The sequence below is a fragment of the Thamnophis sirtalis genome, unplaced genomic scaffold, assembly GCF_051295495.1.
Source record: "Thamnophis sirtalis isolate CommonGarterSnake01/CBP01778 unplaced genomic scaffold, rThaSir2_p1.2 scaffold_4, whole genome shotgun sequence".
NCBI classification, from domain to species: Eukaryota; Metazoa; Chordata; class Lepidosauria; order Squamata; family Natricidae; genus Thamnophis; species Thamnophis sirtalis.
The window spans coordinates 90250465-90322553 of NW_028261384.1; the positions used below are offsets into that span (position 1 = coordinate 90250465).

Consider the following 72089-nt stretch of genomic DNA (forward strand, 5'->3'; position numbering starts at 1 on the left):
TTGCTAAAACCTTAAGACCATTTGAGCATCTTCTAAGTTAAAATGATATAAAATAAGGGGGTGGGGGTGCTTTTTGGGCCTGAACCAAAATGCAATGTGCGCATGGCCCTCATGCACCTTCACACACACCCCCACATGCCCCCCCCACATATCCTGCCTGTCAGGGTGGAAATTCAGCCCTATACTTAATGAAGGATGAACCATGGTTTCACCTTGAAGTATACTTTATAATTAAGAAAAATAAATCCAAGATATATCCTAAGAAACACATTTTGTTGTAAAGAAAATAAAAAACAAAAATTTACTAGCTAATGATTACATTTTGGCAGAGTTCCTTGCCTACCTTCTTGGCAGGCGAACAAAAGGGGTAAAAGAGAGGAAAAAATGAAGAAAAATGGACATGCGTAGTGAGTTTACAGATAAGAGTCAGTCTACCATATGTCTCAGAGTTTAAGCGCAGCTAGTAAAACAAAAACATAGTGACACTGCCCTCATGCACGGGTGTGCCCCTGCATGGGCCTCACCCCCTGCGCATGTGTGGCAGGGGCACGAAGACCAGCTGGCCAGCGGGGGGCACGCATGCATGCACAGCAGAGCTGAATTGAGGCGATGGCTCACGTGCCATCAGAGAGGGCGCAGCGTGCCACCTTTGGCACACATGCCATAAGTTTGCCATCATGGCTTTAGGAGGAGCAGGAGTGAAATCGATAGAGAAGGATCCAAGCCAAGTGGCAAATAAGCCATCCACTCTTCTTGCCCATGTGAAATAGTGCAGTTCTGCCCTCCTTCCTCTGGTTGGAAGCTTGAAGAAAAGCTAGCATTAAAAAAAACAACACACAATGTGAGAGGCATGAAAGGAATTCAGGCAACCTACTACTAACAGGGAGGGCAAAGGGTGGGGAACAAATGCCTGGGGTGGAGGCTGCGTGGTGACCAATGTAGAAGGGCAACCAGTGACTCCCAAGGCAGACTTCTGATTCCATCTGCTACTGGTCTCCTGAGTTCACCTGCAAAGTAAAAGCTGGTAAAATATAGAATATTTTATTGTATACACATCTTGTAGGGCAGTATCAGGAAAAAGGGGAGAAATACTGACTTGTTGGTATACTTAATTTAAGGGATCTCCCTCATGGGCTCTTTATGAGTAGAGGAGGGAACTTGCATTATAAAGACATGTGCAAATGGGAACAAGGACAAAATGAAATTCTCTAAAGTTGTTCACAAGATCCTTGGGAGACCAAACTTAGTAATAACATTTAAAACAATATTTTAGTTCTTTTAGATGAGGGCTGGCTTAGCTATTCTAGATAAAGGGGTGGGAGGCAGGCAGACTTCAGTGGCTCCATTCAATTTTTTCTTCTTTGCCCCAAGCACCAGGTTACTTCTCCCTTGCAATCGTAGATTGTTCTCTTCCCCCTCCCCAAAGGGGGTGGAAGAAAATTGAGTAAGGAGGGGAAAAGGAAAAGGGAAAACAAATCAATGAAGGCATCTTACTAAGATGTATTCAGTAAAGAACGTGCTGGCTCTGTCTTCTCTCACTTCTCTGCCTGCCTCTTGGTTCACTCGGTTTGTCTTTCCTCTTTTCTTTAATTTTTCTTTTATTCTAACCTTTACCCAGCCCACATTTCCATATCAAACCTGGGAGCATACCCTACAGCAGTTATAAAAAGGCCATCAAAGAGCAGCAATCTTAAGGGCGATACTCCAGCCAACGGGGGACGGCGTTGTTGTTTTTTTTCCCCTTCCTTTTTCACGGACGGACGGACACACAGACACACACACACAGAGACACACAGACACACACACACACACACACACACAGATACATACACACACAGACGCGCCACAGACACTCCTCCACCTCCTCTTCCCCAACCGGGAGATCTTTCTTCCTCCTTTCCTGAAGTTTACCCTCTCTGCCCTCCCCACCCGCCGCTTTTCTTCTCCTGCCAGCTTGCCCCGGCCATCCGTCACCATTTCCACCACGGGGAGGCAACGCGCCCAGCCCCTTCAGCGGCTGAGCATTGGCCGGAAAACTTTGGTCGCCGGGGCCATCGGCGTGGTGATGATCTTGATCCTGGTGATCCTCATTCCGGTGCTGGTGAGTTCCGTGGGCATCGATGGACACTACGAGATGCTGGGCACCTGCCGCATGGTCTGTGATCCCTACCTGGGCAAGACCAGCACCACGACCAGCGCCAGCGGCATCCGGAGCGACGGCGCCGAAAGCTTCAGTAGCACCAGTAGCGACCACAGCGGACTGCCCCCGCCATCCACCCTCGTCCAGGGGCCCCAGGGCAAGCCAGGGCGGCCGGGCAAGCCGGGCCCTCCTGGGTCCCCGGGAGAGCCGGGTCCCCCGGGCCCCCGGGGTCCCCCGGGGGAGAGGGGAGATCCTGGGAAAACCGGTCCGCCTGGCCTGCCCGGGCCGGGGCTGAGCACAGGGGCCATCAGTGCGGCCACCTATACCATGGTGCCCCGCGTGGCCTTTTACGCCGGCCTCAAGAACCCGCACGAGGGCTACGAGATACTCAAGTTCGACGATGTCGTAACCAACTTGGGAAACAACTACGATGCCGCTACGGGCAAGTTCACCTGCAACATCCCAGGCACCTATTTCTTCACCTACCACGTCCTGATGCGCGGCGGCGACGGGACCAGCATGTGGGCAGATCTATGCAAGAACGGGCAGGTAGGCGGGCGCCTCCGCTTGGCTCGTCTGGTCGGCCGATGGGGGAGCCTTGTCTTCCTAGGCGCAGTTGTCGGTCCCTTGGGATGGGGAAGGTGGGAGAGGGGACCGTCCGCCGAGCTGTGTTTTTAAAAGACCTGGCGAGCCTTCTTATTTACTGGAGGTAAGGAGGCCTTCCCCGAACTATTTAGGGATCCTGGGATGATGCCGCTTCCCCAAAGTACACAGTAACTTTAGTCCGCGTGCGTGCAGTTGGCGAAGGTGGCGTCTTGTCCCGCGAAAGCGGGACTGCGATACTCTCTCTGTCTGTACTAAAACCCTGCCGAACGGAGAGAGGCTACTTCTGCGCAAGTATGTACTGTATAGAATTCTGCGGGAAATAATTTGTAAAAGACCTAGAAACTCACCTCGCTGGGTAATTGCAAATCTGTGGGGAGAATCCCTTCTTCTATAATAGCGTAGTTGTCAAAGAGGTTGTGACAGGGAGTATCAGTGGCAGATATACCATGCATTTCCCTCCCTCCCTCTGGAAATGATAGGAAGCTCGATTCAATAACCAAACTATAAAATACTTCGCTTATAGAAGGACAGAAGCTAAAGGATAGTAGAAATTTGTAACTTTCTTAATAGAAACTTAGGTGCAAGACTCCTCCACCTTTTCCTTTATATCTCAGCACCCATACAGAACACAAAGTCCGCATTTCTGTCTTAATGCATCAAAAGAACATTAAAATCCAATAAAGTAATGCCTCCTGTCATTTATATTCCTGCTCTTTATTTTGCCCGTTGGGATGAGGGGAAAAAAACATCTGTGGTAACTAACACCTTTCCTCACCCAATTCTAGTGCCTCCCCTCCCCAACTCTTACCCACATCTCTCTAGTAAGCAACCTAACATTATTTTTACTGCATCATTTGATTCATGCATACTTTGTAGCAAGCCTTACTGAATTCAATGGAGCTTACTCCCTAACACCCTTTGAGTGAGGGAACTATTAGGCTTCAGTGCTAGTTAAATACACTGAAATGGAAATCGCTTTAATTTGCTCATTTAAATGTCTCTCTTTCTGATTCTCAAAATGTGTTGCATTTCAATTTTAATGTGTACACCCAGAGAGAGAGAGGGGGAGGGAGGGAGGGAGGGAGGGAGAGGAAGAGGGGTTGCTTTTCTTTAAAATAAGTCCTGAATGGTTGGGAAATAGCCTTTCAAAAAAGGAAATTAACTGCCTCTTCAATCACCCTGCCCAGGACCTCAAAAAACTCTTTTTTCTCACCAAATCATCCCTTTGTGATAGTACAAGTTCATATTGCCAGTGCCAGAGGGAGACTAACAATGAGTTCTTGATGCTTTCTAATTGAATTTCATAATTAAGTCCAGCCTCTGCAGAACGACTTTTCGTGTTGTATCCAGCTAACATCTTTCTCTCTCTTTCTTTTTTAATGTTCCTCCTCTCCTTGGTAATCCTTCAGCACTGCTTAACATGTGTTTACACAGATACTACCACTTGCAGAAATCTCACCTGTGTAGTTTTCAATAATTAATCAAACAGAAATCTCCACAGCTATAATGCAATCCTCACAATCACAAACTTGGGTTTCAATTTCCAAATACTGTTAGATTTGTTTCAATCCAAAGGTGTAAAAATATTATGGTACAAAAGAGAGGAATAAATCCTGCATCTAACATGAAGTAAAGCAAGCAACACAATGTATTTGTTAGTCTTTAGGGTACCAGAAGACTTGTTGTCATGACTTCAATCTCCTGCTCACCCATAAATATTTGTTGAAAAGGTGATTAAATCCACTTGTAACTGCTCTGATACCACGTCCTACAAAGAAATCCAATCTTTAATCAATAGCTAAGTGGTTAGCATAAGCTTAAATATGGAACAACAACAACAACAATACACACATCGCTATCTTTAAAAACTTTGCTGCAAACTCATTAATTCTCACATGTCAATGGGAAGAAATCTAAGATGGGAGACTATAAATTTTATTTTTCGCAGATATGTTTATATTTTTAAAGATAATTTTCTGAAGGTAAGAACCCCAAGGAGTAATATTTAGTGCGGGGAGACTCTTCCCTTAAAAATCACTGCACATTTTCTCTGCCAGTAGGCAATGCTTGCTGCTCAAATCTTTCAAATTTTTATTTATTATTTTGTTCTTGTTTTAACTGCCTGCTAGTGATTATAATATTTATATAGTTTTTATGTTTTTAATTGTATACTATCCAGAGTCATGCTGTGAGTGAGATGGGCAGCTTCTAATTTTGATTAATAAAAGGAGAAATAAAATTTTGAAAAGCAGGTGAGGGGGCAATTCTTCAATTGTTTGGGTTTCCCCTAATGGCTTGACTTCCTCTTGTTTTCTTCTAACTGTGTGCACTTTTGCTTTTTCATTTATTTATTTATTCAAATTAGTTATAGCCATCCAACGCCAATGAACTCTGAACACTTTCAAGTAAGTTTGAGGGAGCTTCAAGTAGAGCTCCTTCATCTTTGTTTTGATGATTTATGAGTTCTCTGACCAGATTACTCTCTGCTTAAAAAGAACTCTGGTTAAAATGCTTTACAAAATCTTTTAATCTGAAGAAAATGACATAATGATTTCTCATTGTTTTATTTGACATGAGTTGGCATCCCTATCCCTACAATATTAATTATGTCAGCCTGTTCCTTGTCGTTGCTGTAGCTCCTTGCTGTGGTACGGTTGTCTTAAACACAACAATGGCTCGAAATTCTTGATGAGGTGAAAGACAAGGATGCTTTCTCATATCATGTATAAAGCTTTACTGCTGTGACAGTTGAATTTAGTTGCATAACTGATGATAGGAAAATGTGCTCCCTATTAGTTTGGTTGGTACAGAATAAGTCATCTAACACATTTAGTCCTCAAACATTTCACTACCATCTACCAATATCCTTCTTTGAAGCAGCCAGCTCACTCTGTCTAATGTTGAAGCAGATCTAACATTCCAGGCTAGCATTAGACTCTTATAGAAGTAATAAATGGTTTCCCTGGGCAAATTAGTGTGCGTAGCACTATATTGTCAGGCAAGTGTTTGCTCTCCTGGCAGGTTTCCTGATTTCTTAGATTGCCCAGCATTGCCACCAGTTCATTGAAGAATGTCTCTGCCCTGAATAATTGCATGAGAAGCAGAAATTTGACAGGTGCCACCTTATCTGATATGGAAGTATAGTAATGGAACAAAAAGGTATCTGCTGAATTTCTGCTTCTTATGCATGTCAGGACTCTGCTCCTCCAATAAACAGACATAGAAGTGAAAGGATTTGGGTGACTACTTTTACTTCTGTGTACACAATATAAATTGTAATTGTCTTCATGATTTATCTTATGCCATGTAAATCCCATTTTTGGCCAATTTTACAATAGCCTACTGTACAAATTCTACAAAGATTGGAAGTGTCCATCAACTTTCAATTCAGATTCAATTCAAATCTCAATTCAGAAAACAAATTACCATGAACTGATTAGAGGACTATCAAAGTTAATTTAGGACCTGAATCCAAATTTCAGTGAAGAAATCAAAATATCAGTGTTTGATAGATTTGAAATCAACAAATGAGTGACTTCTTTAAATTTGATGAAGTTTGAGGGAATGCTAGCTCTTTATGACAGTATGAAGCCTGTCAATTTTCAGAGTAGTAGATGGAAGGTATTTTTGTGTTTGGTACGTTTATAGATTGATTTTTTTAAAAAACCAAAAAAATAGCTGCTGCTGCTTTCTATGTAGAATTGAATCAAATTTTCAATAAGTGGCCTCTTCTGATGGAATAAGGTTTATTGAATTTGAAATGAGTAGTTTAAAACGTTTATTTCTTTTGCAGAAGGGAAGTTTTGAAGTCTTATTATTTAGGAGAAAAGATTCCTGTAGTTTTTAAAAGAGATGGCCTCAGCACTAACATATTAGCAAAATAATGCAAGTATTATTTAATTTTATGTGCAAGTAAAATCTTCTATTTTGTGTTCTTGATGAGACAGGAAAGCTTCAGGAACCTCTCAGTTGAGATTAAAAAATCACAGTAGGAAGAGATGGATGTTGTTTATGGAAGATATCCACAGCTGAACGAAAAAGGCTTCAGCAGCCAACATTTTCAAAATCTCTCTGCTTCATCCTTCTACATCCTGCAATTATGGCCAATTATTTTCTTATCTGTTGCTGGGGGGAAAAAGAACACTATCAGAGAGCATGGAACTCTTTATATGGAAGTTTATCTGCCAATTAGTGTTATTCTCTTTGAAGTACCTCTGACACGTTTCCAAGGGAATCCTGAGGATTCTGCAGAAAAATAATTAATAACGAGTAAAATAGATAAACAACTTTATCAAATTTCTCTTCGTTTGTGGGTTGGCTTGTCCCAGTCTGGCTTATTTGCAGAAGTGTAATAATTATATACTTCAGTTGTGGAAAACCAATGCCCTGGTCTATATTATTGTCCAGATTTCAGCTCCCAATCATCCCAGCTTTTATGACAAATAGAATTCTGGGAGTTGAAGTTCACAGTTTAAGATTGCCACAGTTAAGAAATAATGATCTAGGGACTGAAGTAGATGTTCTGGAAGGAAGTTCCAAATATAATAAATAACGTAGCTATAGGGAGACTTTGGTTTTGAGTTCATGTATGTATGTATGTATGTATGTATGTATGTATGTATGTATGTATGTATGTATATGTATACACACACACACACACACACATATCACATGCACCTGCCTGCCCCCCATCCAAATCATATTTTTATTCATGGCTTTTAGCAGGTTTAGAACACCCTGAATTTCTAGAGCTAGATAAGTGAAGGCCAGTGAAGGTCAGCAAAATTATGAGAACTAAGAATAGAAAAATAATAAAGGAAATTTTCTGGAAGTAGGTTCTTTGGTCACTACGTTTAGCTTTTTAATCATATTTTTCTTCTATTGCAGTAATATTCTGAATATCTGTGTTACATTTCAATAAACATTGTTCTAAGACTAGTTTCCATATTTGCTACATCTGGATTTCTCTATACAGCAATAATGTTCCCAAGGCTCACCCCGACACCTTTCAGAAATGCAAAGTCCAAGAAATAGCATGTGATTTTTAAAGCTTTAATTGTCAGTTTTTAATGGGGATGCACTTGTCGCACCTTGAATGTCACACCTGAATTTTCTTCAGTGTCACAAATAAGATGGAGAGGAGAGAAAAAGCAGAGTTGTTAAGTAAGAAAATATGATTCTCCAATTCATTTTGTAAGTCTGAAAAGTCTAAAAGGCCAGCAGGTGCTGCAACTTTAAATATTTAATAACTTCCCAATCAGCAAATATATTTTTCTCTTCCTTTTTCTCCTAGTTTCCCTTTGTCCGTTTGCATTTTTTTTGCAAAACTCAACTCAGGAATGTAACCCAGAGGACAAAAAGTGAAGCATTGTTGTGTACAGAATGTGACTTTTTGCCATCTAAAACATGAATTTTCTCAAATCTCTATTTCTGGACCAAGAATAGCTAATGGCTTTTTGTTAACTGCTCTGAGTGTGATAGATATAAACCAAAATGGCTGTGGGCAAATCATGCCTCTTTCCAATCAATCCAAAATGTGAGGATAACAATATTAGCTGACTTCATAGAAGGTGTCAAGGTTTGATGGTGGGAAGGAGAGGAGAGATACTGATTACTATGTTAAGTACTTTATAGCCTCAAGACCCAGTTCTGTCATGTCTAGGTATAAATGCTCAGAGAGTTATCAAGCAGGGTTCTCAGCTTTTGAACACAGCTCTCCAGAGTTTCCTTTAAAAGCAGCTTGCTCTGTTGATATTATCAGGTAACAATGCCTATCTCCGTATTTGAGAAATGAAACATTCACTGCAGCTTAAGACTCTTCAAAAACATCAGTTTGGGGAAGGACACTTTGGAGCTCATGCTGCCTCCCTATTTTATCACTTTCGGAACTGTCCTCTATAGGAGATTATATGTATCTCTTATGGTGCATAATGTAAGGTAGGACAACATGTTTTAGTCAATTAATGGCCTTATTCCAAACTTTATTCTTTTATATGAGGATATAATCTGTCTTAAACCCACAATATGCATCAGCCCATAATATTTCTGATTTGCTTTTGATTTAGCATGTTGCATGGATCCAGCTTTATGAAGGTTTATGAAGTATTCTTATATATAACTCAGACCACTGAACTGTTCAGCAAACCACAATGAAATAAATGATGGCATAATTCAATGCACCAGGTCAAATCAGATTTGTTTTATAAAATGATCCATAATATGCATAAATCATGCTAAACCAAAACAAACAAACCACATTACAATTTAGTATGGTGCGTGAACCTTATACTTATTAATGGAGGCACAATTAAATCAAAATGTAGTGTTCTTGCTTGTGGTTAGTGTATTGAGGAAAGCTAGACAATATGATTTCTAAGTCATGGATTAAAATGTTACTGCTTGTGAATGTAGATAATTTATCTATTAGGGCAGGATTAAGAAAATGATGGCATCATATGTTAGATTTTTGTTACAACTATAGCTGTATTAAATATATTTAATTATTGCATTGTGGCAACAAGCCTTAAGATTGAAATACTTCATTCCTCTGATTTCTAATTCACCTAATCCTGCCACTTTCCTTCATTTAAAAATTATCACAATGTCAGTCACAATACAAGAGTAAAAACCTTCCTTTTCCATCCATAACTATTACCTGTGAATTAGGGACGGTTGCTGAGATTAGAGAAATTGGTGAAGATACCATTCAAAGAGAGGTCAGGAGATGCAAATAATGAAAGTAAATGACTAAAACTGAAGCAGGAGTGGAGCAAAGAGATAAGCTCTTGTGGAAAAATTATAATTTCTACTATGCATTTTTTTTATCATATAGGAGACAAAAGCTGCACAGAGCTTCATATAACTGTTTCATCTTAAAATCCCACTCCTTCAAAACACGTGTTTTGCATATCAAAGGTCCCAGGGTTAATCCTGACCTCTTAAAGATCTTAGAATTAAGTGAAAAGTACAGCAATTTTTGACAAACCACTGCCTTAAATTATTTTCTTCCTTCCTCTATTCTCCTCCCCCCACCTGCAAATTGTGCAAACCAAAAATCAAACAACATCCTGGATAATTGGGATGCAGGAAGAAGCTGGCACAAGCCAGTGCAGGCTTGGTAATTTTGGACCTATGATTTTGTGGTCAATTAGAATAAAAACCTGAAGTCTCATGTTATCAAATGTAGCCAATTAAAGCTGCTTGGAATGATTCTCAGCCATAAGTCAGAGGTGCTAAAATCCCCACTTCTGCACAACCATTAATGGGGTAGGCAGGGTTGAGTTTACGGTAATATCGGCCTGCAGCAACTGGGGAGGAGAATGCTGTGTTTATCCCATATATACAGGAAGAGCTCTTTGGTTCTTTCCCCATTCTAGTTTTTTTCCCAGAAAAACTTCCAAGAATGTTGCACTGCAGTATCCAAAATTAAGGTAAAAATTGTTATTGTTAGTATATAAACGCTATGGTTAAAGAAAAAGATTTCCTTCATGAAGCCTATTTTCTAAGAACCTGACACTTCTCCCATTTGTAATGTGTGTGTGCACATCTTTTTGTGCCCCTCCAGCCCCCGATATAGTTCTTTCAACAATATTTTTTCCCCATTTTCTCCAGAAGAGACTTGATCACTTTTAATTCTTGGACTAAGTGCCTTAGAGTATGTGTAGAATGTCTCTATCTAAGGAACTCAAGATGATAACGAGTTTTAGAAGAACCATACAGCATAAAAGCTGTTACATTTCACAGGGAGTGTTTTCCTAGCAAAGTCAAGGAGTTCCATGTCTTGAAAATTAATTATTTCAAAATAATACTGTACAGTGCCGGAGACAGAAAGTGAAGCCTAGCACGTTCAGCTCAGTGTTTAAAAAGCATGTTCTGTGCCAGTTGGTGCAATTATGAATACAGATAGCCGTCAACTTATTACCACAATTGATCCCAAAATTTCTGTTGGTAAGTGAGGTAGTAACTTTTGCTTCATTTTACAACCTTTCTTGACACAGTTATTAAGTGAATCACTACAGTTATGTTAATTACATGGCTGTTAAGCGAATCTGACTTTGCATTTTATTTTTATTTCATTTTCATTTTCATTTTATACAATCACTTATATACTGTGCATAAAAAAAAGAAAAAAGGAAAAAAAAAAAAAACCCCACATAACACTTCATTCCCCCATACACCCTCTCCTCTCCCCCTCCAACTTTCCTTTCACCCCTCCAGCATTCCCCTCCTACTTCCCTACCCCCTCAGACATCTCCCCCTCCCTCCATTTCACCCTCCTTACATTCCCTCTCACTCCCTCTTTACTTCTCCCTTCTCTTTCCCTCTTCTCCTCACTTTGGTGTATTCATACAATTCAATTTGTTTTTTACAATAAAAGTAGAGAAAGAAAAAAAGAAAAAAAAAGAAAAACGAGCCACAGTACACAAGTGAATTCTTATTGTTCTAAGGATTGAAACTGTAATTCCCCCCTCCCCCCTCCCCTCTATAATCCCCCCTCCCTAACCCCCTTACGGCTTCGCAGGTCCCATGCCCGGCATAGTTCTTTAACAAGCATTTGAGTATAATAAGGTCAGCTAACTTTAAAATTAAAAAAATAAGATAAAAGTAAAGCCAAAAAGAAAAAGGAAAAATAATAGAAAATAAAAAATAAAAAACAAAAAAGAAACACCCACACTCACACACAAAAAGAAGAAAGAAACAAAGTTGAGGACTACCGCTGTAAGTTGAGGACTACCTGTAGTACAGGATTTTAGCCTCACAAGGAGCTGTGCCTCAAAAAGAGGATTTTCAAGCAGCCTGCTCTTGGTGGAAATCCTGATAAATTCTCCACCCACTCATTTGATACTTTCCTTGGAACTAACCAGCAGCTAGATCTGAGGAATTGAAAGGCCCCTGTAAGACAGCAATGTGTTTATTTGTTTAATTAATTGCATTTTTTTGGAATGAGTAACAATTTGGTGGACAGTTGGCGGTTGAGAATTTCCACATTAGATGTAGGGTTGTCGTTTTAAAAAAATATATTTTGGTTTCTGCTCACACTAATTCCTTCCTACCATGCAACATCTACAGTATTTATTGAGCAGTATACACTTTGTTTTATGTAGCATTTTTATTGTTAGTGAAAATAACTCCAGATGATTCTTCAGTGACCCTAATGATAAAAGTCTAAGAGCCATTCAACTCAGTTAACTTATTTTCAGGTGACCTATTGATCCCTCTCTGTCAGTTCCTCCTGTCCAAAAGGAACACACACACACAGAAACATAATCTACCAGCCAAGATCAGGACATCTATAGCTGAGAAAAATAGCCAAAATAATCAGCAGAAGTTTCAAAAATAATAAAGGCTAAACAATACAATTAGGAAAGAAAATACAGAATGAAGTCATGCTGTTAAGAAAGCTTAGTCAAAGGCATCTAGAAAGCAAAGAAGTCACTGAGATTGTCTCTAGTCTTTTGTCCACAGATTTTATGCAAAAACAGCAAATAATTCTGTCAAACTCATTCAGTGTTCAATAGCTCTTCAGGACAGGGACGTGCAGTCAGGGGAGGCAGGGCCTCACCACTGTCATGATGAAAAGAAAAAAATTAAAAGGAAAAAGGCAGAGATAGTTGCTGCCAGAGTCACAGTGGATGACTCTGCTTAGTGCTTAACTGCAGAGGGAGGCAAGAGAACCACATGCCTCCTTTAGACTATCGTTATGATCACTTCAGCGGAGTTAAGCAAGGGTTAAAAGGTGAAAAATTCCTTATGCAAAGGAGGCACATGGTTCTCTTGCCTCCTGCTCTGGCAGCAGCAGCTCTTGCCTTTTTCTTTTTATACTTTTTACATTTTCATCATGGTGGACAACAGGAGAGTTGAAATCCTCTGTGACACAGCTGGAAAAGGTATGTGGGTTGGACGGAGGGAGGGGGGAGGAATTCAAAATTATTGTAATTTAATTTGTAAGTAATTTTTTATTGTGAGTAATTTGTGTGTGTGTGTCCGTGTGTTTCAATTTGAGAGAGAGTTTGTTTGAGAAGAGAGGGAAGGGGCAGAGGCAGGGAGGGCAGCCTTGTTTGAGAAGAGAGGGGCAGCCCGCCAGCAGAAGCCTCTGCTGGCGGGCTGGAGCTTGCTTTCTTTTGCCTCTGTGCCCCCCTTCCCTTCTCCTCTCCCCCCCACTGGGAGCCCCATCCTGCTCCCCTCTCCCTTTCCTCCTCCTCCTCTCCCCTTTCTTCGCCAGCTGCCGCCTCACCCCCTGCCTCCTCCATCCCCGCCGCTGTGTCCAACAGGTGTCTCGCGTCTATGGCGGACATAAACATGAGATGCCTGTCGGACACAGCAGCGGAGATGTTGCTTCTCGCTGCTGCTGCGCTCTTGCCTCACCAAGAGCTCACCGTAATCCTCACCGCACGTCACTGCTTCAGGATCAAGGGCAGTCAGAGAAATTCCTGAATAGCAATAGCAATAGCAGTTAGACTTATATACCGCTTCATAGGGCTTTCAGCCCTCTCTAAGCGGTTTTCAGAGTCAGCATATTGCCCCCAACAACAATCCAGGTCCTCATTTTACCCACCTCGGAAGGATGGAAGGCTGAGTCAACCCTGAGCCGGTGAGATTTGAACAGCCGAACTGCAGAACTGCAGTCAGCTGAAGTAGCCTGCAGTGCTGCATTTAACCACTGTGCCACCTCGGCTCTAAATAGGAGGAAATTCCTTCCTCCTATTTTACTCTCAAGTCTTCTCCTTTTAGTTCTTGATTCTTTGTTTTAGTTTGTTGTTATTCTACTGCTTGGGGATTGCATAGTATCTTCAGGAACAAGAATTTGAGCTTACAGTACATGGTCTGGGTGGTTAAGTGGCACGAGGCTAGGAAGTGGGAGACCATGAGTTCTAGTCCTGCCCTAGTCATGAAAGCGAGCTGGATTGTTGGACTAGTCATTCTCTGTCAGTCCACCGTACAGAATTGTTGTTGGGTGACAATAGAAGGAAGGTTATGTTGGAAAGGCCCATCACCTTGAGTTATTTGTAAAAATAATAAAGACAGGATACAAATGAATAAATTGGTTGTCTCAAGTCTGATTCTGAAACCTGAGGATAATCTTTTTTAAGTTCAATGAATTCCTCCTCTATTGTTTCCATCTCTTCTTCTGAGAATTATTGGTCTGAGTGTGTCACGATAGTCAGACTCTGAATGGCTTTTTCAGTTCTTTCTGCTTAGTACTCTTCCACCATATTTCCCATCCCACCCTGTAACCAGTGATACAGGGCAGCATTTCAACCACTATAGGCCTCCTTACAATGGAAATGTGATGCACATCTTACATTTCTGCCCAAGTTTATAATTAAAGTAAAGAAGGTCTAATGGGAACACAATGACAACAACTACAACCCTACTTTGGCTGCTAAATCAGAAATCAGATTCTTACCTGAATAATAGACACACAAGCTTGTTGCCTGAGCATCAAATCAAATAGCTCTACTTACTTTTTAAATACAAACCTAAATCTTTCATTCTTGAAAAGGAATGAACTAGTTAATTTCTCAATTTTAGGAATTTATTTATACTTCTTGAAAAATACCTTCTTCCTCCTGTTCTCTGTAACACCCTCAGCAGGGTCTCCACCTCACACTCCAAGCTGAAGCAAGGTTGCCAAACAAATTATCTTGTTATTTAAAGATAGGCAAAACCAGTTCACTTCAGTTTGGAGCTCAGCATTTTCCATTTTGGCAAAGCCAGGCTTGTTTTCCAAATCCAGAATTATCTGTAGGGCAAGCCTTTCAAATGTGGAGGCGAAACCACTACACATCCAGATCCTAATTTGCGCGCAGTTGTTCCTTCTTGTCCTTCCTTGACTGTTGCTAGTTTTGGCTTATAAAAAAAAACAGCAGGATATTATTTGATTAGTTGCTTGCATATTAGGGGAGTTATGGTTTAGTTATGGTTAATTTACCAATGCATTTGACCTCTTTCCTTTAGTAGATCTTCAGATATGGGTTTTTACTTTTCACAACTGTTGCAATGATTATCTAGATTGGCCTTCCATAATTATGCTAGCTGGAGATTAGAGTGTTGTAGTCAACATACTTAGAAGGCATCAGGTTGAAAATGACTGATTTAGACAATACTCTGAGAACTTGGAGAAAAGCACTTAATCTTTCAGTTTCCTTATGAATTATTGGAAAGCAAAATATGCTAAATTAGGATGGGAAGGAACCCCCAAGGGAGGATGAGGGATTTGGTGGGTTATAGCATCCTTTCCCCTGCACTTCTAAACTGTCATTCACAGGGGCTCTCAGAAGAGCATCCTCTCATTTTTCATAATCAGTGGGCCCTGCTGCCCTTGCTCACCATGGATAAAAAATGCTAGATCGTTAGGATCGTAAATCAGCAGTGGCACTTCAGGAGCACCAGCGTCCCTTGTAATTGCAATCTCTACTGGTGATCAGAGCTATTCTGGTCCCTGGAGAAAAATAACTCACCTCTCAGCCACTGTTATCCTTCTCATCCATTACCCCAAAGAGTGAGAGCTACAAGCACCAGGAAGCCTCATTCAGGGAATCAGTTACATAACGCACAGAGAAAAGCAGACTCTGTGTGTGTGATTGTGAGGTCTGAATCTGAATTATTCCTATACCACATGAATGATGTATGAAAACAGCAACAGCATTCAAAGAGCAGTTTGTAAAGAGAGTGGCATGAAGTTCTCTCTTTCCACCTTAGGAATTCAGGGTTCAGCAGCCAGTGGAGTTTCCTGAATATATGCAGAGATCTTTCCTTCCCATTCTTCATATCGTCTAGCATGGCAACATGCTGTCCTAGTCATAACTGCTCAGAAAGATACCCAGGTATAACACAGCTGGCATGCCAACACCAGAAATTACAAAGGTTTGGAAACAATGTTGGCCTGGTGCCATAGCAACTGGGAAGCTTTTGAGGACATTCAATGTATTGGTTTACATAGCTTTACAATCACAAATGTCTCTAGGAAGGGGTTGTTGGTTTTTTGGGGGGGAACGACGATAACAAATTTACACAAATCTGTACATTCATAAAACATGGGGGTGGAGACTTTTTTTTTTTTTTTTGTAAAGGCAGAAAGCAGAGTTTGGTCATGGAATAGACCTGGTAAAACCTGAATAGCAAAATGAGACATCCAGTTACTGATTATCTTGAAAGGAAAATGAACAAACATTGATTTGTTGATTGGCCAGCTTCAAGGGAAAAGGAGTGAGCATTGATTGACTAAAGGTTTCCTGTATGCAATTCTATATGACTATGACCATAGTGTTTTAATGTCAGAATAAATATACAAATAGTGTAGTCTCCCTATCAATCTTGGTACAGTAATTATTGATCTGGACTGAGGAATAATGGGAGATAAAAGAGTTGGGGTCTGGAAGGATAATATTAAACAAATACAAAATTGTGATGTGGATTACCACTATAATGTTGTGTCATTTGGGGGGGGGGGGAATCAGCAAAGGATGTTGTGCAGTCATACCAATTTATACCTAATTAAAAGAACTCCTTGATGGAAAGTTTTTGGCTGGAGGCCTTATAGTAGATAATGCTTTCCTTAAAAGGCATTTAGCTTGATTTGTTTGGTTAAGTCTTCTGGAGCAATCTGCCTCTCAGGCATATTTCTGAATTACTCATAGTGGATTCTGCATTGCTCACAGATATTTGGAGGATCTATGTTTGGAGATGGAGTCTATTCAGTGTTATGAGAAGAACCCAAAAGTAACATGGTCTCCTGCCAGATTAATAAAAGGTGTGTGAAAGACTGCCAACTATACCAAATAAAACCAATAAACTCAACCATAAAAACTATCCAGTTTTTGGTTAGATTTGTGCAATATATTAAGTCATATACATTGAAAAAATAAAATCCAAATTAACAGTAATCATGCTTATCACATTGTACAACGGAATTGTTAGGTCTCTTGCTGACCTCATTAAAACATTTGGGGGAACCCCACCTGCAAGTATTTGTACTCATATAAACATGAGTCTTTTCAAATAAATAACAAATCATTGCATATTTATTGCACCCATAGGATTTGTCATTTGCAAAGACTGTGACGTTACCACTTTTTGTTTATAAAACTTGCCTTAAAAGAAGAACTACCCTAGGTGGGCTGTATAAATCCTGGTTGAACTTGTTATAAGCACAAAGAATGGGTGTTGGTGTTACCTGATATGCTCATTCTCTGTTGAAGTGGAGACAGCAGCCAGACTGGGTTTGCTCCGTCCAGTAACCAATTGGACTGAAGCTACACTTATGATATCATTGGGCCCTTGTGGCTCCTCCCCAGTTCAGACGAAGGAAAACTGTAGACTCAAGTGAGAATTGTGAGAAAAAAACGTATATGTATCAAGTCCATAGTCTCTGTTTCTCTCTCTTCCACACAAAAAAGTTCCATTGCGTGACTCATCCCAGGGTTGAGCTGGCTGCTGTCTCCACTTCAACAGAGAATGAGCATATCAGTTCAGAACCAATGCCCATTCTTTTGTGATCGTGGAGACAGCAGCCAGACTGGGATGTACCAAAGACTTGGCTGTCCACTAGGGTGGGAATACTAAAGAAACCCCATTAAGGCACAAGCATTTGTTGCAGCACCCTGCGCCCAAAAGCCATGTCAGCTGACACATTCTTGTCCAACTTGTAATGATGTATGAAGACTGTGGGAGATGCCCATGTGGCTACCCGGCAGACTTCTTCCAACGTGGCTTGCGTGGACCAAGCAGCAGATGTCGCAGCACTGCATGAGCTGTAATGTTTAGAGGAATGTACAAGGACTGAAGTTCATAAGACAGTTTAATACAGGTCCTGATCCACTGCCCCAGACTCAACAATGAAGCCGTGTTACCCAAGGAAGCCTGGCGAAAGGTTACGAAGAGAGTTTCCGAGTTGCGGAACAAAGCGGTGCGGTCAATGTAGATCTTGAGGCTCCAACGTACGTCAAGAGTGTGCCACTTATGTTCCCTCTCATGATGGGGAGACAGACAGAAGTCAGGCAAGGTTAACTCTTGACCTCTGTGGAAGCAGCTATTCACTTTTGGTATGAATGTCGGGTCCAGTTTTAAGACAACTTGGTCTGGATGGAACACACACAAGTCATGTCTGACTGAAAGGGCAGCCAAATCAGAAATACGTCTGGCAGATGATATAGCCACCAAAAACAATGTCTTAAAAGACAACAGTTTCAAAGAAGTGGATCTCATAGGTTCAAGGAGTGAGGAAGTCAAAGCCTCTAGGTCACGAGGCAAGTCCCAAGTCGGATATCTATGGATGGCAGGGGGACACAGGTTGGATGTTCCACGGAGAAATCTCTGAATCAAAGGATGAGAAGGCCAAACTGTCTAGGATAAAGCCAATGCACCACCTGTTGACATAACGTATTAGGGGTAAGACCCTGATCAAGTCCCCTCTATAAGAAGTCCAATATCTGTGGAATGGATGCTTTAAGTGGGTCAACAGTCTGGTTGATACACCACAGTGCAAATGCCCGCCAAGTGGCATCATAAATACAGTTAGTAGAGCTTCTGCGTGATGCTTGAATGGTAGCAATGACGTTGAGGGAGTTGTTATCGGCTGTTAAGGCTTGCCGCTCAATCGCCATGTGGTTAATTGTAGGCATTGGGGGTCGGGGTGACAAACAGACCCTTGGTGTAGAGACAGGAGAGACGTGGAATGTGCCATGGAGATTGACAGAGTCATTAGGTTGACATACCAAGGCCGGCATGGCCAATTCAGCGCTAGTAGCAACAGTTCTGCCTCCTGCTCCAACATTTTCCAAATTACTCTCTGAATGAGGGGAAGGGGCGGAAACGCGTACAGGAGACCTTTGGGCCACTGGCACCTGAGGGCGTCAACTCATTCATGAACTGTGAGTAATACTTGGGTATCTGGTTGTTGTCTGCCATTGCAAACAGGTTTAGGACTGGGAGACTGAATTGTAGTGACAGTTGATGAAAGAGGTTCGGATGGATGCTCCACTCCATCTGATCTATCCTTGTCTGGCTCAGCCAGTCTGCCTGGACATTGGAGGCCCCTGAGATGTGCTCTGCCCTGAGAGATGACAGATGAGATTCCACCCACCGGCACAACAGGTTGGACTCCTGCATTAGGGGCCAAGAATGTGTTCCCCCCTGCCTGTTTATGTATGCCTTGGTCGTGGTATTGTCTGTTAGGACTAATACGTGGTGGTCCTGAACTTTGTGTTGGAATTGTTTGAGGGCAAGGTGAACCACCCATAACTCTAGCCAATTTATGCTATTTTGGCTCTCTTCAAAGGACCACTGACCCTGAGCCACAGGTTCAGGAAGATCTTGGGAACAGGGATCACCTCTTTTTCCACAGTAGGTTCAGTGAATGGGTACTGGGACCCTCAGTTGTAGCTGGTTCTGTCGGTTTTTCCTGTGAAGTAGAAGTTGAGGGATCAGGTTGTTGAGCAGTTGCAGAAGATTTATGCTTGTGGCTATGTGATGGAGCAGTTGGGGGCACTGTTGTAGGTCAGCAGCCATGGTTTTAGCAATGATGGTTGCCATATCTGCAAGAGAGGTGTACATGGCTTGGGGAATCCCAGAACCATGCGCAACAGGGAGGGGGGAGTCTGTTCAAAGGTGCGTTCCCTAATGAGAGGGACATTAAAAAAAAATCCTCTGTTGTTAGGTTCTATAGAAGAGGAGGACTCTGAAGAAGACAATTCCCCATCTGAATCAGCCAGTGAAAGGCAAGGGCCCACGGGCGGCAAGACAGGTGGAGCTAGGGAGATCCTCGGGAGGAGGGGGAGCGGGCTGGGCAGTTAGAATTTGTTGCTGTTTTGGGGACCTCTGAAATTCTTTCTCAAGAACCTTCTGCCTGCGCTCTTCTGACCTGGTAGTGGCTTTAGAGACTTTGGGGTTTACCCCTGAGGAAGGAGCTTTTTTGGCTTGCCTCTTCCTATTGCTCTTTGCCCCCGATGGCCCTGCCTCCTCTAATCCTTTACCTGCAGCCACAGCTTGGTCAGCTATCTCACCAGACATAAATCAATGCTACAATAAAGATAGGCAACCGTCTCACCCATTTGATGGCCAGGCGCCCCTGATCCGGTCCACCTGGGATGATCCTGGGTCGCTGGGCACTTCTAACGGCTGCTGCAGAGCTCACGCCTTTTTAAAAGTGTCCAAAATGGCCAACTTTTTTCTCTGAGGCTTTTCCGAGCCTCAAAATGGCCACCGCCATCTTCACGGGCCTTTCCCACCTGTAAAATGGCCGCCGACACTCAATGTGGCTGAGCGATCCACAGAATAGCCACTTCGCTGGAACCGCTGCGCATGAAAGGGCTGGTCATACATCCCTCCGAGTGCCCAGAGTAAAGGAGCGCCTTGGGGAAACAGCTCCAGAGCCGTAGCTCGTGAACTGGCAGATCTGACTGCAAGGCAGGCTTCCTGAGTGAACTCATGGCTGCAGGTAGTCAGACAGCTGAATAGAGGCAGCCAGAAAACAGTTTTGAATTTCCCTCCAATTTGGTCAGAAGAAAAAAATCAATTAAAAAAACCAATTCAAAAGGGAAAAAATTGTAAAAAATAGCCAATTAAAGTTATAAGGTTAAAATTTGGAGGAGAGATCAATTCTCACAGCAAGTCCTGGTTGGCAAGTCCTGAGTCTGAACTGGGGAGGAGCCACAAGGGCCCGATGACATCGTAAGTGTAGACTCAGTCCAATTGGTTACTGGATGGAGCAAACCCAGTCTGGCTGCTGTCTCCACGATCACAGGAGAATTAAGAGCTTTCTCTATGCTTCATAGACATTTATTAGTGATGCACATTTTTGCACTCTCCCAGATGTGGTATGTATATCTAAAGCACACATGAGTGTGAAAAGCAGTGTATTACATTGCAAATTGGATATTTAATTCCTCTCATAACTTCTCTCTGTAATATATACATAATCTATGAAGACTATAGAGAGGGTGAGAGTGAGGGGATGATATCACCAATATTTAATATTTGGGCTTCTCTCAAAATATGTTAACTTCCCAGAGTCATCCTTTTCACTACACCAATTATTGCAGTAAATAAAGGAGGGAAAGCGGGAACCAGTTATTTGCCCCAAAATTTCAGTACCTCTGTTTCAAGAAATCTATTCCTTGGCTAGCTGCTAAGATGAAATGTGAGGATTTTAAAGAAGACAAATCTCTATTTTAAGATGCCATGAAATGGAAAGATTCACAGATTTATGTCCAGTTTTAAAAAAAATAAGAAGTCTGATAAGTGACAACAAAAGAGGTATGAAATTAACAATTAGTATCTGATCTTAGATGGAACAAATACTTGGTTGTACCACTGTATCATTTTCTAGAGCCAAGGTGGCGCAGTGGTTAAAGAGCAGCACTGCAGGCTACTGCTAGATCAGCAGGTCAGCGGTTCAAATCTCACCGGCTCAGGGTTGACTCAGCCTTCCATCCTTCCGAGGTGGGTAAAATGAGGACCCAGATTGTTGGGGGCAATATGCTGACTCTCTGTAAACCGCTTAGAGAGGCCTGATAGGCCTATGAAGCGGTATATAAGTCTACTGCTATTGCTATTGCTATTGCTATTCTAGCCTTTCAAAGATGCTCTTTTAATTATCATGATTATTTCTATATGTACAATAATGCATCTTTTTCTTTTTAGTCTGTGTGAGATGTACATCATTATTCTGAGGATTAATAAGTATTCTGCCTAATGATAGGTAACTTATAGTTGAGATGCTCACTAACTTGGGAGTTAAGAAAATTGGGAGTCAGTATACCCAAAACTATTGGGGAATTAACGTATGAGGAGCTTTGGAAAAATTCTGATTGAAAGAACAAAAGATATGATAATGAGCAAGGAATGCTTTATGCTGGGCAGCAATGGGCAAACCAGATTTTTTCTATTTAGCAGGTCATTGAGAAATGTATTCACATAAGAAAATTTACAATGTGTATGTTGCTTTAGGGAAAGCACATGAGATATAATGAATAGGCTTGGATTATAATTTTTTTGAATGAACACGAAATTAAAGATTGCTTGCTGAATGTAGTATGAGTAGAATATACTAAAGCATACATGAAAATAAGCGAAATGTTTGGTGAATGGATCAGAATTAAGCAGGAAATAAGACAAGGATGTATGACAACTCCTTGGTGATTTACTGAATTTATTATCACTTTACTAGTAATATTAAAGATGTGAATGCCTGTGTACATTTGTTGGTGAATGAAGGCTGTGATTTATAGAAAATATTAGAGTACATAATATAGATGATTGCATAATTTGCGAAAATGTTTACCAAAATGGGAAAATGGATAAACACATTTTAAGATGTGCAAATCTTAGCAGAAATGTGTAATATGCAAACCGTTGCAAAAATAGCAACGTATCAGAGTATTTGCCCTCATTTTTATAACAAAATGAGAATTGGTATGTCAAGAGAAGCACAGAAGTTGAAGGTAGTAGGAATGGTTACTTAAGAAGTATTAGTGATTGAAGAAGAGATAAATTCAAGATCAGATAGTAAGTGCAGATTGTATGGGAAAATGAGTGATTAGTACAGTGCAACAGAATTATATTGTATAGTTTGGTTATTTAGAGAATGAGGGAGGAGTCAGTTGTAAGATAAATAACTGAAGGAAAAACGAATGGAATGAAAGGAAGCAGAAGATGCTTCCTTTTAGTCCACAATGTTTTTGTACGATTTTACTAAAATTCTATCTTGCCCATTTCTGCTTAATCAGTGAAGTTTTTCAAAAACATACTTGAAAGGTAAATGTATTTAGATCCCAAGGACAGTAACCAGAGAATTATGAAATTTGGCACATTTTAAGATTCACATTTAAAAAATATGATTTGGTGTGAACATTTGTAGACATTGAATTTGTCAGGCATCTTTATAAGCAACCTGCAAAAAAAAAGAACTTCTCAGTTCTATGTATCTAAATACAACCTGATCCTAATCTGCATTGAAATTTCAAGTCTGTTCTGAAAATCTCTCACAGGATTTTGAAGCGTTAGCCTTATGACAAGCTTATCCATGATTAAATGAACCATGGTTTATTTATCCAATTTCTAAGCTGCGCAATTTAAAAAAAAAACATCTCTGGATGGCTTAATGAAGTTAAAAGCATACTATACTTCATTCTCTGTTTGCACAATATATTGAAAACTCACCAGAGGGACAGGTTTTGCACCACATGCTAGGGTAAAATGTGGCTGGCTAGCTTGTGGCATAGAATGAATGAACCATCTGTTCCTGGGTCAGCAGGCAGATTTGGCTCCAGACTTTACTTTGCCTTGGGTTCCACACTCCTACTGGCAGTCCCATTTCCCTGAGATATACACCTTGCTTGAAAAAAAAACAGCATCAGAAGGCTGTTTCTAGAAGATCAATTTATCTTCACTAGTTAACAGATAATGTCATAACAGGCTCATGTACTGTGACAAGGCAGCTCCTTAACGAGTGGAGATAAATGGCCCTAGTGACAATGCCAAAATGGCTTTTGCTGCCATTCGTGTTTAACAAGCAAGTGCATTATAGAAAGACTGGCAGTGAAGGAGAGATGTAAGACTAGGGTGGAAAATAAAGCAGCTGCACTGGCTGTCTGGAACCCCTTTGCTTAAATTCTCTGTCAGTATTCAAGGACAATCTTATTCGACTCAAGCCTTGGTTAATTTTAATCAGGACAACACTAACTTTTAAATCAATATGCATGCACTTCAGACTTCTGTTTGTACTTTTTCTCTCTTCCTGGCTCTTGATTTTCTGCACTCTTTCAGCTCTGTTTCTTTATGCTATGGGAGTCTTTCTCTCATTTCTATCTCTGATGCCTCCATCAGCATGCAAGAAAGACTCAAGGCTCTTTAGGTTAGAGCATAAAATCAAAATAAAGGTGAAAAGTACAACCCAGGACAACTGGTGTTCCTGCTCGGGTTCAGCCTTTTCCTACGTTCTGTTGAAATTGATTCCCCTACTATTTGCGGTACTGAAAATTGGTGCAGATAGAGATAAATTGGTGGGTCCTGTTTTGGTATACTGGGAAGTTTGGTCATGCTCAGAATTTCAAGGATTAATATCTTATGACAGTCAGCAAAATGGAAGTTGGGTATATTCATCCAAAATGGGCTCTTGAAATATCCAGTCCCACGGAAACTGTGACTGTTGTGTATTTTAAAGTGTTGTTTTGTGTATTTATCCCCTTCCCTTGTTTATTGTAAGCCGCCCGGAGTCCTTCGGGAGTGGGCGGCATACCAGACCAATAAACATCAACATCAAACATCAAAATGGGAAGTACTTGTGCAAGTTTCTCTAAAATTATCAGGGAGCTGTAGTGATTTTGTGGCAAGAATCTATGTGTGTTGGCTGAAGTCTGAAATAGAAAGTGCACATAGCACACGATGGCAGGGAAAAAGCAAAAGTATTTGTGTTATCATCTATAAAGGCTTGCCTTGGCTACCCTTGGAAGTTAAGCAGAGTTAACTCTGGTTAACACTTTAATCGAGGACCAGGTAAGCATATCAGAACTAATGGCTATGATAGGAAATTGAAAAACAATGAAAAATCCCTTCCAAAATACTGTCAAGAAAATCATATTAATTGAGTCAGCAAATGCTTGATTACAGAATGTCTATATATGTTAACTTATGACACTGGCAATTGCATCTGTTCTAACTGTATCACAGTGGGCTAACATTCATATGTTAAAAAGTGAAAGTCCCCAAAAGTCTCAGATGGCATGGAATTTGGGCACATTGATGGCAAGTAACAGGAAGTGTTTTCAATGCCTAAAAAGAACATCAAATTGAGGAAATCTACTTTGAATGGAGTATAGGAATTTCCATACAAAAGGCTCTACTATTCGACTCTACTCCTGCATCTCTCTCATGAATGGAGAATAGTATGAGGGACCTTACATTGCAACAGCATATCAGGCCAGTATCTTTCTATCCCACACACAGTGAGAGTAGGTTTAAGGGCAAGAAGAATGACTGTACCAACTAGGGGCATGAGTTGCGAATTGGAAGAGATAATGAACTTCCCTTGCATTAGGGCTGCTTATTTCCATCGAATAAGTCAGCCTCAACAGGAAACACAAAGCCCTAATTAAGTGAGCTCTTGAGATATAAATTGATCACAGGAGGCTCAGTTCCTGAGTGATGAAGACACTTACTTTCTTGCTGTCTAACACCCACCAGGAGGCTAAAGCTGAAGATAAGTCTGCAAGAGAAGCATACTATCTTTGACTCAGAAGCAGCTGTGCTCTAGAGTTATACCCGGAAGGCTTGGAGGAGGGCAGTAACAGAGAATGTGTCATATGCAGATTTAGAAGAAGTAGCAGGATCAAATCCAGCTGTGTCTTTTCTCACACTTGCTAAGAAAAGTTCTCCTTTCCCTGAAATTGTCATCCAGTGAAATGCAAATATATGAGAGAAGGCAGATTAACACATGTACACACTGCTACCCAGTCCCCCAAATATATTTGTGGGACAGGACAGCAAAGAGAATCCTCATCCTTTCACAGCAAGTTGCATAATATTTAAAAGAATTTCTCAAACTTGGCAACTTTAATATGTTTGAACCTCAACTGGCTGAGGAATTGTTGTAGTTCATACATTTCAAAGTTGCCAAGGTTGAGAAACACTGATCTAAAGCCTTAAAATGGAAGCAGAAAATTCGAGTACCTCTTCACATACCTGTCAATAAAATTTTACTAAATAATATAGAGTTGAATCCTGCTGCTTGCATTCATCAGATCCCTTACTTTCTGCAAAAGACACATCTTTCCTCCTCCTCCTTCTCCCTATTCCCCAAGGAATAAAAGAGTTTGGAAGAAAAAATTGTCCTGTTGGTAAGGGAAGGACCCTGATGTTGGATATGCCTAAACAGGATTGTTCAACTTAACACAAACTCCCTGTTCCATTTTTTACTAGATCATTATTCAATCAAATTATTTTGAAAAATGCTAGTGGTGAAAAAGCTCCAATGCTTCTGCAGGTGCATGGTGACCTTTTTTTAAAATTAAAGAGGATTTTGAAGTTTAAGGTACTCCTAAGACTATTCAAACATAAAGCAAAAACTCTGAAAGTGCCTTATATCTCCTCCCTCCCTCCCCCTCTCTCTCATAAATGGTTTGCTGTTGCCATCATCCTAAAGTAACTCATCTGGTTTCTCCTCTGATGTCTTAACCTCTATATCAAATACCTCAATACAGGCAGCCCTCAATCTATGGCACAATTGCCCCTGGAATTTTGGTCATAAGTTTTTGTGGACATAAGTTGAATCACCATGTGAGCAGACTAAATTTTACAACTATTTTTTATGATGCATCTTAAACTATCACTGCAATTGTTAAGTGGATTATGTCATCATTAAGCAAATCATGGTCATACATCTATATCCAGCTATGCTTATTCAATGGCTCTTTCTTGCTGGAAAATGAGGGAGAGGTGGAAATCATATAACATGATCATGTGATCATCGCAAGATGCTGCAACTGGTTGTAAATATGAACCAGTTGGCAAATGCCCAAAATGCGAACATGTGTGGCACAGCAGTCATAACTTTCAGGATGGGTCATATGTAATTTTTTGAATCCTTCCTAACTTTGAGTGCTTATTAAGTAACCAGTCATAAGTTGAGGATTACCTGTATTTTTTGTTCTCTTTTAATTCTTTCCTTCCTTCACCAACGGGGCAAATTAATCAGGAACAAACGATTTGACAATTTTATAATAAGAACAATTCTGTAACTAAAACTTAAAATTTTCAGCATTTGGTGGCACCTTCTGTTCTGTCTCATCCTAGGACCTACCCAGTATTGCATTACCCTGTGACAGGGCTACTATTTCTGGGCTACAAAATCTAGATGAACACTAGAAGGCAGCAGACAGGCAAAGGAAACTAATTATGGCTGTTCTTCCTAAAGATGTTGGAGTATTTTCCTTGAGGCAGCAGAGTTGTATACCATCTTGTTTTTTGCTTCTGCGCATGCATATAGCAATTTTTATTGCACTGCGCATGCACGCTCAGTGTGCATCAAGCAAGAATGCGCATGCAGTGCAGCTATGAGCAAACTGGCATTAGTGACTGCTGGAACCCACCCCTGAAGTGTGCTATATGCTCCCCTTATTGTAGCAAAGAAAGAAGATGGTGCTGTCCAGTGACATGCGGTGAGGTTTATGGCTGGTGAGGCACTGACATAGTGGTGGGTTTCAAATTTTTGTAAGACTTGTGGACTTCAGCTCCAAGAATTCCACAGCCAGGCATGCTCAGTTCCAATTTAAAGTGACAGCATTTGTTTTTCTCATTTGCGAAATTTTCTTCTTTCTTTTTCTTTTTCTTCTCCCTTCCCCTCCTTCCTCTCTCCCTCCCCCTCTCAAACACAAACACACACACACACACAAACAAACAAGTTGGATTGGACTATCTCTCCTACCCCCTTCCCTCTCTCACTCACTCTCTCTCAAACAAACACACAGACCCACACAAAGTTGGATTGGAGGAGAGCACCAGCAAGGAGACCACAGGAGGAGGCAGGAAGCCAGTCAAAGAGCCATACTGGAGCACACACACTTTCCCCCAGCTCTGGAAGAATCCAGCCCAGCTGCACTGATTACAGGTTTGAAAAGGCAACATGGTTCTGCCTGCAATCAAACTACACTTGGGGAGGGAGAGCACAAGTGAGCAAGGGTCCTTCCCTCCAGCCTTTGCCCCAAACCCCACACCAGGAGGATGAAGTTTGAATTCCTCCCCCTCCCTCCGACCCACACGTACCTTTTCCAGCTGCTTCAAAGAGGACTTAAACTCTGCTCTTGCCTCGGGTCCTCTGAAGAAGCCCCGCCCAAACGAACGCCCTCTACTATGAGGCAGGAGAAGTGCGTGCCTCACCTAGTCAGTCACATGATGACAACCCCCCCCCCAAGCTATGCCCACTGAAACGGTGATTTAAATTTTTGACAAGGGGGAGGGCGACAGGCCAGGGCTCTTCGCTATATCCTGGATGGTGCTGGGGGCGAGCCGAGCAGCCTGCTCTTGAAGCGGGCTATGGCCAATGGGTTTGGCCCTGGGTTCTCAATCCGTCTGCCTGGGACGCTCCATTTGCCCGGGAGACGAAGCCCAGGGAGGAAGATAATAGCCATTCAGGCAGTACTGCCCAGCCTTCTTTGGAGGCAACTTGCAAGGCAACTTTTATGAAGTGGATGCATTCCCCCTCCAATGCCCAGTGCCTTCCACTTGCACCTGCAGCAGTGGCACCCGCTGCTGCAAACCTGCCCTCTGCCTTCAGAAGCAATGGAGGGCAAGTGTTCCTCTTGGTGCGGGAACCGTGCTTGCCTGCACTGGGCCTGAAGCCTTGTGACACCCCTACGCCCAGTCGAGCGTGCTTGGACCAAAGGTAGAGGGCAAGTGTGCGGCGATGGTGAGCAGCAGGCAGTTGCTGCTGCTGCGGGTGCCCAGCCACGCATGCTTGACCCGAAGAATGTGTGGAGGTCGGGAGCAGTATGTGTTGCTGCTATGGGTGCCCCACCAAGCATACTTGACCCGAAGGGTGCACAGCAGCAAGGAGCAGTAGTTGAACATTATAGCAAGCAAACCCCTCAGTTGCCCGGAGGGAAGAGGAGCAGTTGCTTCAGCTCCTCTGGGCTGTCTGTATGCGCTCGGAGCACCCATGTTAATATTCACAAATGAGTCCTGCATGCACCCTTCGGCCCTCCCTCCCTCCTCCCAGCCTTTTTCCCTCGCTTGCTCTCCCTTTCCTGGTCATCTCCTCTCTCACCTGCGCTTCTCCCTCCCCTTACCTTTGTCCCAGAGGAGCTGCCAGAGGAGGCCGGCAGATGGGCACAGTGCAGCGCTCCTCTTGTGTTATCTTGAGCTGTTTGTTTGGCCTGCTCCGGCCACCACAGCTGCAGAAGAAAAACAGACCCCCTCGCTCTTTGGGCGCGACCCAACCATGAGCTCAAGGAGCCTCGAGACTTTGGAGCCACTGCCTCCTACAACTTGGGCACAACCGGAACCACGCCAAACACCCTGTGCTGCTCATTTGCCGGGCTGCCTCCCCTGCCCATTGCACCATTGGTTGCTTCATAAGATACCAGCCGGTGGGAAGTGCTGTTGTGGCCGAGTCTCCTTCCCCCAGAGCACCAGGCTCCATGGGCTGAGTTCCTGGAGAAAGTGCTGACAACTGGCTTGGCCGATCTGCAAAGAGAGCAGGCAGGTGGCTGGGTTTGAAACCAGTGGGCTGCTTCGGAGCCTGAAGCCCTGCAGTGCCAGCACAGGAGGTACATGGGCCTGGATGGAAGGCAGCTTTTTTTGCAGCATCCCCCTCCCTTCTTTGGATCAGCCTGCAGCGGGGGCTCTGCTTTTGCAGAAACAGGGCAGGTGCATGTACAGCAGCTCCGGGATGTCCGCTTGCTCTCCTGGAGCACTGCCGCCGGCACCCCTCTCAGCCCCAACACAGTATGCTAAGGACTGCCAGGCTGGGCTGGACGCCAACCTCAGAAGGCAAGTGGGTATGGGTGACTGTCAGGAAAGCCATGTGGAAGGCAGGGAAGCATGGCAGGGCTGTGAGCCTTGGGGAAGGAGGCAGGGGCAGCTAGCTAAGCTGCCACTTGCAAGCTTACCTGGCAGACAGTGCTTCAGGCTGGCAAGCTGTAGAACAGAGACTGGGCAGAGCACATGCACAGTACTAAAAGAAACCAGTTCGGGATGTGGAAGATTGAGTTACTACCTACTCGGCCAAACTGGTTTGAACCGGTAGGAACCCATCTCTGATGTGTGTGTGTGTGTGGTGTGTGTGTGTGTATGTATGTATGTATGTATGTATGTATGTATGTATGCCCATCTCACAGCTGTGACTTACCAGTTTTAGAGACTTTTACAGATAGATGGGAAGAGAAGAGGGGTAGTTCTTGATGTCTGTCACAGATGTGGAAAGGGATCCATCTCTTCAGCAACACTTTCTTAAGAAGGAAGTAATTAGGTTACAAACACTCCTGCAACTGACATATTTCCCATAATATAGCTGCAGATCTTCAATATCCATTAGGACAGAATCTTTCTCACCTTGTTTTTTATCCTCTTGCTATGAATCAGCAAATTGATGGATTTTTCCACTGATAATTTAGGAGTTTTCAGATGACATTTCATGGTATGTTCTTGAGTTCTTATCAGCCTGGGAACTGTCCATTACATTAGAATGATTTGTTCTAATAGTACATTTTTTATCAGGAGATGAGCAAAAGCAAAACTTTTTTAAAGAATGCTTACATTTACCCCCATTGTGGATTGGAGATGAGATTAATGCAATGTCCAGAGGCTATGTCCTTTAAATCCATTTAATGAGGCACCCTTGTCTGACATATATCCTATGCTGCAGGATACGCCTATTCTGTGATAACATATGAGTAAAGACTAATACAGACTTTCCAGTCATTCCTTATAAAACATATTTGAAGGGAAATAGTAGCTACTGAGAAGTGCTTAGTCTTCTATCATCCATGCAATCCATTCTTTTTTCCATACCCATTTCTTCTCATTTACATCTAAACACACACACACAGACACCCTCCATGAAAGAGTAAAAACAAGTCAAGATGACAATCACAACTGTGCAACTGATGCCCAACAGCTGAAGAGACAGTACCTGTTTAGCTGCTATCATGATCAATTCTAAAGTGCTGTACAGATCATATATATAGATCTATCTATCTATCTATCTATCTATCTATCTATCTATCTATCTATCTATCAAGAGATTAATTTATTTAATTTATTTCTTATATTCAAATGAAGAGAGTGGGTGAAAATATGATCTATCTTTATTTTGAAATAAATGCAAATTTTAAAAGGTAGTTCCAAAAGCAAAAACATTCTAGTCAATAACAATTTAAACAATGAAGCCTCATTGTTTCCACCGAAGTGGAGTACAAGTCAATATCACAAAATTGCTAATGATCTAATGCTAATGATCTTACATTTGTATTAAAAAAAACCTTTCTCTTTCAATTTCATTTGTAGAAATGAACAGTCAGAACAGAGAGCGCTGAGAAATATGATCACCTGACTTGTTTGCAGATGAAGGTGTTATTAGAAGCCTACAAAACAGAATAATTTAAAAGATGGCAAAATCCGATACTATGGACACTACGCACACACACACCATAATTTGTAGGAAGGAGAAAGATACAGGTCAAATGTCTATCAAAATGATCTTCAGCAGAAACAATAATGCATGGAAGAGAAAGCTGAGAGTGACACAATAACTATTAGTAACAGATAAAGTGGCATAGGACAAGTAAAGACAGTCACACACACATACACTTATTTACATACACACTTTGCTGGGACATTCTTGTCCCACGTTGGCATATGAAAACAATTTAAAGAAGAAACATCCACTTTTATTCCTTCTTTTGCAGATTGTATATTTTATACTAAAGCTATTGCTCTTTTGCTAGCCTTCCCCTTCCCCAATTGCTCAAACAAAAGCCAGACAAACTGGCTTTGTCCAAATTGCTTTGCTCATTTAGGCCAGTGACTTCTGTTTCAAATTGCATTGGATCATTAGCAAATATTGTTATAATTATATGACCATTCACTGGTTCTGGATACTAACAGTACTTCACTTTGAGCTGATGGAGGAATTAAATATAACAAATTTACTGGTCACTTAGCACAGCAATGAATAGGACTGTGCAGTGCTTCAAATTTGATACCAAAATAGTATGGATGCTTTAAAAATATTGATAAATAATCCTCTTTATAAATCTATAAATCTATAGGAGTATGCTTCATATGAAGGGACTTCCTAGAGAAAGCTCTTTATTAATTTAGGTTGGTTTTGTAAGTGCTTACTCTTTGCATGAATAAGCTTCACTGCATTAATTATTATTTCTGAGTAAATATGCAGAAGAAGAAATAGGTAATGGATTAGGAAGCAAATGCCAAGTTTGACTAGTTTGCTGTGGAAATGTACTAATAGCATGTAGAGATTCATATCATTGAAAGATTCAGTAATCTTTGAAAGACTCTCTAAGACTGTTCTCCGCACAAAAGAAGAAACAAAAATAATTTGAAAATTACAATTGAAATTAAGGAAAGGAGAAGGTAAGTTTTACTCCCACACAATATTCTGATGGAGTCATTAGTGAAGGAGTGAGTAAGGAGTGAAGCAAAAAGGAGTATCCCAAGTCCCCCAATCATTCTCTGTCACATACCCTAATCTGGGCAGTTTGGTAGTTTTTTCCTACCACCAGCAAGTGACACTGGGTAGGAAACAGTAGTGGGATTCAAAAATTTTTACTACAGGTTCTGTGGGTGTGGCTTGGTGGGCATGGCTTGGTGGGCATGGCAGGGAAAGGATACTGTCAAATCTCCATTCCCCTCCCCACTCCAGGGGAAGGTTACTGCAAAATCCCCATTTTCTTCTGATCAGCTGAGACTCAGGAGGTAAAGAATAGAAGGGGTGGGGCCAGTCAGAGGTGGTATTTATCGGTTCTCTGAATTATTCAAAATTTCCGCTACCAATTCTCCAGAATTGGTCAGAGAGTGCTGAATACCACCTCTGGTAGGAAAGGAATGGAAGCTGGGGATCCACCAATTACTGATCTGAAACTGTCCTGCATTATATCTGTAAACACAGCATCACTTACCTGCCTCACTGTTTGAAGCCCAGTAAAACTCAATTCAAGCACTGCTGTTGTCCGAAGGATGGGAGGATAGAGTGTATGTTATGTGGTTTCTGTAAAGCATGTAGTGACCATACTGTCTTGGAAAAAAAGAAAGATTTTTTGTAAAAAAAAAAAAAGGGACAATTTTTAAAGGTTAATTAGAATAAGAAATATTTATAACTTTGCTTTCTAAAGGAAAATTCAACAGCAAAAACAAGAAATAAATAATTAAATTAAATTAAATTAACCTAGACAACAGTTTTTCGAATAAAGGACTGTCCTTTATAATAAAGCACATATGGCCATTGTAATTATATGTGAACTGAGTACATTTTGACAAAAACATGAGTTAAAAATTTTAAAAAAATTGAAGATCATATAAATTGGTAGGAAAAAAGCAAGACCTAGAAGCTAAGCTGATTCTATACATATTAATTTCAATGAAAAATATAATAAATTGATGATTAAGCTAGAATGGCATGATAAACATATTGCAGATATGCATGAATTAATCTCAGAACACATAATTTAAAGCTTTAAGATAAACAAGATGGAAGCCAGTCTATAAATGACAGAAACAAAATTGTGCAAAATTTAAAGTGTAGAGAAATACCAGAAATTTTTTTAAAAGCTTGTTTTGAAAGAGAAATGGAATATTTTCTTAAATAATATTTCAAGTTAAAGATAAATCACTAGAAATTCAAGAAGGATTATTTATTGACTTATATATCACATTTATATAGCCACCCAACTTACAAATTTGTGACTCCTGGTGATTATATTGGATGAGGCCTAACCTCTCCTACTCCCACCTACCACCAGTTCCCAAGATTGGAAGTCTGTTCCTGTTCTCAGTATGATTCCTCCTGGGGAGTCCCCAGAAGCACTTCAGCTTTAGCTCTCAGTGCCATCAAAAGGGGGTATCTACAACCACCTCTTCATTTTCTTAACAAAACACTCAACACACCCCACTAAGTGTTCTTAATGACCTACCTAGAGTCCCCTCTCAAATTACAACTACATTTACTGTTCTTCCCCTCCAGCTCTCATTCAATCTCTACAACAATCAGTCCATAACTACAAACATCCTTTCCAAACCAGCAGAAAAGGGCAAGAAAACTTCTACAGAGAAGGGATCCACAGCCAGCAGAAATACCAATCAGCTGCTGACACCACCTTTATTTAACCATTCATACACAAATATTGGAGACTTGGAAAGTCCTTGATGCAAAACCCACATAAAGCACTGCAAGAAATGTCATGCTGAGATGCCAACAATTTCACAAAGCAAAAAGCATTACATAACACCACACTGAAGTATCAACAGCTCTGGCATTAAAGATCCTCAGAATCCTAAAAATGTGATTATCTCCTCAAAATGTGATTATCACCAAGCAGACTGCCCCGTCACTAGTTGAAACCAATCAGCTAAACATTGTCCTTACCATTATCATGGTCCTCCTGTCAGCAATTTCGCAGACACAAAAAAAATCCCTGTCAGGAGTAGAAATCCACAGAGGGAGGCATAGCTGTGAGGATGCTTCTGCAACACCAGCAACCTTCTGTCTGGGTCCGGGTTTAAATTCAGGTTGATACTGTAGGTCAACAAGCAATTGGTCATCAGAATACATCCATACGTAGCACACAGAAGTTTACCACAGTAGGTATTCATCATATTTTCATACTTTAAGACGAAGAGCACAATACAAATGGTTCTCAACTTACAACCAATTGTAACATCCCCATGGTCATGTGATCAAGATTCAGATTCACTTAACAACCATGCAACTAGCTTGATAACTTTAGTGTAACAATCATGGCAAGAAAGGTCATAAAATGAGGCAAAACTCATTTAGCAACTGTCTTGCTTAGGAACATAAATTTTGGGCTCAATTGCGGTCCTAGGTTGAGGACTACCTGTATGACATAACTTTCTTTTTCAGATGACTGGAAACAAGTATCTTTTTAGAAAAAGAATATATCCTTCTATTCAGAGAACTTTCTCAGAAAACTTCATTTGCTCAATGGCTAGTTCATTGTCAATTCAATATATAGCCATAAAAGTTGCAGCTCTTATTTAAACATATCAAAATATGATGGCTGTAAAATTACATAGAGGAACTTTTGGCTTGAAATTTACCATTATAATTTCATTATAGCTGTTGTAGTTTATTATTACTACAAGAAGATAATATATAGAAAAACCTCTTTAATTCATATTCAGAGCTCTTCCAAACTAATGAGTGATGTATTTTTATCCAGAGTCTACTAAAATGTTTATGAGAAAGTTTGTTTTTCTGGCCTCAAATAGAAAGAAACCAGGGGTGGGTTTCAAAAATTGTTCGAACCTACTCTGTGGGCGTGGCCTCCTTTGTGGGAGTGGCTTGCTACCCATGTGACCAGATGGGAGTGGCTTGCCATCCATGTGACCAGATGGGAGTGGCCTGCCAGGCTGCCACCCATGTGACCTGGTGGGAGTGGCCAAGACGATGTTATTACTAGATATTACTAATTACTAGATATTATTAATATTACTAGATCATTATTAATGCGTAGATAACTGTGGGACATTACACACACACACACACACATACACACACACAAACTATGACAGTGCCAGTGCCACCAAAAGATAAGAATCACACCCCCCCCCCAAAGACTGCCAATGAAACCAGTTTTTTTTCCCTAAGCCTAAGGACAGGAAAGACAAAGTCACTGGAATAAAAACCATCAAGGCAATGTGGAAAATTATAAAGGACAGGCGCTCACAGAACCATCAACCACCTCAGAATTACCTAAGCAACAAGGGTGAAACACACTGAATCTGGCAAAACTGCCTTGCAAGAAACCTGGCCTGCCCATAGAAAAGCAGCCACTTTGAGACACATAAACGTGGTCTGAACACTTAAAAGCAACATATTGCATCACAAAGAAAACATTTGCAAAAAGGAATAACATTTCTTGTAGTAAATATATTTTATAAACAATTAAAAAATAAAATTCCCCCCAAAATAATTAAAAAAACATATTCTATAAATAAAAGAAATCCTTAAAAACCATTGTTAAATATTACACCAGCAATATTTTACACTGTAACAATTTTAACTTATTGTACCAGCCATACTGTAACCATTAGTTCAATCCACCAGGAATAATTTACACTGTAACCATTTCAAACTATTCCACACACAATAACTTAAAATGAAACCATTAATAATATTCCACACACAATAAATTACAATAAAACTATTATAAAACATTCTATGGACAATACATTTCAAAGTATTGAGTATAGAATTTTTTTAAATGGTTTATTTTAATTTATTTTGGATAGAATCTTTTTTAAAATAGTCTAAGACAATTTAAAAAAAGATTCTATCCAAAATAAATTAAAATAAAACATTTAAAAATATTCTCCACTCAATACTTTTAAGTAAAACTATTATAAAAAATTAAATAAAATATTATTTTAAAATACATTAAAAAAAGAAAAGAAAAAAAACCCGGGTCACTTACCACAGGCAGACTCCGCAGTACTCCGATGCGATGGATGGAAGCAACAGGGAGCAGGCAGGCAGTAGGAACAGGTAAGACACTGGACCCTCAGACAAGGCTAGGGTCACTAAGCAGGTCGCCTGGCAGGCTTAGCCAGCCAGGCGAGGCTGGAGAGGGGGGGCAGGGGGCATCCCTTGCGAAAGGTAGGATGCAACTTTTGCGAGGGAAGGCCTGGAGGCCTTCCCTTGCAAAAGCTAGGCCGCATAGTACACGCAAGCCCGTGGTTTTTGCAAGGGAAGGCCTGGAGGCCTTCCCTCGCGAAAGCTAGGCCGCCGCCCTCCCACTTCAGCCACTACCACTGCCGCCATTGCTAATGCTGCCGCCGCCGCTACCACCACCTCCACCCGCCTTCGGGCGCATAGTACACGCAAGCCCGCGGCTTTTGCAGGGGAAGGCCTGCTACCGCCGCCGCTATCGCCGCCGCCGCTGCCACCGCTGCTATCGCCACCGCTGCCGCTAACGCCGCTAACGCTAACGCCGCTAATGCCGCCACTAACATTCCCGCCGCTGCTACCGCCGCACCCCCACCCGCCATCGGCCACGTAGTACACGCGAGCCTGTGGCTTTTGCAAGGCTAGGCCGCCGCCACCCACCCGAAGCCTCCCGAGTCCCGCCACTGGGGCTTTGTTGCTTACCTGAGGGGGAAGCAGCAAGCGAAGGCCGAAGGGAATTTTCAAATGGAGGTCAAGTGTGAAAAAAGCTTCGCTTCGCCTCCAGCCCGCTCACTGATTGGCTGGACTCCAGCCAATCAGTGAGCGGCAGGCTGGGCTTAGTGCGGACGGGTGGGGGAGGGAGCTGCGGATGGGTGGGGGAATGAGCGAGTGAGCTGCGACGCGCCGGCAAAAGGGCGCTTTGCAGCGATAGGGGCCAGGAGCGATACCGGCATTCCCGGAAGTTAATTACTTCCGGGTTCATCGATGAACCGGTTCGTGCGAACCGGTGTGAACCGGGAGGAACCCACCCCTGAAAGAAACCCATATAAAACAAAACAAAACAAACAGACACATTGATGAATAAATTGAAACAAATAGAATCAGGACCCAGGCAAAACATGAAATTGGATTTGGAACAAAATATTAAAGTGTTTCATAATCAACTAAATTTAAAATTTATGAGGAGATAAAAGTTGCCAAATAAAAATATTTTGAAAAAAGTAATGAACCAGATAAACTTTGGCATATTAACTGCAGAGAAAAAAATGTTACTTTAATTTGGATTGGAAGAAGGTACGTCTCAGCTCCAGAGGAGATGATGAACTAATTTATTACTTATTCTCTATTATACAAAGAGATACTAAGTCTAGAGACAATTGAGGAGTACTTAAATATAATGTAATTTATAGATCAACGAAGAAGATAAAACAAAATAACAATATTTGAAGTTGAATAAATCTCTAGGGCCGGATGGCTTTTGTGCAATATAAAAACATTTTAAGAAATCTTGATGAAGCTCTTAAACCTGGTAATGAATGGAATATAGCTTCAAGAACTTCCTTCCTTATGGCAACAGGCTTTTACCTCTTTGATATACAAATTATCCAACTTATCCAGTCATACAGACTTAGCTCTTTATCGAATATAGATTATAATCTTTTTATAGCTATGCTTGCAAAAAGATTGAATGGCTTTTTAACTGATCTAATGTATCCTGATCAGACAAGGTTTGTTAGAATGAGTTATATGAGAGATAATATCAGATATATTTTGAAAAACAAGAAATAGCTATTATTCTCCTTGATATGGAGAAAATGTCTGTTAGATTGGAATGGGCCTTCATATTCATAACGTTGAATAAAAATCGAGGCTCAAATTTTCTTACATAGATACAAAACAATTATAATGAAGAAACCAAATATTAATATATATCACCAGGCTAGTGTTTCAGATTGGATCCCATCATGTTGTGGTGGTGTTATTTTAATACAGTAGGCTCATTTTGGTTCTCTTCAAATAGCAATGTATAGCTTGTAAGAGATTGTTTGATTATAGGCACTGCATTAAAAAGTTTGGAATAAATATTTTACCTAAGCAGCAGAATTGCTGATTAATTTTATCTGAACTTCATTTTTAAGTAATAATTTCTTTTTCCTGCCAGAAGGGGGCTTAATTATGAGTTCACTTTTTCACTCACTTTTTTTTAATGGTGAAATTATAGCTTTTCAAAAATCACAAGAAAAAATAGTAAAGAAAAATAGGAAATAACGTGATCTTCAAAGGCAGCAGGAACTGAACAATGAAGATAAAATTAAGAGACTGTTAATTAACACTTTGGTTGGAAGCAATATCAGAAGAGGTGAAATCTGCAGATGTTATTAAAGACTCAGCAATCTTAACCCTCTTAGTAGCTCTTTTGCTAGTCCATTTTAGAGAAGTTAACTTTGTAATTTCATTTTAAATGTAAATTGTAACATAGCATAACTAGACTCTGGGGTGGGATGGAGGAAACAAAACAACAAACAGTAAAACATTATAGAGGGAAATTACTTAATTAAAGAGATATTATATTATTTACATATAAGGAACTATATTTCCTGAAATTGGAAATAGAATTATGATGTAAAATGGATTATGTATAAGAGAGGATGTAAAAGGGAAAAACCTGGACAACGCTTTATTCATAAATATGTTATTTGTATTAAAAAAACAATAAAAACTTTTTAAAAACCTTTAAATAAAAAAAGGAATGCTTCCCTCAGACCTAAGCAACTCTCATAGAGAATGCATAATCTGGTAGAAGCACAATACATATTCACACAACCCATTTCTCCCTCTCTGCCCCCCAGTAACTTTGTTCACAGCTTTACAGGTAGTCCTCACTTAATGACTGGTTGCTTAGCAACTATTCAAAGTTACAATCCCCCCCCCCCCAATTACTTACAACTCAGTTTTGGAGATCTGATGGCAGGAAGCCAACTCCTGTCCATAAGACCACATTTCAAGAAGTTGACAGCTGGCTTGCCTTTATGGCCAGTGGAATAGAAAAACTTCTATTTGTTTTCCTCAAATACAAAGTTTTGTTTCTTCCTCTCTACCCAATAGAATAACCTCTCCCTCCTTTTAGAAGAATTCCAATTCCATAATTTTCTTTCAGGCTTCACTTCGTTTGGTAAGAAGCCCAGGGGTGTGTTCCGGCAATGGTTCCACCACAAAAGCGCGTAGGACAAAATCGCGCTCGACAAAAGCGCGCTGTGACATCATCACAGCGCGACGAAAAAGTTCAAAAAAATGTAAAAATAAAGCGAAAACCTTACCCTAAGCCCCCCAAACCTAACCCTAAACCTAACCCTAAACCTAACTCTTAACCTAACCCTAAACCTAACCCTAAACCTAACCGTTAAAGTAACGAAAAACCTAACGCTAACCCTTTACCTAACCCTAACGCTAACGCTAACGCTAACGCTAACGCTCTAAAGCTAACCCTAACCCTTAACCTAACCCTAACCCTAACCCTAAACCTAACCCTTACCTTTATGTGAATCGGCTTGCTTTAATTTAATTTTTATTAATTTTTATTTGAATTTTTCGATCTTTTTCGTCGCGCTGTGATGACTTCAAAGGCGCGATTTTGTCGATCGCGCTTTTGTCGTCCGCGCTTTTGACGGGTCACGCCGGCAATCACTACTGCCGGTTTGCTTGTGGGCACTTCACGCGTGCATGCACAGTGCAGTAGAAATTGTTCTGTGCATGCACAGAAGCAAAAAACAAGATGGCGATGCCTATGGTGCTGTCCAGAGAACTGGTTCGGGGGCATGGCAGGCCTGGGTCGCTGCCGGTTCCAGTGACCCAGGCCACCAAACCACTATCGGTTAGACCAAACCAATCCGAATCGCTAGGAACCCACCATTGAAGAAGCCTCCATCCTCATTTGTACCAAAGCATTCTTATTTCTTTTCCTATCAGGTCCTGGAATCAAATTCCTATCACATAAGTAGTTTCTTTGCTTTTCATAGCAAAGTCTAAACAGTTCATACCCACTTTATTCATTTCAACTCTATTATATGATACATGATGAATAATGATGTTGTCATCCATTGCAGAGTTCTGTGCACAGTAAATGGATTTAAATAAATCGTTTTGGGAATTCTAGTATAACAATAGCAATAGACTTAGATGCTACTTCATAGAGCTTTACAGTTCTAAGTGGTTTACAGAGTCAGCATATTGCCCCCAACAATCTGAGTCCTCATTTTACCCATCTCGGAAGAATGGAAGGCTGAGGCAACCTTGAGCTAGTCAGGATCAAACTCCGGGCAGTGAGCCGTGAGTGAGCCTACAACATTGTATTCTAACCGCTGCACCACCACGAGTCCTTCAATTATTTATTTGCCTAGATAAGGGTCTCACTTTCCTGTTGTGAGTACAGAGCAGAGTGTATAACTATTCCTTCCTTCCATTTTTCTCCATATATCAACTTGGAAAGTTATGTTAGATTGAGATAGAGTGACTGTCTCAATATCAGTTAATGAGAATCAGCAGCTAAACATAAATTTGTTTGAGTCTGGATCTTTCCCCTTCTTGATCACTACCCCATTGTGGCACATTATCAAGATGATACAAATTATCTAAACAAAATATTCATGAGCATGCTGCTATTGGCACTGTTGCATGTTGAACGTATTCAGTGGTGGACATTCAGAGAATCTTCCTATCTATTATAGCATTTTTATTTTTCTGCTCCACTGAAACCCTGCAGGCTGTGCAAGAGAAGTCACAGGGTTAATTATTGTGTTTTCCCCACATAATAACAATGTTTGTATACCTCATCCATCACAATAACATTGCAAGCAAAATCATTATAGATACTTGAATGCTCTGGATTTGCATTATTCTGGAATTTCCCTCAGCTAAGAGTCATAGTTTTGGGCTAAAAAAAAAACTATTTTAAAAATGGAGTTTAATTTCATTTACCAAAGAGAAAGGTAACTTTTTGGTCCTAATATAGATATTTGGTATTTTTTTTGTGTGACACTCATTTTCCTACAATCACATCCTCATGCTGAAAAATGTTCATAAGATAGTTTAAGGAGAATATAACAAAAATAATTGGCTCACATGCCCGTATTGAAAATTTGAAACCCATCTATGAAAGTTTGTTTTCTGTTTCTAAAAACAAACAATTTTAAAATTTGATCCTCTATTCATAGGACTACAATTTTGTTAGTGAAAAGCTAAAATGTTAAGGTTTGAAAATTTGGATAGACACTATAGATTCTAAGCATGTTTCACAGCCTGCAGTACAATTACTGACATAATTATCTCCTCTCTTGGAGGCAGAAGAAAGAAATAATATTTTAATGGTTTCACAGAAACCACAAATGTCAGCAATGGATGTTCTGTTGTTACAGTATTTTTAACCTCTGTGATCTTATCCCCTTGTTCCTGTGGCTAATAAGTCTCCTGACACAATGGATATTAAAGGGATCCTACATATCTTTTCAGATATATCCAACTTTGTAATTTTGTAATAAATGCATGATAAATTTTCTAGTTCCTTCATGTTTCTGGGTGTAATTAAATTGGTATTGTATTAAATTGCATTAAAAATGGAAAATATTCCCATTTCGGCCATAAAACAGATCTATATTCAATAATTACAGTAAAATCTGTGAAAAATGATTACCTTTCTATAGCTGCTTCTTTGTACTTGGACATTGGTGTGTGAGTGTGTGCATGTATGTCTGTTGAATCCCGTCTGTCTCTGTTACAAATCAGGGATGAGAACCCATGTGGTCAGCCCAGAGAGCTTGACATGTGCCTGACTAACAAGATGATTAGGGTAGTAAAAGGCAATTCCCCAGTTGCTTGTTGTGAAAATAAAATGATTGCTTTGGGATCTTTTTGAGGAGGTGGGAAGTGCTCATTTTAAATACTCAAGAAGCCTTTGGGAAATATTTAAATGCATGATATAAAAACTCTTATAGAGATATTTGTTTCGTCTGTTATCCCTGCTAAGAGTCAAATGTCTTATTTTGTGGAAATATGAGGCAGAAAAATATGAATGAAAAAAAGAAACCCCATGCAAATAATATACAGGCTATGGTCTCCCAAAACAACCCATTTACACAATTTGACCTTTTTTTTTGATCCCATACAACAGCCTGAACCAACAGCTGATTCCAGAGGCTGGGTTTGTATGACCCATGAAGCTAGAATGGAATTGGCCAATTAGTATATCAATGTGCCAGGTAAATACAGTCCCAGAGTTTAAGTCTGATAGATCATCATGGCAAAGATGCCATTTTAGCAGCTTTTTTGACTTGCCTGAATTGGACTTGCAGAGGTAAGTGGTTGCATCAACAGTGTTCAAAGGAGAAGGCACTGTGTTTAACAGTAAACATTCTTATATGTGAAGTTTGGATTTTGAGCCCCATATCAAATCTACTATTATATATTTAGTACAATTAAAAAGCTAGATCAAAATCAGCAGTCTTATAAGAACAGATATGATGCCCTGATTTTGTTGAAGTAACAACTGCAATAGCTTCCCTGACTATTTGTAAAAATGGGGTTGTAGTGGCACAGAAATTAGGCCAAAAGCTTTTTTGGTGACTGGGAACCATAATGCTGTGTCAGTTGTAGATTTGAATCCCTAATGCTCTTCTCTGTATACAGTCAATGTCTCCAAAATTTGGGATATTTCAGGATGAAGAACTTTAATAGCTAAAGTTAATGTAACCTCCTCCTTTCTGCAGATCCCCTATTTTTCCTCCAGGGCAAGTTGTGGTAATAGGAGCAGCAGCACACCTTCACCCCTACCATTCTGGTAGCCCACAGTTCTGTAAGACAAGCAATTGCTGTTGCTGTTTGTTCTATACTCCCAAACTGAAGGATGATTGGAGCAAAGCTGTGCAAAGAGGTTCTCTGGTCTAGTGGGCCTGGCTCTAGATGGGAGAGGAGACCATCAGCCCTAGTGCAGGTCTCATCCATATCCTTCATTTGCCTAGAAGCATCCAAATACTATTTTTGGGTCATACTAAATAGTGTTTCTATGTCATTTCTTGCATATTGGCTTTGAGAACTTTCACTGCTGCTATTATTTCACCTTTTACTTCCTCTCTCTCCCTTTCCCCTCCCCCCAACTCTCCCTCTGTTCTTTCTGCTAGGTGCGGGCCAGTGCCATTGCACAGGATGCTGATCAAAACTATGACTATGCTAGCAACAGTGTTATCCTACACCTGGATGCCGGGGATGAAGTTTTCATCAAGCTTGATGGAGGCAAAGCCCATGGAGGCAACAACAACAAATACAGTACCTTTTCAGGTTTCATAATCTACTCAGACTGAGGCTGGAAAGAAGCCTACTGACTTCCAGCCCCCTGGATTTCTCCATGTGGCAAATTTGGCTGCTGAATCCATTAATACTAATGTCTTTGCATACAGCCAGTCTCCCTCCATGGGTTATATGAAAGCAGAGTTGGATCACTTTGTTTTTTCCTCTAGTGGGCACTGGGATGGCCAAATGATGATTCAATCACCATCCCCATTTATTTTACCTTCCATTGTATCATGAACCACTAAGCCTTTCAACAGTATTAATACGGAGGATGAAGAGAAAGAGAGCTAAGGAGCCAGGGTGAGGCTTGAGATGTAGTCTGGAGAATTGATCATCCCATTGCCCTTGAACGCATTTTCATTTCCACCCTATATGACTTGTTGAGACATGCTGCATGCTATTGTATTGGGAGTAGATTCTATATGTAAGTGAGAGGTTATGGAAGCTTAACTTAATCAGTGAAGGGGCTATGTGTATTGCCATCTGGTCCTCCCAAGATATATTTATATGTATCTTTTCAACCATGTCCAGGGCTACCTTAAGGCTAAACATCTTATCTGAACTTAAAGCAACAACCATTTCTGGATAGCATAAACCAGAATGTGAAACCAACCAGAAATGGTGATTTTTCTGAACTTGGATAAGTCACTAAATTAATCTACTCAACTTAATTAAAGAATCTTCTGGCATGGGAGTAAAAAGTGGCATACATGGTCCTGGAAACCTTTTAGAATTGTTTAGCATATTATGTGAATGCCCTCATAATATCTTTACTAAAATTGGGGATTACTGAATTTTAAAAATACTGCACATTGGTTTTTTTTAAAGGTAAAGTATTATTTTGCCAAGTTTCAAATGCATATACAAATATTAACTTTGGATTTCTGTCCCTCCATGAGGGTAGTCCCAGGTGGTTCTGCTTGTTGTTAGTCAGGTAATTACTGGGCATGTATAGCTGAGTGAGTGGAGAGTCATAATCTTTTCCCAATCCAATCCCTAATGCTGGTGGTGAAATTATGCACGTTTTCTAATACAAATGGAGAACCCAGGACTGGTGAAAGTTAATTCTGCTCCACCCACCTACTCCCCAAAAACCAGATGCAATCAGGTTAAGTCAATAATCCTATTAATTATCCAGGATCTCATGCACATGCATTTCTGTATGTGTGTACATGCAGGTTTACACATGCAGTATATGTGCATATTATCCAAACAGGTCTACTATAGGAATACTATACAACTGTATTGTCCTGCTCCTAAACTTACGAGTGTTCTTAGAACATAATCTCAATTCTTTCTTTGTGATTTAGTATTTTAACACTCTTACTTTTGTTGAGTTTTAGAGGGTGAGATGGGGAAGCTGATTTTTCTTACCAAAGAAAGAAAAAAGAAAGAAAAACTTAATTTGGAGTCTCTGTCTCTTCTTCACTGGGTTGCTTCCCAGGTGACTGTGGTTTCTTTCTTTTCAGAATGGATGGGTCTAGGGAGAACAGGATGCTTCTGGGTCCTCATCAAGTCTCTGGCCATTAAGATTGGAAAGATCAGAAGAATGACACAGGGTTGTATGTGTAATTTTCAGACTCATGTCAGACATATTTCTCTTATATATATAATTTGTCATGTTGGCCCTTGCTAATCTTTCTGACCACAACTTATTTCTTATTTAAAATATGGAAAACATGATCAACAAGGTGAAGCTTATCATACCCCCCCCCCCAATACAGCTTGTTTACTGAGAATGGATGTGAACGTAGGCCTACAGAACAGTTTTACTTTCTCTCACACACACTAAATTCATTGTGCACACCATATTGGCTGCACAGGGCAATGATCTCTACAGGGCGGTTTGAAATGAAGCTGTTATATAAAAAAAATTCTTGGTAATGCAATCCTGCATTAATTAATGCAATCCTGCATTAATTAATGCAATCCTGCATTAATTAACGCAACCCTGCATTAATTGTTTACCATATGGGCAAAAGAACCTGAGCATAAAGTATGGGCATTCAGCTTCGCAGGTTTTGTAGTCCAAAATTTAACAAGCTGGGGTCATTGACTCAATTCTAGTTGGTTCCTATGCTCAGTGATGCTCTGGTAAATATTTAACACTAACTCTGTCAGATCCATTGCTGCCACTGTGTGGTGCTGCTAGCCACTAGAGAGCTGATCGGTGCACAAGGTGTGGTGGCTCAGGTCTTCTCTTCTCTCATCTGGCTTGCAAAATTCCAGAAAATTTAAGAATTGGCTCTTGCAAGGGTAAGCCAGGTCCAGCACTCCACTGATTTATGCTGACCTTAAGTTATAAAACACATAGAAATACTTTTGAGTACATACAAAGTATAGTATATTTCTTAGTGCCATAAAGTATATAAAAATGATTTCAATACATCAGGAAATAAAAGGCAAGAATTCTAGTTCAAAGGATAATGTTTACAGATGCTTGAGATTTAGAATATCTTAATATAAAGGTTTATTATATTGCAAGTTAAATTAAACAGAAAATCTACCAAATTCCATAACATGTTTTATTACCATCTTTTTTCCCCACAGAAATGCTTGTATCTCATTAGTTAGATTAGTTTTTCATAGCCTAATGTTTAAAGATGTTTTGGATTATAACTTTCACAGTTTTTAAATCTAATATGGCCAGAACAAAGTCCATCATGGAGAGGAACAAGATGAAGGAGACTGAACTATTTCAGCTGTACACAAAATGCATTATTCCACATATTGTTACCCAGAAAAAGAAACAAAAAATTAATGAACCGAGACATTAAGCTAAATTTTAGAAAGTATGGTCTTATACTTTATTGGGATTTACTGCTGGGTAAAAAGTGTACTGTATTTAGAAATAGATATGGTAAATGTAACTCAATACTTAATGATCAAATTAATAAGAATGAAAATGTGAAATACATAAATATAGATTTATGTATACATAAATATAGATTGAAAATGAAAATATGCAGATGTTGAAATATCCATAAATACATACGGCAACTCTTTACACAATAATTAAACACTAAGAGAAAGCCAGCAGAGCTTTCTAGTTTGGATTGTCCTCATTCACTGGAAATATACTGTGTACATCAAAATTCAAAAATTGCATTTCCATAAGACAATGTGTTTAACCTGAAAATCTAAAAAACTTCATCTGGTCAAATGACAGTGTGTTTGGGATGTGAGGCATCATTCTTTTTCCTAAAAATCTTTATCAAATGAAGTAACACAGCCAGAGCAAACTTGGAATAAAAGATATTGAATTATCTAGTATTTTTTAAATTCCCAATTATTGGCCCTGACAAATTTGGTAAATTAAAAGACATTTCAAGGGTTTTATGCTTCCTCATCAGGTGTAGGGAAACTGAGATCAGAAAATCCTCATAGTAGAATTTCCTTCATCCATTTTTGGCCAGAAAGTCAATCCTATTTGTCAGTATATCAATTTTTCATTCACTTTTAAAGTACTTTTTATGGGCCCCTGACAATCCTCAGATCATGCCACTGCAATTGGGCAGTAAATTGAGCAACACTGGACATATAATTTCCTATCAGTTCTCTACTGAAAAAAAGAAAAAAGAAATGATGCATAAAGAATTGCATGGTCTTCAGTCATTTAAATTGACTGAATTTAATTGACTGAATTCTTTCTCATTTGAAAAAAAATGCCTTGCCCCTATTCTCACAATGTACAAAACATTTTCCCAAAATTTTAGACTGGGCCACTGTGACTCTGGATTGCTGGAAAAAATGCAAAAAATGTGTGGCTTCATCCCTATTTTTTTAAATACAAAGATCATATATTCTTAATATATGATGTTTTTAATAGCGATAAAGGAAAGTTCATGAAAAGAATATGTGATCCTGTTTTCCAATCCTCTCCTTTGCTATTTCTATTGACACATAGGATCAAAACCACCCCACTGTTTTGGGGGAAAATAACAATTTTTCTCTACTTTTAAGCACTGTTTTCTTGTGATTCTTATATTTTTCTTCTAAGATGCCTTAGAACTTTTTATATCCTAAACAGTAGAAGAAAGGGTATTTTAAATAAACCAATATATTGCTGAGAGCCAAGATACACTTCCTGGTTTTGCTGCTGAGGTGGCAAAAAAAGATGTTGCTTATCAATTGTTTGGCCATAAGAAGGGGTGGGTTCCTGCCAGTTCTAAACCCTTCTATAGAAGAGATTCCACAAATCTACAGTGCCGTTTAGAACCCGTTCCAGCTCCCTCCCCCTGTCCATCCGCACATCATCAAGATGAAGAGCGAGAGGAGGAATTCTCCACAAGAGAAGTCCACAAGTCTCAAAGCTGTCAAGTTTGAACCCCCTGGGGTTTTTTTCTAAAAGGTTAGAGGTGCAAGGGTCTTGTAACTTGACAGCTTTAAGACTTGCACACTTCACTGCCAGAGTTCCTGAGCCAACATGACTGGAGGAGGAATTCTGGGAGTTGAAGTCCACAAGTCTTAAAGATGTCAAGTTTGAACACCCCTGAGGTTTTTTTCTAAAGGGTTAGGGGTGCAAGGGTCTTGTAACTTGATAGCTTAACACTTGCGTGCTTCAAATGCCAGAGTTTCTGAGCCAACATTTTGGTTGCTAAGCAAGAGCGTTGTTAAGTGAGTTTCACATTTTACAAGTTGGCCACTCCCACCCAGTCACATGACCAGTAAGCCACTCCCACCTGGTCACATGGCTAGCAAGCCACTCCCCCTGGTCACATGGCTGGCAAGCTACTCCCCCAGTCACATGTCCGCAAGCCACTCCCACAAAGCAGGCCTCACCTACAGAAGAGGTTCTAAAAAAATTTGAAACCCACCACTGGCCATAGGTTATGATTGATATACCTCATCGAGTTTAGTAGACCACAAATTATGCAGGTGTGCCATCTATGTATCTAATGGCAATTCCATGTTATCACTGTTTTTATTCCACAGCCTGCTGCTCAAAGTTGTTTAAAGCCAATACTTTCCTCATTACTCACTTCTACTATTCTCTACTGATATTATTAATAGAGATTTTCAGGAGACAATTTGTGCTCTTTCAGTTGGCCAGATGAGATGACAATTATCATCTCCTTCCATCGGTGACATCCACCACTCCTCCTGCTCTTTAGCTGAGCTATTACCAGTCCCAGTGTAATCAAAATCCACTCCGTGCAACAGGAATATAAAACAAACGGTTAGTTCTCCTTCCTCATGATTTCAGTTCATGTTGTGTGTGTTTGTCTTGCCATTTGGAAATAGAAAAAAAAAAAGATAATTTGCTGCAGAAAGGCCTTCTGTTTGCAAAATTGACTTTCCGCATTTCCAAAGCCACCCAGCTGGCTTTCATGCCTAAACCAGAACTCACAATTTCCTAGTTTCTAACCTGGTGACTTATCATTAGACCAAATGCCAGTTAAATAATCATGGGAGAGTTAACTATAATTTAAAACAAGCCCAATTGTGCATAGAGTTAAACTAATCCCATCCTTATCAATGGCTGAATCAATAAGCTCCAGTACAGAATTCACTATTGTATCACAGTGGCAATATCAAACACACTTTCAAAATCTTGATTGTTACAATGCCCAAGCCATACTTACTCCTACCAGTCTCTCGAATGGATAAGTGATATTATGGTGTTGTGGATGCTGGCCAGGAAAAAAGAGTTAATAAGGTGCCAGGTCCCCACTGGGAAATGGAAATGGGGACCTGTACTCTTCATATTGTATTATTTGAATATAATAAGGATATTTGATTTGGGTCATCAACTTAGTTGATACATTAATTGTCTTGTGAAAAATATGATAAATCTATTAAGACCAGTCTTTTAAAATTATTTCACTGAACTACTGACTTCTCCTTTGCACAAAGCACCTGACAGAAGTCATTTGAAATATGTATCATATACCCAACATACCATCACTTACTAGTTGGCTGTCCATCAAAATGTTTGACCTAATATTGCTGGATCTTTCTTGATTGCTGGACTAGTGAAACCAAGCAAATTACTAGATGGGCATTGGCCAAATCATACAAATTTATTAGTGTAAATTCTAGGCCAATATAATGCATTTGAGTACCAAAAATGGAAATTTATAGCATGAAAAAGAGAAAACCCAAGAATAAAATATTTTCTCTTATCCAAATTCTATGACATAGAAATTAAATTGCATAAATTTATTTTAAAAAATTGAATTATAATTTTATAATCAAACTGATAAATCAGATTACATGGGCTTATATAACAGTTTTTGATGATCATATAGTGTTTACATAGCAAAGGTGATCCAGACAACCAATCCCCTGACCAATCACTAATTTCTATATGCTGACAAGTTGGAATAATTGAATCAATTGTCCCTTGACTATTTTCTAATGCTCTGAGCCAGCTGGGAGATTTTCAGAGAGAAAGAGAGAGGGGGGGAGAAAGGGAGAGAGACGGAACGAGAGAAACGGAGCAAGGATGCCAGTCCTGATCATAAAGGATCAGGACTGGCATCACCATGAATGGGGCTCATGCCTGTCCTTTTTATTTCTGCTTCTGCTACCATGGGAAGGTGAAAAGCAAAATGGCTATATTGTCAGAATGTCTAGAGATGTCCCATTTTTGTAATTCTATAGGGAGGGCAGTTAAACCTCCATAAATTATTTGCATTGCCCAACAGAATTATTTTAGCCCCAATCCAAACAAACCTTAGGCTTTTTAGGGCTCAATCAATCCCTCTCTGTTCCATCACATCAATTAGCTGGCTCCATTTTCCTACTGGCATCACATTCATCCGCCTCCCCTCTACATGACCTAATTAAGTATGTCACATGAACAGGACCTGTGTAAAATATTAATCATGAAAAACTGCTATATTACCAAATAGCCTATGGATAGCCATTTCTGCTACATTAAAGGCATTTGGCATTGATGAGATATTGTTTTTAAATAAATAGCTAGATGTAAAATTAAAGCTGTGCTTCAGAAGACATTTATTAATATGTGTTATTATTGGCCAATCCTACTGAAGATACTTTAAAAAATGTTCACTCTGTGGCGAATTCTAGTCAGTAAAGTTTCCTTGTGCATATATTTAAACCTACTTGCTGTTTCTTGAACATAGTCCATCATTGATGAATCACTCTTTAATTGGGCAGTTTCTATTCTGCAGCAAGTATATTTAAATTACTGCATTCTTCTCATAATATTTTTAAAATAACTGCTTGTAGCATCATCAAAAGATATTTTATTAATAATGGAGTTCTTGCTAAATAAACCACATGGAAAGATCCCTTGCCTTTACTTTACTTTAATTGCATAAGCAAAGAAATTGTCAGAGAAAACAGAGAAGAAAAACTGTAATTAAAACAAAATATATACACCTTTAAAATCTCTGTTATAATTTTCTTTTTGCACAGGTTCTCTAGCTGTGTTTTAAGTGAAATTGCCCCAAATGGGTTTGGAAACAGCTTGGAGGACAACAGAGTTAGCTTTAAAGTGCAACAGCTTGACCAGAATGTCATTTATAAAATTAAAAATATATTTGCAAGTCCTACTGAAGTAGTCAATCTCATGCTTAGTAGCTCATTTATAGTTCAATATATCAAAGGATCTTTGAAAACTGGGTTGAATAAAACTGTGATTCAGTTAACATGAGAATATTTTTGTGCATATGCAATTTATGAGTAAATAGAGTATACTCTGAGATAAACTGTGCTATTCCCATTACTGATCCTATCTTGCCTTCTTCAATAAAGTCACCTGACTAAGTCCACCAGAGTATAGACCCCCTTAATGTTGTCATTGAATGGTGGTAGAGCATAAGGAGAAAATACCACCTTCAACTAAACTTGATTTAAAGCTGTTACACTCTTGGATAGGAGATTCAACACAATGCAGATATTGTGGGAAGGAAAAAAATGCTGCCAGGGCATATTTATACTGTAATTAAATGCAAGTAGGGAAAAGCCTGGAAAAAGGCAGCTCCAGGCTAAATGCTGAGAAGAAGGAATCAGTGTTAATCTTTCTAAAAATAATAATATATCAATCAAAAAGAGAAGAAAAGACACATTCCTACATCTTTGAGATAAAATAACAAATAATGAGGACAGAATGACTTAGGAAAAAAAATAAGTGCTTTCTATTCTCTTTGAGGAAAAGAAACTCATCACCAGTCACTGACACTAATAGATAAAAAAATAAGGATCAAACCATTTCTTTTTCCATGGCATATAATTAAGTTTATTGCTACAGGGAGTTCTGAATGACTTTTAAAGGATTTGATGAAAACTGAGAGGAGAGTTTCAGTCAATAAGCTTGATGCACCAATGGGAAATCCTTCCTTTGTGCTTGAGAATAAAGGTATAAAACCCTTGTCAGAACAGAAAAGGGTGAAAATGCTATTTTAGGGTGCATTTACTACTCAATAATTGAAATCCATATTGTCCTATTAAGATTTCAAACTCCAACTTGACTAGGAGAAGACATTTGTTCATCTGTGCACCACTGAACTAAAACTCTGTTTGCCTGTTTCTAATTGTAAATTGGGCAAAACAGTGCTTCATAGGGCAACAATTTTTGAACCAATGTATCTCAAATGGGATAACTTACAAAATGCATCCAAAATCTGGGAGACTGAAATTTGGCAGTTGTGATTGCTTCAGCATTGCCACACTCTTGCACTGCCGTGGTTCTGTGATTGTTATTTCCAATGCTCTCTATCAACTTCCCATAAGGAAGTCGGAAATCCCAGGTTAGCAAGCAAATTGAGTAGATGCTGCCAGATGGAGGAAGGATATGCTGGAGGTGCCACACTGTCGGGGAATGTGCATGAGAGGTGTATACAATAGGTTGCAAAAAATAGGTTGAGATGGATGCAAAAAATGTAAGAGTTTGTGTGAAACACCTGAGTCAGGGATGTGGAGATGTATGAGATGCACTGTGCAAGTTTGGGAAAGTGCATAGGCATGTGCAAAATATATTCCACAGATCAAGATTGATGCATGGATGTTTGAAAGATAGTGAGGTGCATAGGGGTACATGAGGTTTAGGTAGGGAAATACCTCTGAAACAATGACCTAACAGATCATGGGTTGTCTAGTTTACATAATGAGAACTAATTGTCAAAACAGCAGTGTTTGAATCTTCATTTCCTTGAGGGTCTAAAAATCAAAACTGTAAATCAGACCCATAACAGAAGGTGAATCTCCTCTTCTTGTACATGTGTAGAACAATCTGTCCTTCTCCAACATGGTACTCTTGAGATTTGTTGAAGAACTACTCTTATCCTCAAACAGCATAACAACCTGATATTATCCAGATCAGGAAAGAGACTCCATGGAAGAGTAGAACTTAGCTTTATTGAGATAGGGAACAGAATCTTGCAAGTCTGATTCAGTCTCACCCTCTCCTTCTTATACCCTAGGAAGGCAGAAAGAAATATCTTTCCAAGGACTCAGTGCATACTTCTGTTCTTTTTATTTTGGTAACAGCTTCTGAATAGTTCCCTCAAGACATCTCCATGGCTTGCTAAGAATGAAAATAATTGACTATTAGCATCTAGATGGCCATAGATTACCCACACCTGATTAAAGAACTTACCATATATTGGCTGCAGGTCTTTAATATATTTATATTTAAAATTGCTCCAACAGATATGCCTCTGCAAATCTACAAAAATGCAAGTGGGGGAGATTACTTGCACTATCTCTTTCATTGAAGTGATATTGGTTGACATGGCTGAGGAAAGGGACAGCAATTTATCTGACAATAGCAAATGTCCAATGGTAACCTAAGTGGACAGGCTGCCTTTTGACATCTGTCAGGCCCTGTTCATAGCTGCCAGCCATTCTCCCCAAGTGGAGACCAGACCAACTGTGCTTGAACACAAGGCTTCAAGAACTCTTCCACAGGGATGAAGGAAGAAGGACCAAAGGTCAAGGATTTTGCATACTTCTGGGAAAGAGAATGCAAGGACTGGCTTTGCACAGAAAGCAGACAGTAAAGCTTTTGCACTGATACCATTCAGAGCTGGGATCTGAGTTTTAAAACTTATAGAGCTGCTTTGAGTACAGTTTTCTGCATACAGGTTTCACAGAATGTAAAACTGTGCCCAGAATTCCCTTTCTCATTATATATCTACTTTATGTGCATGCATCATATGTATATATAAATATATGTATATATATATATATGAACTCTATACCTCTGTACCAGGAACTTACCTCTTATCGCTTTTCCTTTCTGTCTTACCAACGTGAATGTGGCTTTCCTAATTCTTCAGATGGTTCTTTTGAACTGCTTTTTTTGTCCCTTGCCCTGTTCATTTCTTAACCTCCTTTGGCTTATGGCAGGGTTTTTCAAAATAGGTTCCATAACAACCTGATGGGATTCTGCTAGAGACTATGAACAACAACAACAATAGTTCATTCAAGCCAATTTTCTATCTCTAGGGTTTTCAGAAATCTTCCTCACACTTGCTTAAACTAGTAGTCTTAGTTGGGGGAAACAGATGTAATGGTGTCAATTACATACCTCTAATTATTATATTACCCATAATGGACAGAATGTCATGTGTAATATATCCCTCCTTAGCTAGGCTGCTACAGCACCTTATGAGTACCAAAAATTGAATGGCTGTATCCTTTCCCCAGCTGTTCATTCCCCTCTTAATCCTAAAAAGTGGAATGGGTGTTAATAGAAAGAAGTTTGCAATAGCAACTTTAATCACAATAGGTCAGCTAAAGAAGATTAATGTGGAAAGGAATTGTCTTCACACAACAAAGATTCAAATGCTATTTTCTAGAAGGTTGATGATTGTTTTGTGCAGTTCTTTTCCCCTTCACAGACTCTACATTGTTATACAAGCCAGGCTTCTTTTCATTAAATACCAAATGTCAGCTATCTATAGCTTGCAAAATTTTATAACGGATAAAGGATATTTGGATCAAATTAGCCACTACTGAGATCCCTATACATATACTAAAATTTGCCATTTATTCTGAACAGGGAAAGTTCAGGGAGGAGAGCAATCTGGATTTTAGGTATAAAAACGTTACAATAAAAATAGACATGTTTCTATAAATAATATACCTGCATACATCATCACAATAACTAGACTGCTCAGGAGATGACTAAGACAATACTAGAAGGATGCAGGGACAGGGCTATCAGAATTTCCATCCAAAATCTTAGAAAAACAAAAACTGCTATGGAACATTATTTTCTATATAATTTTTTTATAATGTTTTTTGGCTAAATCAAATGCCGCCGTTTCTGATAGTCAAGAATTAGACAGCCTTAAGCAGGTATTAACACAATTGTTAAAATCAAACAGTTTGATTTCTTCAGTTTTACTGACAAGGAAAGAAAAGGAAATGAAAGCTTAAGAGATTCACATACACAAAAAAATATTTTGAAACCACAGTGCCTCCTGACATAAATAGCTCATTTAGAGAGGGGAAGGGATGAATTGGACATAAAACATGATCAGGTATCTTTAATTATTTATCAAAGTTATTTGCTGCCCATCTCAAGATTTAAGGACTTTAACTAATGAGGATGTTATCTGGATGCCCTGAGAAATGTCTACAGTAAACAGTTGGCATTGCACATTAAGAGATCTGGAAGCAGCTTAGATTGTAAGGTGAACAGGGGAGGTGTGAAAATAATAGCCGCATCTTAAGTTCCACTACAGGTGCACACAATAAGGCAACTTGTTGTCTTTTCTGTCAGTCTTGGGTGTCAAGTCACTCAGGTCATTAGGCTATCCCAAAGCTATGCTTGGCTGTCAGGTAATCTAGCAAACCATTGATCTAATAAACCTCAGTTTAGCAGATTTGTGGTACTAAATCTCATAGCATGCCCTGTCTGTAAGTCCTCTGCTGCTCTGTGTGTACTAAATCCTGATTGCTATCCTTCACATCCTATTCATTATTTTATACACATGTAAAATGTTTGTATAAAATATATCATATAAAAATGAAATATATAATTATGCTTGTGTATAGTGTACCATTTATTATTTTACGTGTGCATAAATTCCACTGGGATTAAAGGGATATATTAGTCCATTAAAATAAGAATTAAACTATGTTAAATTGCTAGGCTACCTGGTTCCTTGGTTAAATGTGCTAGATATTGTGCTTTAAACTTTGCATAGAAAATAGAATTGTTTCAGTTACAAGAGTTGGCTGTGCTATTTGCCTCTATGAATCTCAAGTCAATGACTTCTGAAAGTTCCTGGCCTGATTGCTTTAGGCTTATTGCAAGCACTCCTAATGAAAGCAGGATCGGATTATGCCTGGAGTACAAACCAACCTTTCTTTGAACCTCCTGTTTGGGAATGTCTGTTCTGCCCTTTCCATCCTATACTTTATTACTGTTTGAATAATTGTTTCAGATGGTAATTGCTTAGTAGAAAATATCCATTTTTGAAGTGTATACTTTAATTAGCTTTCTTTTTTCAAGAATGGGGGAGAGAAAAAGAAAGAAAGAAGCACATCCTCAAAATGAAACTTCCTGGTTTGAGTTGGGAGAGCTCAAGTGCCTTAACAGAAGTTGCAGCATTAGCTGCAAAATGTGATGAAAAACTGACAATTAATTCCTGGATTTCCTCCAGCCAAATCTTCTGCAATTTTAACCTTTGGACTAACCTGGATCCGAGGGCAGTTTTTAGTTTAATTGGGGGAGGGGTGGAGTACTGTAGAGAAGAAAATACATCCTTATTCAGGCAGATTAAAAGACAAAGAATCAATATTTCTCCCCTCCCTGCCCCATAGTTTCTAGGAAGGAAATGATGATGCTATCATTGTCATCTCGTGGTCTAAACATATTTTTAGCAGCTCTGATGCCACAGAATCTCCACAGATTTCCAATCCTAACGAGAGGGATGTAAGCAGTATAATATTGATGAATTGTATAGCTGCTGTATTGCAAATGAAACATTAGCTTGGATGAAACAAACCCCTTATCTGGGATAGCAAGAAATTACAGTTGCTGGCATGGAAACAAAATAAATCGTCCTGAAAACTGAGGGTATGAAGACTGCAGAAGAATCAGGAGTCAGAGACCTAAGAAGCTGTGGAGTTTAGATAGCTATCATAACTCTTACTTTGTCACTGAGACTTTGCTCAAGCAGTTCAGTACTTAACATTCAAAAGCTCCTGGAAAACCTATCAGGGAAACAAAAGTAGGAACTGCTAAGAGAGTTAAAGCACAACATATGTTTTCTAAATAACTAATTTAGCTTTTCAGTAGAAACAAAAACTATGAATTGTTTTTGCTGTAAATGAATTAACTTAAATCTTGAGAATGAGGAACAATTCTCTCCTTCCTTTTCTTACTTGTACATAACTTGTGCATTTAATTGTTGGGCAGTTCATCTTGTGTAAAGCCCTTTGCTGTCACCACAGTTCATAGTGTTGCAGGGGCTTGTCAACTGATGCTGCTTGGCCGCAGTAAAACTATTTTCAAGAACCAGAAAAGTTTTCCTTCTCGCCTCCTCCACACTTGCTTTCTTCTGTCAGGAGAAGCTATCTATGAACATCCAATTTTGCCTTGGATAGCAGAAGGTCTGATTAGCAAAGGAAGAGGGTAGAATTCTCACTTTTTCTTTCATTCATTCAAACACAACATACAGGTACTTTAAAACTTAAAGCATTGGAATTGTTAGAAAAATAATTTGGGGTTCCAATTCAAGTTGGGGTTATGCAAGAACAAATGAAAATAAAATTTAGACATACTATGAGAGGAGGAGATTCATTTACTCCCCAAAACAAAAAGTTTGTTCTTGGGGATAGGCTATAGAGAAAATGGGGTCCAGAGACTTTGTTTTATAGGTGGGACTGATTCTTAGTGTGGTTTGGGGGAGCATGGATTGTGTAGTTGCTGGTTCTAGTTTATGACTGTCAAAGATAATTGTCAAAGGTAATTGTCCTCCCTGTTTATATGTAGAGATTGAGGTGCCCCTGCCAAGGGTTTTAATCCTGAGGTGTGTGTGAAATTTGTAAAGGAAAATTGCACCTAGGTGTATATTATTATGAGGGGATCTGGCATCTTCCCTTATCCTGAGAGGATTCCTGTTTCCCTGATGGAGCCAGTGATGTGCTAAAAGGGGGGGGGGCGCAAATCAGAGGCCTTTTAACTTCCAAAGAAGGACCATAGGAATAAGCCTTAGGTCACAGGTATGGGCACCAGGTATCCAGGATTGTTGGGACAACAGGCAGATAGTGCTTACAATGTAAACTGCCCAGAAAGTGCTATAAAGGACTATGAGGCATGTACAAGTTTAAATGCTATTTATTTTTGGTAGGTTAGACAACTAATTAACTCTTTTTTAATTCTTCAGACTAAATAAATGTGCATTTTCCCTGTCAGTTTGCCAAGTTAATGCCACTTTTCTGCTGTTTCAATAAACCAAGTCACCAAAATCTATTCATCTGTTCATTTAACCTCTTTGTACAGCTTTTCTTAGCATCAATGCACATTTGGCTTCATGACAAGGGGGTGGGGGCACAGACTGTTCTACTGATTCAAAGAACTTGTATTCTACAAGTTGGGAATAGGAGAAACGTAGAATAAGGAGGGTAAACAAATAACGGATGAGCAAACGAAGGGCTGCCAAAGATATTTTGCAACCTGAAAATAAAGGAGAAGTAAGTACTAGGGATGCACCACCACACAATCCTAGGCAAAGGGAAAGCTGCTTGAAAAAGTTGTAAACTGGTCCAGGGGTCCTCTAAAGCATCTTTTTACACTCAAATAGAAGCACTGCACACTTTAGAGGAAACCCACCCACTCTATTTCATACAGAGAAATCGACTAGATTTGCAAATGAATTTTATTTACAGATTGGCAACAATCTGCAAGTTAAAGAGGTAAATGGCACACTATGGGTCACAACAAACTCTGTCCTCGTATCACTATTCACTGACACCCCCCCCCCCAGTACCTTCCAGGAGTAACATTTGCTATACTGAAGAGAGAAAGCAGATGCGGAGCGGCAGCATCTAGTGTCTATGCCTGCCACTATCACCACATCCCTTCTTCCTTCCTCCAGAGATTGTAGTTGTTGCTGACCTGCTTATCTGCTCTGGAATGCCTGGAATCTCCATTCTGTGCTTCAGATCAGTCCTTGTTTGTTTTCCCCTCAGAATGTGCTTCTTCTCCCTTGCACTGTGTCCTCAGGAAGGACATTGGTCAGAGCTACTGATACAATAGGCAATATAATGACAAACTTTTAATTATTTTTAATTCCAATGTCATCTTTATATCTACATTTCATCTACAAAGCATACATAGGGTTGTCCTCCCAAAAAAAGAGCAGGTGCAGAAGTTCTTTGGGACTGCCTCACTCACATTATTGCACCATGAGGAATATTCTTTTTTTTTAAATTGGAGGTACTGGTAGTCCTTAACTAATGACCACAATTGACGCCAAAATTTACATTGCTAAATGAGAAATTTATTAAGTGAGTTTTGCACATTTTATTATTTTTCTTGCCACATTTGTTAAGTGAATCACTGCAGTTGTTAAATTAATAATATGGTTGTTAAGTGAATCTGGTTTCCCCATTGACTTTGCTTGTCAGAAGTTTCCAAAAGGTGACCACATGACCCCGAGACACTGCAACCATAAATGTGAGTCAGTGATCACATGACCCTGGCGATGCCGCAATGATCATAAATGTGAAAAATGGTCATAAATCACTTTTTTCAGTGCTGTTATAACTTTGAATAGTCACTAAGTCACTAAGTGAATTGTAGTAAGTTGAGGACCCCCTGTATATTGATTTAAAAAGACGGCAATTGTCACAGAAAATCAGAATAATGGAGGCTTACTGCATATGCTTTTTACTATATAAGTGACATTATTTGCAGCACATACTTTCAACAGCTATATATATAAAGCTATACTAGTCAGGTTTCCTCCTAAGTAACCTTCCCAAAGCTGACCTGGCTAGCAGTCAGGGCAGCTCATCTGATCTTGTGATAGCACCCCCATCCTTCAAAACCAACATTGAGATTCTCTTTCCTTTTACCTAATCCAATGGCTGCCTCACATGAGCAGAACAACAATCATACCAGTACAATATGCCACACCTGAGCAGTATGTTCTGTCCAGATTTTAATATTTGATGCATTACTTCAAAATATGAGAGAGAGAGGGAGGGAGGGAGGGAGACAGACATGAAATGTCATGCATGTTTGGAATTTTCCTTTCCTTTCCCTGATTTGGAAAATACTTCTTTTCCTTTTTTAATGTGTTGATATGATATTTGTGGCTTGTATGAATGTTTGCATTTTCCTGCTTTTAAGAAGTGGGAAACCCTGCCATAGAAGTTTAGCAATTGAAATTTTCCTATTTCAGGGAAAGAAAGGAAAAGGTTTTTTAATAAGAAGTAGTCTGCTGCAGCTGTTTTGTAACAGGCACTGTCACATCCCAAATGTCAAAAATACAGCTCCTGAAGACAAACCACCCCAAGTTAAGCCTTCAGCATCCCCCCTTTTGCTATCCCACCCAGCTTGAGTGAGCAGTCCTGCCATTAACTGATAGCTCATACTCTCCCATGCCTTTGCGGCTCCAAAAAGAGCCACAGGCTTTTAAAGTTTTGCAACAGTAGTAAGCATGGACAAAGCAAAAAAGAATTTCATGTCTTTGGCAGCATTCTTAGTTCAGATCCACAATGTTCAATTATCAACAGCACAAACAACTCCATCCCCCATTTCTCAAGTGCAGGAACAGACAAAATTGTCCTCCATTTATTCTCAGCTCACTGCAAATGCAGTCTTGCCTGTGTTTCAAAGCTGTCTTCCATCCTGAGCCATCTTAAGTCCTTCCATAAGCTTGATCCATTGCATTTAATTCAAATCTAGCAACATTCCAATTCTGGCTAGAACAACTGGGATTTGCCCCTAGTGTCTGGTCATTATATCCTACAGTAATTTCCTACTGGTCTACAGGAATGTTATTTTCTCAGCTGTTCAGCAGCTTCGGTTTTTCCTCTTCCAGTTCATCCAGTGATGGTCCATAAAGACCTTGGAGTTTGGTAGTCTTGTGGCCACTAATGTTTTCCCATTTATTCTGCCAGTACATATCCATTCCACTCTGACATCTCTCAGTAGACCCTTTCTGTTTCTGCCCAGACTAGGTGAAACATATTTCCCTTCTTTACTATTCTGTGCTTTAATACTTCTAAGAAAGAAAAAGGAAAAAGATCCTTAAATGGCAATTGAGGTACTTTGGAACATAGCTACAAAATTTCAACAAATCTTAGTTTTTTGCTTCTTAAAGCTTAGCTGAATCATCATTTCTATGGGCCCAGAATGAAATAATCTGTTTCTTTTACTTTGATCACTGAAGCAATAATGATACAATAAAAGAAAGAGGGGGAAAAATCTGTGCTAGAGTCAAATAAAAAGAATGTAGGAAGGGCTGGTGGTAAAGGAATCCATATGTTGCAAACATATGGAAAAGCAAATGGAATTACTGAAGAGGGCATAATACTGAAGAGAGAAAGCAGGCAGTGATAAATCTATTTACCTGTCTACATAAGGACTAGTCAGCGTTGAGAAAAAAGTTAAGGTACAGGGAAATGACCAATTAGGCTTTATACTGGCCATAATTAATTTCCATAGTGGATGGATGTTTATGAAATATAATAAATAAATAAATAATCAATTCAATCTGAGAACCATCCTAACTCTATTGTGAAAACAGTGTAATTCTATTGGAATTTGTTAAGCCAATTTTGGAAGCAGCATGGGAGTATCCACCCCTACTATGTCACAATTCAGACCTTTGCCTAGATCTTACCCAGCTTCTGTTAGATCAGACCAGATCAAGTGACACTTGCACCTTCTCTCATTTTCTTCATTGACGTGGGGAAGTGAAATGTAGACTTGAAGAAGCTTATGTTTGGTGAAATGGGCGTTGGTTCCTATCTGATACTCCCTTTCTCAGGACGGTGGAGACATCATATAGGCATGGGTATGACTCCGTCAGGATCCAATACGACTGGGTCTACAAGTATTAAAGCCATGCCCATGAAGCTCCTCCCCAGAAATAGATGAAGAAGTGACTTGTAGACCGCTGCGTAAGCAATCTGAAATGATAGATATTATCTCTCCCCCAGGAACACAGTAGAAAGGAAAGGCAGTAAGTCAAAGGAACAGGGTGGGGCTGGATGATGTCTCCACCATCCTGAGAAAGGGCCTATCAGGTAGGAACCAATGCTCATTCTCCAAGTAGGTGAATACATCATCCAGGCATGGGACATACCAAAGCCCAACAGTCCCATCGGGAGGGAAAGGAATAAGAAAATAAACTTAAGTGGCAACCACACGCTGCAGCACATGCTGTCCGAATGAAGCATCAGCTGAGGCGTATCTATCAAACTTGTAGTGTCAGATGAATGGAGAAATTGAGGTCCATGTAGCCGCTCAGGAAATATCTTCTAACGAAGCTTCAGACGACCAGGCCGCAGAGGTGGCAGCACTGCGTGTAGAGTGCGCCGTGATATGAGGTGGAACAAGCAGAGAGAGTGCGGAATATGCTCTAGTAATAGCTGTCCACCCAACAACCAGTGTCTAAAGAGGAGGAACGTCTCTTACCTCCAGGCTGGAACTTGACGAAAAGGGCCTCAGAACGCCTGAAAGAAGCAGTTCGTTTAATATAAATGCATAAAGCACAACATACATTGAGGTAATGCCACTTACGTTCCAGCTTGTGTGATGGCTGAGGGCAGAAGTCAGGAAGCACCAATTCCTGGCTTCTATGGAATACAGAATTTACCTTACATACAAAGGCCGGGTCAAGCCGAAGGACTACCTTATCTGGATGAAAGATGCACAAATCTTGTCTGATGGACAAGGCTGCCAACTCGGAAACTCGCCTCATCGAGGTAATGGCTACAAGAAAAACCACTTTTAAAGTTAAAACATGCAAGGACACAGAATGCAAAGGCTCAAATGGTCAAGGATTCCAGGACTTTGGAGACATCCCAGGTAGGGAATCTGTGTATTGTCGGTGGCTTGATGTTTGTGGTACCTCTGAAGAAATGACCGATCAGAGGTTCATGAGAGAGAGATTGAGCAGAAGTCAGAGAGAGGACTGAGGACAGGGCCGCAACCGGGCGGCCCCCAATAGGGAGGTCATCAGAAATTTCACTTCTCTTTCAAAAGGTATGGTTTGAACCGCCCTTGAAGGGCTTTCTATAGGAGAATCGCTGGGAGTTCCGATTGGACCTGTCCAGGAACTGATGGCCTTGTCTCGGGGGAGCCTGACGCTGAGGACGGGAGTAGGGAAATCCCCCGTTCATCCCATGAAAGGACGACCTGCAGAAGAAATAAAAAGGTTTCGAATCAGACTTACGGTTTTCAGAAGGAAGCACCTTGTGTTTGTCCTTGGACTCTACCAAGAGAGGCTTCAGAGGAGGACCAAAGAGCAGACCGGTTGAGAAGGGAGAGGACGCCAAGCGCCACTTTGCTCTGGCCTCCACCTGCCACTGCTTCAGCCAAAGAAGACACCTCGTGGTGATGGTAGAAGCCATGGACCTGGAAGAGAAACGTGCCACATCCAGAGGCATCTGCTGTGTACTCCATAGCCGCCTTGAGCTTGTTGATATCCTGGTGAGCACGGGAATCTCCAGGAGGGATCCTGTCCTGCATCTGCTTTAGCCAACGAAGGCAGCCCTGTTGAAAAAGGAAGCAGAAGGGCCATCAGACCACCCATGCAGCGGACTGATGGCTCTTTACCAGTGACTGCTAAAAGTGTTTGTCCTCAGGGCAGAGAACGTCCTCTGAAGCAGTGGTGACCACATTAGGCGATGACAAAGACACCACTGGAAGATCAATGGAAGGAACCTCCAAACGTTTAGAGAGTTCTGGGCTGACATTATACAACTGTTTGTCCAGAATAAAAGGAAGGGGCCCTGACCCTAGAGCAACCCACTGATTTTGAATCACCTCCAGAAACAGCTTCGGGGAAGGAACTATGTCCTTTTCAATGTGAGGACGTGAAAAGAGCGGGTCTGTAGTATCTGACTTGTCGGCCTCCGTGGAGGAGGATGGTTTTGAAGCCGGAATACCAGAAACCTTCTTGGCTTTAAACAAGAGGGAATGAAACAAGGCAGACTTGAACAGGCCCAATAAGGCAGAAGTCCTCATCCTCTGACAGGTCAGAATCACAAGTGATCTGCTCCTCAGTGTCCACAGCAGAAGGCTGAGAAACACTTGCAGAAGTTGCCCCTTGGGCATGGTTAGAACGCCCCCCCCCTTAGATTTGTTGGAATTGGAGCAATGAGGCGTGGCAGCAGCAGGAGGCCAATGCTGAAGGCCTGCAACAATGCCACGCTCAATGGCAGCTGCTATGATGTCAGCCATATCATCAGGGTTGATGGTGACAGCCCTGGGGGCAGGGGAACCCAAATCTATGTCCGGGGTGATGCTGCCATCTCCTTCAGAATCAGAATCCCCTTGAAATCCAATCCCATCCTCTGGGTTTAAGGGAGAAGCTGGGGGGGGGAGATATCCCTATCAGTATCAGTGGAGAGGTCCTCCATAGGGTTGAAATTAGATGGAGGAGAAACCCTAGGAGTGGGGACAGGAGCAGAGCAATGATTGGTCTTGGAAGTGGCCTTTTCTGAAGCAGGATCAGAGGCCTTGTCAATAGCTGCACTAGGAGTAGTAGCTTCTTGGGCCTCCTGAGGAGCAGGCCTAGGGGCCTTAGCAGGCTTGGTAGCAGAAGGCTTGGTATAGGCTCTCTTTTTGCTCCTACCCTCAGAGTGGACTAGAGCAGAAGGGGCAACTGGACTGGGCGAATCCCCCTCCTCGGGAATGGTCCCATTGGTCGCCATTACTGATTACTTTGACATGTCGTAAAAGGCTTCCCGCCCAAACAAAATATCCGCCGCTGTTTTTGTGCCTAAATTAACTGCCCTCTGGGTAAACAGGGCCCTGAGGAAGGGCTGAGGTGGCGAGCTGACAAGGCAGTTTATCGCCTGGCAGTTTGCTGCCTGCCAAGCGCTCTGATGCCAGGAGTGGAATTCGGAGCTGAAGAAATACGTTGCTAGCAGCAAGAGGAAAGAGGCAGCGTGTAAAGCAATCCCTGTGGCTGCCACGATGAAAGTAGGCTTCTCTGGCGGCCTGACTGCAGCGATCGTCTCTCTGGCGCCCGGCTACAGTAAAGCGGCTATTCAAAGGCTGGTACTCTTCAGGCAGTGCAGCAGCAGCAATAAGGGAGCCTGAGGGCGAACCTCGTAGGCTGGCCGCAAAGGCTCTTAGCTGCTGAGGCAGCCAAGCCAGAGAGAGGCAAAAGCCTTGTAAAGGCTGTAACGCTCTGAAAGAGCGAAGAAAAAGCCTGATTGAAAGTAATTTGAGGAGATAGCCAATTGTGAAGTTTTGTAAAGATTTTGAAGGATTTTTAGCGAAACGGAAAGGAAATTAGCAAAGAGAGATAGGGAGACGCAGGTAATTGAAGGATCGACTGAGTCTATTTCTGGGGAGGAGCTTCATAGGCATGGCGTTAATACTTGTAGACCCAGTTGTATTGGATCCTGACGGAGTCATACCCATTCCTGGATGATGTTTCCACCTACTTGGAGAATGGATAGCTTCCCCATATAGAATTCTGTTGTGGCCCAGCAGGAGCCGCTGGAGCTGCAAACAGACTCCGACAGCGAGGGGCCTTATGAATCGGCTCTGGAAGATGAGGAAGACCCTGGACAGGGTTCCGACTCCGAGCAGGGCTCAGAGAGGCTGGTTGGCCACCAGGAGGCGCCTGAGGCACGGAGCAGCGGTGAAAGCCAAAGGGAGCGTGCTCCTGACGTCAGGCCTTGGAGCAGTGGCGAGGAGACAAGGGAGGTGTCAGCGTTCCAAGTATTATGTAGAATTAAATCAGACTCCAAGGCAAAACGATCCTTAAAGTTCCAATTTAATAAAGCAGACATCTTAGCACATCTGTGTTAATCCCAATTCTGGAAATTACATCAGAATTCCACCCAGTTAAAAGTTCATGATCTTGTCCCCACACCCACAATCCATCACATGGTCCAATCTTCTTCTTCCATGTTGGCGTCTCCACCCAGCTGCTTCCGGTCAGGTGTAAAAGTACGGAGACAAAAGATGACCTTGGCTTCTAGAAAAGAATGATAACAATACATTCCACAATCCTGTTCCTGTCTATTACCACCTCCCATCAACTATACTAATGAAACAGCATAATGAAATAAGAGAAAGTGTGGCAGGCCAAAATTCTAAAAGGAATATGATTGCAGGCCTGACAGGAGGTGGTCCTGGATGCCCAGCAACAACGGGCAGATCAACGTAGAGAATAGCTACGCAGATACAAAAGATAATTGGATCCAGGTGGTTGTAATTAGGCTCCTCTCAAGATAGTATTTAAGGAGAGATTCTGGCAGGAGTCTGGTTTGCAGGATTCAATTTAATTCTCAAACTGGAGAAGCTGTTATCTGTATCTGTCGGAGTCTGGGTTGCTGCCAAGGTTCTTATCTGTTTGTTGTGTTTAGCCTTTCAGCCACCGAGATTTATGTTCCCTGCTAATAAAGAGTTGTGGCATTCCAGCTAAGCTTGTCTCGGCATTCGTTACTGGACGGAGGAGGGGGTCAGAACAGATTGAATCCTGCCCCAACGAAGCTCCATTAAGCTACAAAGGAGCAACTTCATGCTGAGGATGCCCAGTTGGCTCAACAGATTGCTTTGCTGGCTGGTCAAGTATCTCAGCTCCTGTGGCCTGCTAAGCCCCCCCCCTAACCATGGGGGAAATGTCCGGTGGCCATTCCAAACAGGTTTGCTGGCAACCAAGCTATGTTTCCTGCTTTCTTGGGACAATGCCAGTTGTTTATCAGCCTGAGAGAGGAGGACTTTCCCATTGACTGGGCTAAGGTGGGATTTATTATTAGCTTGCTTTCAGGCACAGCAGCCCGTTGGGCCACTCCATTGCTCTCTCAGGCTAGTCTTCTGCTTAATGATTATAGGGGTTTTTGTGAACACTTCCGGCTGATGTATGATGAAGGAGGAAACAGCCACCAGATTACTTAAGACGCTGCAGCAGGGCAGTGGCTCCTTGCAGGATTATGTCAGCGAATTCCAGCTGCTTAGTCAGGACTCAGCCTGGAATGAGCCAGCCCTCATGGACACTTTTCAGGATGGGCTGTCCGATGACCTGCAGGATGAGCTGGTGCAGGTGAACAGGCCACCCACGTTCAATGCGTTGGTCCACCTGTGTCTCCAGATAGACGCCCGGTTGCAGAGGCAGAGGCCTCACCGCACATCCCAGGAGACCACAGTTGCATAGGAGGAGCCTATGCAGTTGGGAGCTGCCAAACCCCGCTTGTCATGCACGGAGATGGACAGACGGCGCGCAGGGGGTTGTGTTTTTATTGTGGGGCTCTTGGACACCTAGCCACAGCTTGCCGTAAGATGAGTAGGGTGGCTGCAAGATCTGAGACCAAACCCTCAGCTCCAGAACCACGTGTCGGGACATGGGCAGAGCCCAATCGGAGGGAAACTTTAGGTTGGCCGCACGCCAAAACAGAGGTGGACGGGCCTCCACGCACATGATCTTAGCAGCACACATCCTCTTGTCGGGTAGTCCGCAGGGAATTCCGGCCCATGCCTTGGTTGATTCCAGGGCTACCACGAACTTTATGGATGCACTGTTTGCTAAAGACGATGTCCCTCTGTGTCCAGTGGACCCACTGATGTGGGTCGAGACCATTGACGGCCAAGTTTTTCTGTCTGCTTCTGCTTCTGTCTGGGTCTATCACGCAGCCCTTGCACCTGGTCCTTGGGGAGCATGAAGAGGCCATCCAGTTTTATGTTGCTTCGGGCCTGCATATCTCTGTGGTATTGGGCTTGGCTGCGGACGCACGACCCTCAGATTTATTGGTTGCAGAACCTGATCACATTCCCATCCCTCCAATGTGTTGACCACACCCATCACGTTTGTGCAGGCCAGGTGCTCAGCTCACCCAGGGTGGCCATGCCGCCAGGGTTAGCGGAGTTCGTGGACGTTTTCAGCCAGCAGGAGGTGGATCAACTGCCGCCGCACCGGCCTTAAGACTGTCCTATCGACCTGGTACCTGATGCGAAGCTCCCAACTGGTTGCTTGCATTCCATGTCTGAGCCAGAGTTGGCTGCATTGTGGGACTTTCTAGACAAGAACCTTGCCTGGGGTTTTATCCGGCCCTCGTCTTTGTCACTGTCTGCCGCGGTTTTGTTCATTAAAAAGAAGACCGGGGATCTGAGACTTTGTTGCGATTACCGTCACCTGAATGCCATCACGGTATGTAATGTTACCCACTGCCCCTGATTCCTGAGTGTTGGAGCGGCTCTGGGAGACGACGGTGTTCACGAAACTGGACTTGCATGGGGTTTATAATCTGGTCCGAGTCAGGGTGGGGGACGAATGGAAGATGGCCTTTGGCACTCGGTACGGACATTTCGAGTACATGGTCATGCCGTTCGGGTTGACCAATGCCCCGGCAGTCTTCCAACACTTCATGAATGACATCTTCCGGGACCTCTTAGATCAGTTTGTCATCATTTATCTGGATGACATCTTGATCTACCCGATGTGCTGGAGGGATCATCAACAACATTTGTGCCTGGTCTTGCAACAACTCCACGAGCATTGGTTGTTCACAAAGTTGGAGAAGTGTCAATTTTGGCAGACTACCATCGAGTTCCTGGGGCACCGTATCTCCCCTGAGGGAACTGCGATGGAGCCGGGCAAGGTGGAGGCATTGCGCAGTTGGCAACCTCCTCAGCATATGAAGGATGTTCAGAGACTCTTTGGGTTTGCCAACTATTACCGGACCTTCATTCCCCACTTTGCTTTCTTGACTGCACCCCACACTCGGCTCCTGCAAAAGAAAGTGCCATTTCGCTGGGCACCCACGGAGCAACAGGCGTTCATGGCCCTGAAGCACACCTTCACGAAGGAGTCAATCCTGAAGCACCCTGATCTCCATCGTCCATTTATGGTCGAGGCGGACGTGTCTGACATCGGGTGGGTATGGTGTTACTGCAGGCTCATGCCCCTGATGGTACCTTTTCCCCTTGTGCTTATTATTCACGGAAACTCAATCCTTCCGAGCACAATTACACCATCTGGGAGAAGGAGTTGCTGGCTATCAGAGTGGCGTTTGAAGCCTGGAGGCATCACCTGGAGGGGGCCAGGCATCAAGTTGAGGTCTGGACGGACCATAGGAATTTAGAGTTCCTGACAACGGCGTGCAAGTTGAACCAGCGCCAGATACAGTGGTCTCTGTTCTTTGTCTGGTTCGATTTCAAAGTGACTTATATTCCTAGTGCACAGAACCAAAGGGTGGATGCCTTGTCCAGGAAACTGGAGTACTCTGACCCTGCAGACTCGCTTCCACCCCGGACTGTTCTACCTGTTGAATCCTTCGCTGCAGTTCATAAGCCCGTGGACTTACGGTCTCTGATACGGGATGCGCAGCAGGGCAATGAGTGGATGGAGCAACAGAGGGCAGAGGTAGGGCCGGCTTCCCCGTGGACCTTCGACGATGACCTTTTGAGGTATCGGGACTGGCTCTATGTGCCCGCAGGGCCCCTCTGTGGACTTGTTCTCTCCCAGTGTCATGACAATCCAGCGGCAGGACATTTTGGCCTTTTCAAGACTTTGAACTTGGTCTCCCATACTTTCTGGCGGCCCCGCTTACAAGACGACATGCAGATGTATATCACATCGTGTGTGCAGTGTTGACAGGCCAAGTCAGCGACAGGAGCTTCTCTAGGTTTATTGCAGCCCTTGCCGAGCCTGGACAGACCTTGGGGAGCCATGTCCATGGACTTCTTGACAGAGCTTTCCCCGTCTTCAGGGTTTACCATGGTCCTCATAGTGGTGGACATGTTCACCAACATGGCACATTTCATCCCCTGTTGGATATTGCCGACAGCCCACGCCACTGCCCGCATGTTCATCCAGCATGTTTTCCGGTTACACTGCCTACCTGACCGGGTCATATCAGACCATGGACGCAATTCACAGCCCAGTTTTGGAAAGGGCTGATGGCGGCTCTAGATGTCCAGGTTTATTTGAAGGGGGTACAGAGAAAGTGATTGGGATCCTGGAACAGTACCTGCGCTGCTTCATGAGTCAGCAACAGAACTGGGCGGAGTACCTGGCCGTGGCAGAGTTTGCATTTAACAACTCACAGCATACCTCCACACAGACGACGCCCTTCATGGCTAACATCGGGTATCACTCTCGCTTTTTTCCTCTCACCCCAGTGGACTCCCTGGTCCCCGCAGCACAGAACTTCCTCTCTGAGCTCCAGGCGGTCCACCAAGTGGTGCGCCGCTATCTGAATCAGGCAAAGGAGGACTATAAAAGGGTGGCATGCGGTGCCGGAGTTGGCTGTGGGAGATCGCGTGTGGCTGTCCACGCGGCATCTTCCATCCCACCATCCAGCTAACAAGTTGGATCTTGGGCCGTTCCCCATGGAGGCCATCATCAACCCAGTGGCCTATCACCTGACCCTACCACGCTCGATGCGAGTGCACCCGGTGTTCCATCGCTTGCTCCTGATTCCTGAGTGGTCGGCTTGTCCTCTCCGCCAACCCTCTTCCCCCCAGCCGTCATCGCTTGAGGTGGAGACGCGGCCACCGCACAAAGTGGCCCGGAACCGAGACTCGAGATGGCTAAAGGGACATTTCCAGTCTTGGTAGACTGGAAGGACGAGGGGTTGGACGGGGGGACCTGGACCGATGTGACAGACGTGCATGCCCCTACCTGGTGCGAGCCTATCATGTGCAATATCCCTTGAGGCTGCAGACCCAGGGGAAGGGCCCTGCGGTGAGGGATAGTGTTGTGGCCCAGCAAGAGTCGTTGGAGCTGCAAACAGACTCCGACAGTGCGGGGCCTTATGAGTCAGCTCTGGAAGATGTGGAGGACCCTGGACAGGGTTCCGACTCCAAACAGGATGCAGAGAGGCTGGTTGGCCACCAGGAGGCGTCTGAGGCATGGAGCAGTGGCAAGGAGATAAGGGAGTTGGTTCTGGATGCCCAGCAATGACGGGCAGATCGATGTAGAGAACAGCTACGCAGATACAAAAGATATTTGGACCCAGGTGGTTGTAATTAGGCTCCTCTCAAGATAGTATTTAAGGAGAGACTCTGGGAGGAGTCTGGTTGCAGAATTCAACCTAATTATCAATGCTGGAGAAGATGTTATCTATATCTGTCGAAGTCTGGGTTGCTGCCAAGGTTCTTTATCTGTTCGTTGTGTTTGGGCTTTCAGCCACCAAGATTTATGTTTCCTGCTAATAAAGAGTTGTGGCATTTCAGCTAAGCTTGTCTCGGCATTCGTTACTGGATGGACGAGGGGGTCAGAACAGGATTCTATGGAGGAAAACAGTTTAAAGAGAGAAAATATGGGAGGAGTATGTAAACTCCTTCCTCAATACCAACAGGCCCTTTCTGAATCTTTGCCCTAACAATTACATTTAGTATTTTAAATATCCAAATCCAATTATAGATCTCTATGTAGTATGTAATATAGTCTTAGCCTAAGAGTAAAATATCTGCTTCTATTTTAAAATAGCATCTCTCATCATTATTCTGTGAAGAAGTCAGAACTTGAAATATCCATTATGTAAACTAATTTTATATCACAAAAATTGATACAAATATGAGATATTTGGCTGACATTAACTGAACTGCTTCAATTGTAGAGAGACCAACAAATTTTACTTAATAATTCTGTAACAAATATGTAAGAGAAACTGGAGAAATATTACACTGCCAATATGAATCATATGTTATCATCTTCATCTTAATTTTCATTTTAGAAATCCTTTTTCTATTGCAAAAAACATCCGTTGAAAAAATACAGTAGTTCTCAAAACTTTTTTTCATGTCACTGATATTTTTACCCACAATTGTCAGAAAGCTATCAGAATTCATGAGTATAATATATGATGTATGATATATGATCATACATCATATGATGTAATATATGATGTTATATAAGAGTTTAGTTTTAACAAATGTTTCTCACTGCTTTAAGCTGTAGAACCAGTCCTAAAGCAGGGATAACAATTGGATTTGGTGTGACTGCAGGGCATAAATCTTCATTCTTCATGATAAATTTATTCTGTATGACTCAAAACTTCAAACTTTCTGATGCAGTCTAAAATTTAATCTAAAATTGTATAATATACTTTTTTTTGCTTACATGTACATGTAGATATAGGTTGATAATGAGGTATAGCACTTTCACAGAATAGTTGACAGAGGTCAGTCACTTCTTCCACTCCTTCAATCTGAGAGAAGCAGAGAACAAGAAGTTTTGACACCACACATGGTTCTGTGGGAGATGTGGGCTAGGAATAACTACTGAGATATGTTGCTGGAGAAAAAGACAGCCCTTGATTTGGCCTGGCAAACTTGCAGTTGCCTCTGCTTCTCTCTTTCTCTGTCACTGTGCTGTATTTGAATGAAGTCTCTCCCTGGCTTTCTTTTAATTTTGTCCTTTCATTTTTGGCCCTCCATTTCTCTGTCATTTATGAGCAGTACTGAATTTATAATCCAGGCACAAAAATGTCTGATTCCTTTCTGTTTTGCAAGATTGTTGATATTTAATAAGGTTTGACAGGTTGGGTTTTTTTAACCAAACAATTCTCCGGACACAGAGAATGAATGACTAGAGGCTAGTCTGTGGAAGAGCAAAAGAAGGACAGCTGACCAACCATATCTTTGCACAGGAATTTGTCTACTAATGAGAACTCTTTATTTCAGAATAGAATAGCAGAAAAATATCACACATTGATAATTCCTTGTTCTTTCTGAGTTCAAAGAGCATAAGTACCACTGAGCTTATTATTAACAGCTCTTAGATGGAGGCAATC

The 72089-nt window shown here is 41.2% G+C and overlaps 1 protein-coding gene and 1 long non-coding RNA gene across 2 annotated transcripts; one reads left to right on the top strand and one right to left on the bottom strand.

The window, feature by feature from the left end:
* Positions 1-1936: 1936 nt before the first annotated feature.
* On the top strand, positions 1937-44887 carry C1QL1 (complement C1q like 1). The gene is made up of 3 exons (XM_087713362.1): positions 1937-2689; positions 43055-43523; positions 44693-44887. The coding sequence occupies exons 1-2, from the start codon at positions 2066-2068 to the stop codon at positions 43232-43234; spliced, it is 804 nt and encodes a 267-aa protein (XP_087569488.1). The 5' UTR covers positions 1937-2065; the 3' UTR covers positions 43235-43523; positions 44693-44887.
* A 6559-nt stretch (positions 44888-51446) lies between these two features.
* Positions 51447-57820, bottom strand: LOC148045970 (uncharacterized). The gene is made up of 3 exons (XR_015696415.1): positions 56538-57820; positions 56306-56366; positions 51447-53595 (listed from the first exon to the last, which is right to left on the bottom strand). It is a non-coding gene; the product is annotated as an uncharacterized LOC148045970 (long non-coding RNA).
* Between the last annotated feature and the right edge of the window lie 14269 nt (positions 57821-72089).

Excerpts from the sequence above, each read along its gene's own strand:
- C1QL1 (XM_087713362.1), top strand. The coding sequence starts at position 2,066 with ATGATCTTGATCCTGGTGATCCTCATTCCGGTGCTGGTGAGTTCCGTG. Across the intron at positions 2,690-43,054 it reads ATCTATGCAAGAACGGGCAG|GTGCGGGCCAGTGCCATTGC; the intron begins GTAGGCGGGCGC and ends TCTTTCTGCTAG.